Genomic DNA, 72,089 nt, shown 5'->3' on the forward strand with positions numbered 1-72,089 from the left:
GAATTTTCTGTGGTATAATCAAACCTGTTGTAGAACCTTTTTCTTAGGTGCTGATCAGCCCTTATCTTTGTGTGCAATAACAAATGACAAATAGACGAAAAAAAGTTTATCTTTACTAGTGATAACCCTGATATTGTCTTGATATGCAAATAAAAAAAAAAAGTGTGTAGTAGCAAAATTTACAAAAAAATAGTGACTGGTGCTAATAATTAACTATCGTGCGTTCATCATGGGAAACAATTAGGTAAACTTTAAATATTTTTAGGATTATTTAGTATTTAAGTCGATTAAATGCATAAACACAATTAAAGGGACTAAAATGAAGCTTAAACTTCAAATGCATTTATAAAAAATTGCGCTTATGTATTTTATATTTTTATACACATAAAAAATAAAGTTATTTAGGATCTTGTATTAAATGTTTAAAAATGTTGAACCATTTATGGAAGAAAAAAAATTAAATAGATGAATATTTGTCACGCCTATATAAGTACCTACTGTTATTTTATTTATTTACGAGTATTATTTATTTTAAAAAATGAGTATTACAAAATATCAAAATTGTTTGTGAAGACATTTTTATAAATTTCTTATTATATAGTTTATATATTTTTGAGATTTTAATGAATTTTATCAAAATACTAACTTAAAACACTAGTAAAAAAATTCTGAAAATACATTTTTCGATATTTCGTAATTGATAAATAAATAACTTATAAAGAGCATTGTTTTAAATTGTTTAAGCATTTTTACTTTGCGAATAAATTAAATTAAATAAATTCACTGTCCAGGGCCTCAAAAAAGCTGAAAACGGCCCTGTGTAGAGCTTAACTTCAAATACATATTAAAAAAAAAAAATTGTGTCTAAGTATTTTTTTATAATAAATTGTATGATTATTAATATTTTGTAAAAAGTAATTCAATTTTAATTTAATCAATTTATATTGATTGCACAGTTAAATATGCCAAATTAACTTGTTTATATTTTCTATGAAGTTTAATTTGTATATTGTATTTGGTTTTCGAAGAATTTATAGTTTGTACCTAACTAAATTTTCATATGTGATACCTATTATTACTCTAAAAAAAAATTACCAAAAGCCAATAAAATAAGTCAATGTGAATTACAATATGACATTGTGTTTCTTTTTATAAGTCCAGTGACTTCAGATTGGTATGGAGTTTTTGGGAGGAGATAGGTAATATCTAAATACACATTTTTTGGTAATTTTCAAAATTTTAGATCCTCAACATATTTTGGAAAATATAAAAACAAAAAAAGCGAAAATTAAAAAATGAAAAATAAATAAAACCGTTTCTAATATTTAAAAAAAAATATATATATTATAACAATAATTAGTAATTACTACTATATATTATCATATTATGATATACATATAATATTCTGATAAATTATAACTACATAGCTTTATTATTTTAATATTTTATACGATTTGACGATTTATTTTGTACTCGAGTGCTTCTCATTCTCGTATCAAATGTACTTATAGTATATTATATTGGTTGTAAATATAATTATTTAATTAATAATTTAAAAAAAAAATGTATATTGGTGTCAACTAGTTTTGTCATATTTTGAATTGGCTTAAATTTGTTTATTTGTTATTATTAAATTTAATAAATAAATAATCTGTAATAGACGTACCTACTAATTAAAAATAATTACAGTATTTGACTGATTTATGTAAATAATTAATATAATTAGGGATTTAAATCGCTTATTATTTAGACTATTATAAGTTATCGAGTTATATCGTAAGTACATTAATTACATTTGTCACTTTATTCAACAGGCTATTATTTATTCATATGTAACCGTGCAGATTGTAGGTACCTAAGGTGTTTTTTTGTTATATCGATTTAAATTTCATATTTTTTTTTTCATATGTGGTTCAGCGTAAATAAAATTGACTAAATCATCAAATTCTCTTCAAGATTAAAAAAATAATTATTCAAATCGTACTTTTATTAAACAAATTATAATAATTTTATGATAACGTGAGATCTTTAATACGGCGTGCAGAATAATAAATAATAATACACGAAATATAAAATTCGATATCGGTTAAAATATTATTCGGTCACCAACATAATTGTTATCGTATTGACAATATTTATTTATAAACTGCGATATGAAAACCAGTTTAAACCTATGGTGCGGTACAGCTGCAGTCGCGCGCGGGGTGGTGGCATGAACACTGTTCTCGAACGCTGCCGCTATACTTAGCAGAGCAGCACATGACGACTGTAAATTTATGATTTTTTAACCAAAAACATGTTTTCGTACTTCCCATTTTCCTCAGCTCTCAGTAGTCGTAGAAACATGATTTATACACCAAAATAAACTTGAGAAGTTCCTCTAGATTTTCTCGTTCCAGATTTTTGATATCATTTTTTTTCTATTTTATATGATTTTTTAAAAATGTTAAAAATTTTGAAAATTTCAAATGCAAATATCTCCGGTTTGAAAAAAAAATTCAAAAATCTGGAACGAGATCATCTAGAGGAACTTCTCAAGTTTATTTTGGTGTATAAATCATGTTTCTACGACTACTGAGAGCTGAGGAAAATGGGAAGTACGAAAGCATGTTTTTACGGTCGATTTTTCGCTACCAGAACGGCCTCTTAATATTTTACTGCTACAATGGAACGCGCGGGCTTTCTGCAGTACACGGCATAGAGTATCTTGTTATTATCGCGCCTCGTTGCCGTTGCGTAACCAATATAATAGATTATTATCATGAATATTATGGGAAATTCCAGTTAAAAGTACAGTGAACTAATATTTTTGGATGAGCATTGTTCACTGCCGTCCAATCCTGACGGATTGTGGCGCGTAGATGCGTAGTGCCGTAGCGGGGATGTGTAACGGCGATCGTGAATCGTGTTTTTGTTTTATTCATTATATTTGTTTAATATTTTCATCGTTTTCGACTTTTCGACTTTTGGTCTTCGCGTGCATCGTAATTCGTAGTGAATATAGTATATACCTATTAATTTTTATAAGATTGACTACATTTCGTAGTCCGTATGCTATATACCTATCTACATAGCTATATATATATATATATATATATATACAGAGCACTTTAATAAGAGTAAACTCATCAATATAAGACGGCTGGTGTACTTCGAAGTATAGTTATTTTACTATTTAATTTCATGGGATTGAGTATCACGCTATAATATTGGTTAAAATTTCAGTATTGTCTCCATATCTTACGCATATATAATTATATTCACTATATGAATAGTAATTATTGTCAATTGTCATCATTACTTCAAATAAAAGTTCAACCTGCAACTAAATATTTAAAAATAGTATACAGTAAGCTTATATATAGCTTATGCAGGTGCACAAATCGTTGGAACTTAGTCCTCTACACACCAAGGTATGATTATATTAAAATGTTTAAACATATTGAAGTTAAACTTCTTTACGCAGGGTAGTGAGGAAAAAAAAAGCGAACGGGCGGCCGTACGAACGCAAACACAGACATGTCGTTGTGCGCAGCCGCGGATTGTCGTAGCTGTATTTTGTAAACATGGGTTGTCATTAAGCGACAGTATTTTTGGTTGGGTTATTAAACAAAGAATACTCAACAATAATATTAATGAGATAAATATTTAGATAAAAACGGAATGATCGTCCGAGATGATTTCATACGGTTGTCGGGGCGGCGGTGCGAAGCGTATCAGTACGTCATAATTTATATCACATAATAATAATAATATTACGTATTATAAATTATAATGTTGGTCGGTGACAGCTGATGCGGTTTTGACGACGACGACGACGACGATGATAATAATAATACCATACACGCGCAGTTGCGACTTGCGATTAAAGGTCCAGGTCGTGCGGCGAGCCGGTTTTTCGATTGGTGGGTGGGTTGAAGTGGCGGTGGCGGCGGCAGCCCGCGTTCCCGTGGTGGCTAAGTTGTACACGTATCCAGTGTGCTTTTAGCCATTGTTATTAATATAATAATATTGTTATTAAGTAATAAGTAGTTCCTATTTTAAATTTTAATGGTTACTTCGATTTTTGTACGTACTACGTACGACTGGATTTAGTAACCCATAATGAATGCTTGTTATCAAATAAAAATATTATAATAATGGTTGCAATCTACATCTCCCCAAATCAGAAAATGGCTGATATCATCAAATTTATTCATAAAGCATTTTTAGTGTATAGCCATGAAGGTGCAGCTCTTTATGGTGGTGACGAAGATACATGTGCAATAGTCATGAGTAGGGATTTCAATGTTAAATTTGCATCTTCTGATTCAGCACCTCTCGTAACTTTATTGCGAGACAAATTCAGTTTGCAATTGAATAATGATCCAACAATATCGACTACTAAATCAGGCACAACAATCGATGCAATTTTTACGCGATATATCGATAATGTTCAGTCGCAAATGTACGTTTCCTATTTTAGTTATCATATGCCAATCATAACTACTATACCAATTGAGCAAAATGATAACCAATCATTAGAATAAAAAAAATATAAAAAATATAATTTACATTGTTTCTTTTCTTTCTTTATTATCCTCATTATCCCATTCTATCCATGCTTTACTTTCTTTTTCACTCACTCAGTGAGTACCGTTCAAAAGAAGTTTAACTTCCCGCGCGCGTACTGGTAACACACACACGAGTTTTTATATATATTATTTCTTCTGCATACATCCGAATTACAAATATAATTATCCTGCAGGTATAAATGAACATGGATGTATTCAAATTATAAAATCATCACTCAATACATATTACCTATATTTCATCCTTTCAGTATTGTAGTTTTATTATGTATAATTTATAAAAACCTCCATTGTATTTAATATATTTCAACTTATTAATGGTTGGTAAAGCTTATAGCTAATATAGTTAGGTATTATTTTTATATTACATTCTTATATATGATGTCTTATTCTAATGTAAGCAAATCTACTAAACGTAGAAGGTTTTTAGAAGATGTCAATACCATTAATTTTTTAGTAGATAATCAACAATCTCAAGTTTCATCACAACCAAGTACATCTCAACATGCTGATTCTAATTTAACAACTATAGATGTTTAAAATTCATCATTAATTCATATTGATAGTAATTTTTCCATGTGTGATACAACTTCTATTGAACCTAAATATTCACTTCTAAGTAATGATTTTTCAAATAATAACCACAATACATTTATTAATGACTCTAATTCCGATTCTGAATATAATCAAAAACCAACAACTAATAATTTAAATAAAATCTTAAATGACAGTAATATTGATTCCATTTTACCAGCATTATTAACAGCTCTATCTTAATTATTAAAGGTTTTAAAGGTTCATGAATGTTTCAAATATTTCCCTGTAGATGCTAGGACTGTATTAAAAGTAAATAATAATTCTCAATACAATACTAACGCAATTGTGCCAGTTCAACCTGCATTTTATTATCACTTTGGAATTGCTAATGGGTTGAAATTTGACTATAATTTGATGAGTATTTTAGGAGAAAACATAAAATTAGTAATTGGTATAGATGGTTTGCCACTTACCAAAAGTTCTTCTAGCGTGTTTTGGCCTATACTTGGGTATGCTCGGTATTCTGGCAAACCTCGTGTATTTTTAATTGGATTATATTGGGGAAGAGAAAAACCACATAATAGTAACTTATATTTGAAAAACTTGGTTGATGAATTAAAATATTTATCTGAAAATGGAATAGTGTCAGATTTTGGGAAAAAATATGTTACTGTGGATATATTTTGCTGAGATGCTCCAGCCAAAAGTTATATATTGTATACAAAAGGTCATACTGGGTACTATTTGTGTTCGAGATGTACTGTAGAAGGTGAACGTGTCAATAATACCATGTGTTTTTTAGGTTAAAATTTTCTAAAAAGAACACATATTGATTTTTTAAACCGAATAGATGATGATCATCATATTGGTGAAACAGTTTCTATTTTAACTGAAATTCCTCAATAAACATAGTTGATAACTTTAGTATGGATTACATGCATTTAGTTTGTTTAGGTATAGTTAAAAAATTAATTTCATTATGGTTAGGTCTATTTAAAAAAGCTCCTGTACAAGTTCGTTTACAATCCCGAGATGTAAATATAATTTCTAATCGTTTGTTATATATTAAATCTAGCATTTCTTGTGATTTTTCTAGAAAACTGAGAGGGTTAAACGAAGTGGCCCGGTGAAAGGCCACTGAATTTAGATTATTTTTGTTGTATACGGGTCCAGTGGTATTAAAAGGTATCCTGTCAAATGATTGCTTTTTTCATTTTATATGTTTACATGTGGCTTTTAGAATTATTTTATCTCCGTACAGTTCCGAAAAACTTTTTGATTTCAGTGAAAAAATATTATTACATTTCGTTGAGAAATTTGAGGAATTATATGGCGCCCAGTTTGTATCACACAATGTCCATGGACTTACACATGTAGTAGATGATTATAGACAATTTGGTTCATTAGATAAATGTTCATGCTTCCCGTTTGAAAATTATACGAAGTTTTTAAAAAAAATTACTAGGAAACATGAAAAACCCCTAGAACAGGTTATTAATCGTTATCAGGATTTTATGACATTTAGTGAATCTAAGTTAAATTCTAATTTAAGTAATGAAATTATTTATAAACAATTACATAATAATGGACCTCTTCTTGAACATTTAATTGCCCCTCAATATCAAATTATTATAAAACATAATATTAAAATCAACATTAAATCTGTCAGTGATAATTACATAGGATTTAAAAATGATAAAAAATTATTCATTTTTAAAGTTTTTAATATATGTCACAATTCGGTCAATGGTAGAAATGTATTTTTAGTAAAAAAGTTTCAGCGTGTTGAACATTATTTTTTAAAACCCATCAACAGTTTAAAATTGGGTATAGCTTATGTTAATGACTTATCAGAAGAATTCACCACTGTAGATATAGATTTCACAAAATTTTTGAAATATATTGTTTTATGTGATGGTGATAATAAAAATATTGCATTTCCTATTCTTCACTCTAATGATGATACTTAAAATGTTGCATTTATTACTTTTAATTTTAATAGTATTGACTTATATTATTAATATGTTAATACTAATGTAATAATTTATATGTTTGTATTATTTAACTGTTTTCAAGAAATTAATGTGAAATTATTATATTTTTTGTTTATTGGTAGACAAATAAATATTAATTATGACAAGTTATTCAGTAGTACATTTCTTTCAAGACAATTCTGTTGAAGCAGTACCAAGCTATTGGGTTAAAAAAAATGGTACATGTGCGTGGCCTCATAACCAATTGTCTGCAACAAAATTAATTGAACGAAAAACTATCCCAAATGAAATAGATTTTAATTATTTCAAAGCAAGAATTTTAAAAAACAATATTGGTAAACTAAATAGTTAAGATGAAAAATTTTAGGTACATAGTTCTCTTTCAATTTAATGTGTATTTTAGAATCTCTGATATCGGCAAGAGGATTTGCAGACAATGCAACTATAATAAGTGATTTATCTGGGGATGATGATAAATCAAAAAGAAAACTACTTGCAAAGAAAAAGACCCATTCCTATTCTGATTGTCCTGAATATCCAGGTAAACAGTATTTTTTATTTTTATAAGTATAAAAATTGTATTAATCTTATCTTAATTATTAATTTATATCAACTTAAATACTTAATTAATTTAATAAAATTAATTACAAATTTAGAATCTGATGAAGATGAAGTTTTTAACAAAACCTTATCTTTGAAAAGAACAGCTGGTTGGTCACCATCTCCAAACAAAAAGGGTAATTTAATTTTTTAATTAAATTATGTGTAATTTAAAATAGATTTTTTTTATTATAATTGTAATAGTTTATTTTTATTCTTATCGATTTGTAGCACAGAAAGTTCAGTTTAATTCATCCAATTTCATCAATTCCATTAAACAACCTACATCTAGTATTAGTACAACTTTTACTCAAAGGCCATCAATAGTAAAAAAATTATCTTATAATGAATCTCCTATTGAAAGTGATAAAGGAATAATGAGTAAGTAGTTAAATAATGTTATATTTAATATTTATTTCCATAAAAAGATTTTATTTAACAAATACTTGATTAAAATATTTTATGTTTAGAAATGTGTAGGATTTTATTATATTTTTTGTTTTGATGATCTCTTAAACTCAGTATTTTATTTGTGAATCTTAAAAGAGCACAAAACACACACACACACACACGCAAAAAAAAAAAATATTTTTTTTTTTATTTAAGATTGTTCTATTAAGAATGTTTAATTCTTAGAATAATGGTATAGGTTTCATGTTTTTACCTATAAGTTATATTAAAACTTAAAAATTAAATATTTAGGATTTGATTAAATCTAAATGTTAATCCAAGGTTTAACATTGGAAAATGTTATGTGGGATTGAATATATGATAAATGTTATCGTACATTTCCACTATACTCCATTTCAAAAGAGAACATACCGCTTGCACGACCGGTTTTGGTTCGGCGGCGCGCATCCCCACCAGTTGTCCTACCGAAGCAACGCCGGTCACGATGAGCGCGCTCCCGGCGGCGTAATTTTAAATCGTGTCACGGTGGCTCCTCAATATGCCGTTATCATTATTTAACCCAAATCACATTTCATTTACTTTTGTGATAATACAAATAAGTTGATAAAACTATACAAATAAAACAACTAATAACCGACTATAGGTATATAAAAATTAATATTAAGCTTATGCTAATAACTTAATTAATTATGGAATTGGCCAATAAATCACAGGTATTATTATTTAACTTATTACTTATAAGTATGATTATTTTTATGTATTATATATTATAACTACTATGTTCTTACTAATCATAGCTAAAACAGCCTGTGTCATTAACCATTTAGAATATAAAATGTATGTTACTAAATAATATGTATTATCTAGGTTGTCAAACGGTTCCAAGTCAGAAAATCACTTAAAACAAAACCAGATAAAATTAGAGTTGAACAATATGCACTAGTTTTATGTTTTCTAGTTATGTGTTAGATAATTTATCTTGAAATTGTAATAAAATACTGATAATGTAGTGTAATACTTAGACTTTAGAATATAAATATTACCTATGTCACTAAAAAATAGGTATATGTCTAATAAACAAAATTTATGTGCGATAGATTTGTTTTTGTTTTTTTTTTTATTAGAAAGAAAATGTTTTATTTAATTAACTTTTAAAATAAAAATAAATATAAGATGGATAAGATTAGAGTTGAACAGTACACACTAGTTTTATGTATTATTTATTAATGTTTTCTAGTTTTATGGTAGATTATTTATCTTGAAATTGTAATACATGACTTTGTGTTGAGAAACTCAAAAATATAATTTAAAATTTTTTATGTATAATATTTTTAAGTATTAATATTTATTGCTAATACATTGAAAGATGTAAAGATACTTATGAATATGATTTAAATGTAATAAAATACTAATAATGTATTGTAATACTTAGACTGCCTTTGGTACTAACTATTTAGAATATAAATATACCTATGTCACTAAAAAAAATATGTCTAATAAACAAAATTAATGTGCTATTAAAAAAAAGTGTTATTCTATTTAATACAATTTTATAACTTTTCTACACCTATGGTTAAAACATCTCAGTTGTTTATGCTAATCAAGGAAAAAATATATACTATGGATTAATATCTTGCAAACATTTATTAATTTTACAAGTAGCTATGATATCATTTTTTAATACTGGTATGTTATAATTTGTTAAAATGGTCAAATTTCTTTGTTAAAATTTGGATATTTTAGAAAATATAATGAATATTTTTTTCCTGCGCTGAATAATGACATATTGTTATAATTAAAATATTGATTGTAGGTAAATATTATTTTTTACTTCCATTGTTTAGTTGTTTGTTTGTAAGGAGTGTGATGTCAGTTTTAAGTATAGTTATACTCTGTCAAGACATAGGAAAAATAAGCATCAAATTGCAGATAAAATACCTATTTCTGCACCCAAATGCATTGAATCTTTTGAAAAACAAGACTGTTGTTTGAATGTTAAAAAAAAGAACTTAAATCGACATTTAAGAGCAGTTCACGGATTTACAGAAACTCAGATTTCTAATATGAGTTTTAATCTAAAATCAAAAACTTTATTACATTCCAAGGTAAATGTGGTGGTCTTAATCTTAATAATAAAAATAGTAAAATTAAAAATAATTTAAATTTTAGCCTTCAGCAAACTTAAAACCTTCTGAACCTAAAAAAACAGGCAGTAATACAGGCAGTAATATTACATTAATGGTAATTTAAAACATCAATAATTATTTTTAAAATAAATATTGTTATAGTATATTAACATACAGTAACTACATCAAATGTATATTCTCAAAATATTTCTTTAGTGTAACTAAATATGTATAAAATAACTGGTTTTTACAATAGGAACAAATACCTGATGGTTATAGTTATAATATACTAAATAAGAAAAATTTAAGTGATGGGAGATTTATAGCTAAGTTTGAAATTTTGAATTTTGATGTCACTGATGTTACTACTTGGATGTTGGAAATGAGACGAAAATGTAAAACAACATACCTTAGCACAAATTGTAAAAAGCCAGATTCAGTTGTTTTTAAGGTAAGTTTCAATTTATATCATTACATTAGTATTAATTGAATATTTTAATTTAACTAAAATGTATACAGAAAAGGTACCGATGTCATCATAATACTAGACCTAAAAAAAATTCAGTTCCTAGAGCAAAACATTTGTCTTGTGTAGCAACACTTATAATTCAAATAGAACACACTTTTGATGAGATGTAAGTAAACATATTATTATGAGTTATAGCCTAGGCCCTAGGCGTTTAAACATAGCATTAGCTTTACTCGAAACATTACCAATAATGCATATTTTTCTTAAATCCTAAAAATTAATCCAACAAATCTGAGAAGTAAAATACTGTTTTCTGTTTGTAAAGTTGTTTTATAGATACAAGTATAAAATGTTTAGCAAATTTTAAACATTAATGATTTTCAAAATTATTAATAATACTATTTAAAATTAGTAACTCCTAATTGTCCATTAGTCTTACACATTCTCCCCTTTTATTTGTTTTTGTATTAGTGTTCCATATGATAAACCTACATCAAAGGCTGTTGTCGTAATGAGACATATTCATAACCATAAGCTGATGTGTACAGATGTCTTAAAATACAGAATTCCGTCTGATGAAGTTAAAGAGCAAATATTGAAGTTATTTGAAGAAGGAAAATCGCCTTCAAAAGCTCTTCTTATATTAAAAAGACAGCTATATGTTGACAAAGGTAGCGATTATTATGTTTGTGTAGGAGATCGAGGAGAACTCCCAGATCCTGAATGGGTTTATTACCAATATTATAAAACATTCAAAAAACATTTTGGATCCTCTCATGGAGATGCTATGATGATATCTTTAAAAGATGCTGTAGATGAGTACAACAGAGATTGTAGTTATGAATGTTCATTAATGGAAACTCTTGATGATGGAAATTTTATTATAGCAATACTTAGCCCATTAATGAGACGGATAAGTGAAGGTTTTGATGAGAGTGGAGAAGTTTTATTTATTGATTCATCGGGCAATGTAGATCGCTATGGATGTAAAGTATTTTTCATTTATACCAATAGTTGTGCAGGTGGTATGGTTGTTGGTAGTTTGATTGTTACTAGTGAAGCTACATCAATCATTGTAAAAGGATTAGAACTGTGGAAAAAAATGTTATCTCCAGAGTCTTTAGGTAAAAGAGGTCAATTAGGTCCCAGAATATTCATGACAGATGACTCACTAGCTGAAAGAAACGCATTACATGAAGTATTTCCTCAGGCAACACTTTTACTTTGTATTTTCCATGTATTACAAGCCGCTTGGAGATATCTTTGGGATTCTAATCATGGAATTCCCTTAAAACACCGACCAGCCTTATTTAGTGGGATAAAAAATATGGTATACTCAAAAGATACTGATGAACTAAATAATTCTTTTAACTTGATAAATCAAAACCCAATATCAAATGATTATCCTAGGTTTAAAGTTTATGTTGAAGGGTTATTCCAAAGAAGACAAGAATGGGCTATTTGTTTAAGAAACAATTTGGTGACAAGAGGTCAGAACACAAATAATATAAGTGAAGCTGGAGTTAAGATAATGAAAGATGTTGTACTTGAACGAACAAAAGCATATTCTCCAGTGCAATTATTTTTTTTTATTATCAATGATTTGGATAAATTTTATAAAATGAAAATTTTAGACATTGCTGCAAATCGCCCACCTCAGTATCTAAAAAAAAAATATTTTATATCAGCTAAACAAAAAAAATCATTAGAGTATAAATTATTAGATTTGGGAAAATCACTTTTTGTTGTAAAAAATAATATAAAAAATACAACATACAATGTTGATACTGATACTGGGTTGTGTTCATGTCCACAAGGTGATACAGGTAAACCTTGCAAGCATCAAATTTATGTTGCCAAAGATCTAAAAATTGATATACCTTTATGTTTACCATCTAATGAACATACTAGAATAAAACTACATACTATTGCTACAGGATGCAGTAATATTAAAAAAGATTGGTATACTCCATTTCTTAACACCGAAAATAATGAAAGTACTGAAATATGTATTGTACCAAAAATCCAAAATAATACAATAGTATTACACAGTAATTCTTTAAACATAAGTGAAAATCAAAGTTCACCTATCCAAATTTCACCTACTTACAATGATGTATTGGAAAAGTTTGATTTCACAGTGGATAAAATTAAAAGAGCCTTTGAGTCAGATAAAGAATATTTTTTACCAGGTATTAACGCTTTTGTAAATTCATTTGATAAAAATGTAAATACTCATGCAGCTTTATTATCTGCGATGATGACTTTTGGAAAATACTCTGGCATAAACCCTAAGAGTATAAAGCCTAAACTCATTGGTAATAAACATATGGGAACCCAACCAACAGCTAGAGGAAGACGTGTTACACAAATTGGAGGTAGACGTAATTTAACTTCTGGCCGAGTTCCTAAATGGAAAAGAGTCAACGAACATGGATATAACCAAAAATTGTCTTCTAGCCAGTTGCCAAGAGGTAATAGAAAATCTTTTGATCCTTCAGTCGTTCCCAAAAAAGTTTCAAAAATGCCTCATCAGTTGTCTTATTGTGTGGATAAAAATAAGCCATTAGGATCAACTCATAATGCTAAGTAAAATAAATAAAATACAATTTAATATTATTAAATTATTTTCAATATACTTAGGTATTTTAAAATTCATAAACATGTTTCATACTTAATATTATTTTTTTTTATACAATTCATATTTTATAATACATTCTTGGTCTGCAATCTTTTAACAGTTAGTAACATTTATTTTAAATTTTCAAATAAAAACAACCTAATAATGGGTTGCATACACATTTCAACATTTTTACATTACACGTCCCATATTAAACTACAGAGCCTAAGTACGATTAGATAATTGTTGTATTGTAATTTGTAGCTTGTAGCATGTCGCTTGGTAATTAGTTATATAAAATACATGATATTGAGTCCATAGAGATCAGATTACCTTCATAGTGGCGAAAACCTCAATTGAAAATACAAATGTTTCTACAATGGTTATAAATTATAATAATCAAATAGGTAGGTACTTTTAAAAATATATACTTGTTTTTGATATTGAGAAATTAATAACATAGAAAAAATAAAGATCAACTTACAATTTTTTTATATTTTAATATTTTGCATTTTATTCAATAACTTCTTTTCTTTAAATATGCGAGATTCTATGATTTGTATCATAATTTTACTATAGTGATATTTATACAAAACATTTACCCATGTAGTATTGTTTTTGTTAAAGTAATATTTTTGATGTAATAATTTACTAAATTACTGAATTTTTTAGATATTTATTGTTTAATGTAACAGTAACACTGGTATTTTAACATAACATATGTTTAATGTTACTATATTGTCAACAAACAAAACAAAAAAACAAAATTATAGCTTATATTTATAATTATTTTATATTTAATTTATCTTATATTTATTTTATATCCTATATATTTTTCATAACATATACATAAGGAATTTTCAATTATATACTATCTCTATATTCAAAAATAATATTTAATGTAAACCACAACTTTAAACTTTAACTTTATTTGTTAAAAACCTTGTAAAAACAAAAAAATTAATAAATAAAAAAAAATTGTACAATGACTACTTAATCCAATAAAATTATGTTTCCCTGCAGTATCAGTCTGCCTCATGGTTGGGTTCCTGGCCAATTTTAATATTATTAAAAAAAAAATAATGATCAACAATGTTTCATATACTTTTTTTTAGAATTACACATAAAATAGAAAATAATATTCTTGATTGTAAATAAAAAATGTAATTATAATAAATAACAATAGTTAAATACATTTTTGTTTTAAACTGTTTTTTCGATGTTAAACAAAACAAATAAGTGTGAAACACGAATTAAAATATACCTTATAATTGGCTTATATCTTAATTCGTAGTGTGAAAGATAAGAAATGTGATTTGGGTTAAATAATGATAGCGGCATATTGAGGAGCCACCGTGACACGATTTAAAATTACGCCTCCCGGCGTCAGATTGTAGTGAACACTATACACCTGGCACCAAATAGCGCCGACTATAATGTAATTCGTATAACTTGTTGACTCTTGTCTCATGCTCCTACCGTACAACAACGTGACACGCATACGACTCGAGTTTTTTTACCATTTTATATTTTGAACCTACGCGGTTTTTGTTCATCATGGACCAACTTGAACAACAGGATGATCACCCTTCACCAAGAAAGTCAAATCCAAAAGGAAAGGTAAATATATTTTTGTTTTATGTATAAGAGCATTAAAGTGGTACTTCCTAACAGTGCATTTCTTAAAGAATTTTTACCGGATGACATTTGTCTAATTGACTAGTTTAAAAAAATGTATTGCAGTTCCTAATATGTAAAATAATCGCTCAAATGTACGTTTTTTTATAATTTATTTGTTTCAATATGGCAATAACTTAAATTGCACCACCTGTCTGACTCGGTGCTAAAATCAGTCTTTTACCTCTATAATTTTTCTTAACCTTTCTTTTTTCATCGCAGCTCGTGTCTCATTTTTTATTTTATTAACACGTCCCCGTTTACCTTTACAGCCCATACCTATTTTTCTTTTAGCTTTCATTGTGTTAGCTACTGCGTACGCTACAATTTTCTCTTTTCTGGGTGTATCTTTGCTTTAAATCTTTCCCAAGCACGGAGTTCTAACACCTTATCAGCGTTATGTCTATCTTCTAAACTTTTGCTAGTTGCATACACAATATCGTGATCACGACATGCAGTATCCAATGGGTTTATTCCTTTATCGCCACGATCTAACCTCTTTTTTAATTTCGTACCAGGTCCACAATACTGATATTTTGGAACATGGGCTTCAAACGGGAGACTATTTATAAGGAAATTTACGAAACCTTTGCCAGTCTTATCTGATTCCCACTTACGTGTTGAACTGTGCATCATCTGTAACTGATTATAATTTAAAAATTCTAGAGTATTTATAAGAAAATGGATTTGATTGTACAGAAAGATAAATTAGATATTTTCAACGTAGATGCTCAAATAATAAAGGAACCATCAAGACACGGACCATTATTACCCGATACTATACGTGCTATTATAGTTGGTCCTAGTGGTTCAGGTAAAACAAATATAATGTATAACCTAATCACACATGAAAACGGATTAAGATTTGAGAATATCTATTTATACTCTAAAACTTCTAATCGAGAAAAATATGTTTCACTAAAAAAAATAATAGATGATATAAAAGGTGCCAATTTTTTCATTTTTTCAAGTGCTGATAAAGTTATAAAACCAAACTTAACTAAGAAAAATTCTATCATAATTTTTGATGACGTGATTTGTGATCCACAATCTGTAATTAGAGAATTCTTCTCAATGTGTAGACATTCAGGTGCTAGTTCTGTATTTTATTTAGCACAAACATATTCTAAAATACCAAAACAGTTAGTAAGAGATAACTCAAACTTTTTAATAATACTTAAACAAGATGATACGAATTTACGCCATATATTCAATGACCATTCATCAGCAGATATGGATTTCTCTGAATTTCGGAAAATTTCTCATCTATGTTGGAATCATAATGATTATGGATTTATGGTCATCGATAAAACACGTGAAATGAATGAAGGTAGATATAGATGTGGTTTCCATTCTTTCATTAAAATAAAATAATAATATAAATACAGTTGTAATAGTATTAAAATCTGCATAGTATTATCTAAAGTCGGACGAAGCAGTTATATCAAGTTTATTATTTGCAATGAATAAAGACAAAGTTTTGTTAGAAAATTTGGTAACATCAAAAAAAAATATCAAACGTAAAATAATGGATATGAAGCGTGGTATTATAGATTCTGATAACTATTTTCGTGATACATTTAAACCTTTACTGGAACCATTGAGTACACTGTCAGAAAAAAACACTTCACATATTTCCGACACTATCAAAAAAGAAGAAACCGTGTACGCTAGTGATGAAGATAGCAATACTGTACTAAATTCATCGTTTGACAATTTTTTAATTTCAAATCCTAAATCACAACGTTATGATAAATCTTATGGTATGCATTACGATGCGGTTAATAATCAACTTTTTTTTTTTTTTTTTATTTTATTAAGAATAATTACAAGCTATACATAATTTTGTACAATAAATAATTTTGTTGAGTGAAATAGCGGTGAAAACAACAGAGTGGGAAGGTACTCAGTAGTACCACCCGACAATAATCAACTTAAAATATTAAATATGCCTGTTACTTTCGAACACGGTAAATTACACTTGCTCGATAATTACTATCCTTGGACTAAAGGACTTTGGTCTTTATTATGTGAAAAAGTACCAAAAAATATGACTATGGAAGACATGGAATTATATTATAATATTTTAAAAATAACTAAAGTCTTTTTAAAAGCAGACGGGAAACCTAAAACCTCAGGATATTTCAAATGGATGAATGTTGTAAAACCTCTTGATGAACGAATGAAAATTGAAGAAAAACAATTAAACGAGGAAATATTAAAAATTAATAACGCAAAAATTAAAACTCCAAATTCCCGATTAAATTTAAAACAATTTGATAACTTTTTATCTAGTTCAAGCGCTAAACGAAAAAACGTTATTGATGATTCGAACATAAGAAATGCTTCATTTGATTTTTCTTCTCCTACGAATAGTTCTAAAATTACAGAACCTCCAACAGGTCAGCTATTTAAATTTAGTTTATCGCTAACGACTAAGAAAGGTTCTGGTTTATATAAAGATGTAATACCTCAAACACAATTAGTGTCATCATAGTGTACTATGATGATCCGAATGAATTAGTTACTAGATTAAATCTTATAATATCATCTCAAATTGCTGGTAATACTGGTGTAAATAATGAAATCATATTTATTTTAGAAGAATTACGTGAAAGGAATATAATAGTATAATGTCTACATTAGAGTGTATAGCTAATGAGCTACATCGACCTGCAAGAAAAATATTTCCCAGACGTAGTGTAATAACACGATTTAAGGATGACCTTTGGCAAGCTGATTTAATAGACATGCAATCTCATTCCAATCAAAATCTTGGTTTTAAATACATTTTAGTTGTTATAGATACTGTAACGTCCCCTCTTCACCGGGCGTTCGTCTCTCGAACCCAACGGATTTAAGTTCTGTTTATTTTTTCGAGGTCTCGGGGACTCGACCTCGGTGTGTAATATTAATACTAAGAGATCAGGATTATCTTATTGAAGTAAGCACAAAGGTATAAGATATATAAATATTTAATATAATAAATGACAGATATATAATTATTAATGGTTTACCGATCCGGGTAGATGATGACATGCCGTGAGTGTGGATCGTTGATGGGGCCGTCGGATCGTCGCGGAGTCGATGTTGCTGTTGTCGTTGTTTCCGTGTCACACACACTCACCTCACACACTGCCTCGGTCATAATTATATACGCAGCTGCCGTGTGCCTAAACCCTTAGTCAGCAGTCAGCTGCGATCGCTATTCCTCACACTCAGCATATTAGGTAGCGGGTGCCCTACTTAAGGAATAATGTACGATGCCGATAGACGGCAATTGTTACAATACATACACAAAATATGTATGGGTAGAATCATTGAAAAATAAAACAGGAAAAGAATGTACAAAAGGTATGTTTAATATATTAAAACAAGCTAATCCAAAATTATTACAAACAGATAATGGTACAGAATTTTATAACAATCAATTTCAAGATTTAATGAAAAAATATAAAATTAAACATTACAGTTCGTATAGCGTTATCAAGTGTTCAATTGGTGAACGTGTTATACGAACACTTAAAAATAATATATATAAACATTTTACTGCAACAGGTACATGGAATTGGTATAATACAATAACAAAAATTATTTATAATTATAATCATACAAAACATAGAACAATTAAGTGTACACCGTATGAAGCACGAATGAATACAAGTAAAATTAAATCAAATGTACAAATAGATAATAAAACATTTTATAAACCAAAACTTAAAATTAATGATAAAGTGAGAATATCAAAATACAAACATATATTTAGTAAAGGATATACACCGAATTGGACAACGGAAATTTTTACAATAACAAAAGTTTTACATACAAACCCGATAACTTATCAACTAAAGGATGAATCAAATAATATAATTCTAGGAGGTTTTTATGAACAAGAAATTAAATTAACTGATTTCCCGAACACCTTTTTAATTGAGCGTATTATAAAAAAAGTTAAAGATAAAATGCTTGTTAAATGGATGGGTTTCGATTCAAGTCATAATTCGTGGATATCGTCAGCAGATATTTTAAAATAAAGATTTTTTTTAATGTATGTAATTTATTTTTTTATTTATTATTATTATTATTTTTTAATTTTGTAATGTCCATACGCTAGTGTCTTAATCCCATCATTCATTATATAACGTTTATCATCGTTAGCACTTAATACAAGTTTATTCATTGTTTTAGAATGGACGATATGTTTATTCGATTGAATAAAATTCATGTTTCTACATGTTTGTTTATCATCAACATTTTTATGGTTTATATATGCATTTAATATTTCTTTATAATGTCTAAATTGCATATGTTTTTCAATTACATATTTTTTCACACCTTTAGCTTTTTTTACCTCAATGTCGTCCACAGTTCTGTAAGCGTATAATTTCGGTCTTAATGAAACAAATTCTTTTAAAATTTTTCCACCCATTTCATCTTTGAAATAACCAGGCTGATTTTTATAAATTTCACTAAAACAATAATGATCGATAGGATAATTTGATGTATCAAAAAACGGTGATAAATCATATCTTATATCATTAAAAAAATTGTGTGTTCGAATAGCATATACCATAGAATCTGTATCCGAGTATAAAGAATTTATTTTGTTACTATATTTTTTTTCATTACATTATAATGAAAATCATACATAAATGTTTTTGAAACATCTAAAATTGCGAATCCTACATAAATTGCTTTATCGAATTTAATAGTTTCCTTATGTTGATGAATAGCCATAAGATTTTCAGAGTATATAGTTCTATCTTTAAAGTTAGTTTTCATCATTAATTTACTTGCTTTTCTAGTTGACGAAACCAACTTTAAAGAAATTCTAGCACGCACATATTCCATACATTTACCAAAAACACTATTAATTAATAACTTCCAAAAATTTTTTTCAAAGTTGTTTTTAGCTTTTCTCTCATATTTGTACAGAGTTCAATATATGGGGCCATCCATTTACTCTGTGAAAATCGGATAGCTCGATGAATTTTTTTTAATTTAAGTCCATTAGCAATTGCTTGTTTTAAATTTTTATAGTGTATAATATAATTTTTTTTCGGTGATAACGTAGTAATTAATTTTTTAACTTTTGAATTTGGAGCACATTCGTTTAAAGGTAAAAATGGAAAATCGTTATGTTTTTTATGTAAATATTTAGGGTAATCAATATCGACTTCTAATATATAACCAACATTTGAATCGTTTGGAATTTTTGTAACATCTATATCCAAGTCATCAACCAATTCAAAATCTTTAAAAGGTAGTTCAGTTAACATCGACTTTCCATATAAATTCACGCAATCGAGATACGTTAACCATGTAATTGGTTTATTCGGATTATAGTTCAAACCTTTAATGTTTGGTATGTTTGCTTTAGCATATCTTTTAGTTGATTGAGTTATTCCACCTCGGATCGAATTTTCGAAATACAAAAGCATGTTAAAGTCTTTTAATCTTTCTAATTTAACCTTAGTATATTTAAGCATACAATCAAAAGCAAATCCTGGAGCAGTCATATAATGAGCAGGATCTAGTTTAAGAGTAGATAAACATAAATCTCTAAAATTTTCAAATACATCCGTTAATATACTTACATCAGTTTTCAAGTAAATATTCACCCAAAGTTTTTAAATCAAATACTCTCCATATTTTTTTAGCATGAGAATATTCATCATCATTAATTTCTTCATCTTTTAAAGAGTTATAAAATACAGATTTCGGAGGCAAACGAGTTTCATTTAATTTACTCCAACTATCAATATATTCATAAGGAAAAACCCCTTTTCGTGTGACTAAATCTAATTTTTTATTAGAAAATATTTTTAGAGTTTCTCTAAACCTTGATTTATCTTCAGACAAATTTTCTGCAAGTTCGCTTAATGAGGAGGCCATAAAACGGAATGTGTCAACAAACTTTATACTAAATCTAGGAGCAATTTCTTTGCTAAAGGATATATATTTTTCTGATGAATTCGGAATAACATGGATATCATTATTATCACAACCAAGTTCTCGAATTATAAAGTGACTATCGTAGGATAAGTTATGAAAAAAAATTGGAACAAATGATGGATTAGTTATTACAAAATTACATTTAAGACAAAGGCATTGTCTATATTTACCAGTAAAATGACAGTGATCTCTAACCTTTAATAAATTATTTTTTTTAAAAGATAATAAACATTTTTCACAAACCTCCGCTCTCTGAAATTGTTTTTCTTCCTTTTCAGTCAATGTAGTCATTGGTATATTAATTTCATATACATCATTTATCTTTTTTCCAATATCGATCATATTTTCCATAAACTTTTTTGCTGCATCTTTACCTCTATACATTATTATCTTTGTTGGAATTTTAAATTTATGCAATAGCTTTTCTGTTATACTGTCATAGTCAACTTTTACATAAAACGCATAACTCATAATTTCATGTAAATGAGTAATATGGGTTTTAGAAACCTTAGATTTTTTACTACTTTTATTCAACTCTATAGTCTGTTTAGGGTTTAAAATACATTCAAAGTCAGCATAAATAACAAACGGTATTCTATTGGTTTTTTTATAACTTTTAAAATATATGAATTCATCATCTTTTCCTTCTTCAAACATTATTGGTCTTCCTAATTCATTCTTATCAGACATTTGCTTATGTTTAATCAATCCTTCTTCACCCCAAAGTTTACTTTTACACGGTTTATTCCCGAAAGTTGTAAAACATCTCTTACAAATAATTGACTTCTAATAAATCTTGAGAAATCTTTAATATAACAATAATGTAATGTTTTATCGTTATTGTATAAAAATAGATCAAAATGATTTTTTCTTTCTATTTTACTTATACATAAAGGAAAAATATTACTTTTATTAGTTAAACTATAAATATTAACTGAAACATTGTTTAGACGTTCAAATTTTTTTATTTGTTTTATTGGTATCGGAAAATCAATACATTTAAAATTTAATCCACTTTTTTTTTCTAGAATATTGAAATACGTTTGGTTAAATCGTGATTTATTCGAACTTCTATCATATTTACTAAGTATAGAATATTTAAAACAATATTCATCTTTATTTCTAACATTTATAATGGCTTTTTTTTTTTTTATAAATATAGGTAAATCAATATATGAACTTCCTTTCAAAGGGTTTACTAAATTAATTCTTAATTGTAACCCATCTATTGATACAAGTGACCAACCTGAACCTTTTGCAATAAATTCTGATTCCTCAGTTAATATTTTATTAAACATTCTGTTCAATAAAATAGTAAAATCTCAGAACTATTATTAATTTGAGATATTTGTACATTATATACTAAAAAATATGAAATCTGTATATCTGTAAATAAGATCCTGTTATTATTGCTAAATGTCTAAATATATTAAATAGGTAAAAAAACCTGGGTTTAAAGATTATTTAGTGACGAGGTCGTAGTCGTACAATGAACTTTAAATAAAAACAGTCGAACACGTTTCGAAAATACTGGCAATTCTCAGAACTATTATTAATTTGAGTTATTTACATATTATATATTAAACTATGAAATCTGCTTATCTGTAAATAAGAAAATGTTATTATTGATTAATGTATTAAATAGGTAAAAAAAAAAAGAAATCTGGTTTTGAAGATTGTAATAACGAGGGTGAGGTCGTATAATGAACTCAGACTACTTGTGACCGGGGAGAGAACACATATATAAGGAAGCCTTTTGATATAACTTTTTCAGTCTACTTCGACGAGTCTACAGCGAGTCCATGTTTTTATACAAATAGTTTTCTGTTTTTTTATTAAATTAAAATACTTTTCAAAAAAATAAAATAATGTCGGTCAATTCATTTAGGAGTGATGATGAAGAATCCTTTGCTGTAAGCGATGTAAGTATAAAAAAAAAAAATATGTCTATATATTTATATAGATATAATATTTTATATTTAAATAGAATCAAATATTAAGCCATAGTTGGTAAAGATAAATATAACGTTACTATTACTTTTTTAAATGTTAAAATTATTAAACATTTAATTAAAACTGTGTATAAACTAAAAAACATTAACTAATCGCTTAAATATTGTTATAGGTGGATATGATAGAAGCGCAAGATAGACAAACTGGAACAAAACCGGGTAGTCAAAAGAGGGTCTGTGAGAAAAAAAATAATGGAAAAAAATCGAAAAAAGTGAGTGATTTTACATAACCCATCAGGTGAACAAAATTATAATTAAATTATTTTTTTAAAGAATGTTTCTTATCGAGATAAAATTGGGAAAATGATGAAAGATCACAAAATTGCACTCGAAGTCAGAAATTCAATGAGCATTCGGCAAGACGATGGAATTTTAATTGTAAAGGCACCTGCTGACGAAAAATCGACTGACTATTGGACGTTGTCGCATTATAAAACAAAAAACATTGAGCATGTTGATTCTAAGGACAGCTAGGTGATATATAATATTATTTTACTATCGCGCTTCGAATATAACTAAATAACTATAGTATACATTAATACTATAGTTATTTATTTTTTAAGTAAGATATTATTATAAAAAATAATTTTTGTATGAATATTTTTTACAGATGGAACATGCTGAGTGTTCGATGAAACTTTCAATAACCGATCAGGCAAAGGACCAAGCGATATCGAGTGAGCTAAACGAATTGGTTCAAACACTTTTCGACCGCTTTATGAAAGATTCAAAGAAAAAAATTACACGTATTTGATATGTAATAAACTATTTTTATAATAGTGGTGGAAATCATTTTATAAATAATAAAACTTTGATTACAATATATTATGTCTATTTTATTTAAATAAAAAAAATAATACATTCATAGGTTAAAATAAAAAAAAATAATATAAAAATTATTATTAATAGTTAATATATAACTATATAAGCAGTATTAATAAATAATGATATATTTTTTTCGATAGCGAAATATTTTGAAAAAATCATAATTCATAAATATATATATATATTTTTTTTTTTATTACAATATTATTAAATCCTGCAAAATCATGTTTGATAAAGAATTAAAATGAAATTGTAATAGTTCACTTTGGTGGGTTGTGGGAGAGCGCAGTGAAATCTACAAAGCATCACCTATCACGGATTTTAAAGGATGGCAGTCTGACTCTAGAGGAGTTCAACACGTTACTTTGCCAAATAGAAGCTTGTGTTAATTCAAGGCCTATGACTCCATTAGGCAGTGACCCCTCAGAACCGGGTGCTCTTACTCCGGCCCACTTCTTAATTGGTGGTTCATTATTATTAGCTCCTGAACCCAGCTTGGCAGACGAGTCAATAGAACATCTGCGTCGATGGAAGTACGTGCAAGCATTAATGCAAGGGTTCGGGATGAGATGGTATAAGGAATACCTGCCACAGCTCCAAGTGCGAGGCAAATGGACCAGCAGTAAGCCTCCAGTGAACATTGACGATATAGTCATCATCAAGGACGAATATACACCACCAGCTAAATGGCGATTAGGAAGAGTAATGCAAGTGCACCCTGGGAAGCAGTGGCGTGCAGATCCCTTTTTTCATGTGGGGCAAAGTTAATTTTTTTTACACCCACCACCCACCCAAAACTAAAAGTTGCAAATAATATATGTTTTATTAAGGGCCCCCATACAATTATATGAAAACACAATTTTTTTAAACACAATATTTATTAAAAAAAAAAAAATTGTAATTCAGATTCCACTATCATTTTTTATAGTTAATAGCTATTCAGTATACAATATACATTACAATAACCAACTGGGATTATTAAAAAAATAAATACAATTGCTTTGTGGTTAATATTTTTAGAATAATAACTACTATTATTAATATATAAATAATAATCTGAAATAATCAAATGTAGTGAATTTTTAATAACTGCAGACAATAAGTTTTTATTTTTATTTTATTGTATTTATAAATCAAGATCCATTATTTATTTATTTAATAATGATAAATTATTTGAATATTTGATTAAATTCTAACCAACCTATTTAAATTAGTTTTGTAGAATATATTTTAAACATTTGCTAAAATTAAATTAATTAAAACAACTTCAACTGTCAAAATCATTTTATTTTATTTATTTGAACATCAATGCATCCTTTAAAACCTGTGATGATAATCCAAATGTGTCAATAACTTCATTATAGTTAATTTGTATGTCTTTCTCACAACTGATTAACATCAAACTTTCCAGTCTATTTTGATCAATAGTGGATCTTAATCTGGTTTTGATTAACTTCACCTAAATTATAAATAAAAATTAATTAATAAATAAATCTATATAATATTTTGTAAGCTCAGAAATATACCTTAGAAAAGGTACGTTCTGCTGACGCCGAAGTAGCAGGTATAGTCCCAAGCGCTTTATATGCCAAGTATAAGTTTGGGAAAGCTGACATCAAATTATAATTAGATAGTACATGCAAAATTGTATTGATTGTAATTTTGGTTTCCGGATTTGCTAGACCTGTGTTGTTCTCATCATCAGTGTTAGTATTGTCACTTGAATCCGTATCATATGTATCATCTGGGCCACCTGGCTTGTGTAACAATAATGGTGTTTCTAATCCTGAAACGAGATCACTTAAACTATGACTAAACATAATGTATTCACGTTTCAAATCATTTCCGTTAATATCTTTTAACCAATTTGATATATTATGGAAACTATCTTCTGGAATAGATTTATTGTCTTTTTTCATATTCATCAGTCGTTCAGGAGACAAAAGAGATAAATCTTTAAGTATTTCTCTGGCACCACTAAATCTAGAATTAATTGATGAAATTATTTGATCCAATACTTTAAAATATGTATTTGTTCTATATCTATCACATGCAGAAACAGATACTTCATCATAAATATTTTCACCAGGCATTCTTTTTTTTTTTCTTGGTCTAGTTTCTTTAAAACTTAACTCTGACATGTTGTGTGTTTTCAGCAAAACGTTTTGCTTCATTTACTGTTAGTTCAAATTCTTCATCACAGCGCATAGAAGTTAATTTTTCTTTAGATGCATCAACCAAATTTAATGCCTGAATAAAATCTATGGATTTACTTTGTAAGTAATTGGATAAAGGTGTGGTTATTGCAAATATATTTTTATTTAAGATCATTGTAAGTATAAATTCAAATGTGATTACTGTTAAAAGACTTTTAGCACCCGATGAAGTTACTCTATCATTGTCATTTACTAACCTTTTTAATGTTTCTAATATTGCTCCAAATCTTTCAAATAGAACAGTTATAACCCTTCCATGTGAAGTCCACCTAGTGTCGGAAAAGCATTTAAGCCGGCGTGTTCTATCACCTGGATATAACTGCTGTTGACATTCGATGAAAGTGGCAGTTCTTTTTCTTGCCCGAAAAAATGAAACTAATGCTTGAACTTCACCAAAAAAATGTTTCGTTACTTCACAACAATCACAAGTATCTACAACAACCAAATTCAGTAGATGTGCGAAGCACCATACATATATAGCGTTGGGATTTTCTTTTTGAATTAATGTCCGAAGGCCAGAATATATGTCTTGCATAGATGCAGCACCATCATAGGACTGCGCACATAGATTTTGACGCCAATTTAAATTATACTTTTCAGTTATACTGCAAAATTTTTTAAATAACCCTTGTCCGGTTCCATCAGCTGCGGTTTCCAAAGCTACCAAACGTTCTTCAATACTACCACTATTGTTCACATATCTCAAAACAAATGTTAACTGTTCATAATTAGCTATATCAGTGGTAGTATCAATGATTACTGCAAATATTCCTGCATCATTAACATTTTTTAATATTTGTGAACGAATTGATTCAGACATAATGTTCAATAATTTATTTTGGCTTCTGTTAGATATAAATGATACTCTTTGGCGTGTATTAGACATATTTATTAGATCTAAATGATTTTTTAAACCAGCGTGGTTATTACTCAATACACTTAAAAGCTCTAAAAAATTCCCTCTGTTAAGGGAAGTTTTTTTTTCATTATGTCCACGAAGAGCTATGTTTTGGCGAGCAGTATATAAAAGTGCATCTATGATCACTCGCAATAATTCCCTATTTGAAGCAATTTGTTGATTAGCAGAATGTAAAAGTGTTAAATCTAAACGTTGATTTTTAGTATAAATGCCACAACTTATTTCTGCTTGTAAATGTTCCGTTGAGGATTCATGGTTTTCAATAGTTCTTTTTAAATGTTTCCAATTGTTAGATCCATGGTCCACTAAATTCCGATTTTTACCCTTTTTTAAACTGAATAGCTTGCAAGTTATACAAAATATTTGGTCCACTGTTGGTGAATATGACAGCCATTGACGTTTAATTGGAGTTGGTTTAGTGGGAATATTTGTAAAATAGTAACATTCATGAAATGAACGTAACTTTCCTGTTGAGTCTTTTGTTTTTGGAAACATTTTATTAGGTAAATCAAAAGGACTGGGTTGGCACGCTCCATGTTCAAAAAAATAATTAAGCAAAACATGTGAGAGCTTAGATGGAATTCTAATAGGATCATTTGGAAACAAACAATTTTGTAAGTCAATATTTTTCAAATTAGAAATTGATATTGTTTTGTCCACTTCATCATTTATATCATGCAAGTTACTATCAACAATATGTTCATCTATAGACAAACAAAAAAAAAACTATTAATTTAATTGTGAATTTTAATCTAGTTTTAATTAACTTGACTAGTAAAATTGTATACATAAAAAAAATTAATTAATGAGGAATTTACCATTATTCTGAACTACTTCTACATAAGAATTACTACAATCTTGATCAACAGGCTCACATAGTTTCTCAGTATCATTAAACACATTATCCAGGACTAAAGGATCATTTGGAAACAAACAGTTTTGTAAGTCAATATTTTTCAAATTAGAAATTGATATTGTTTTGTCCACTTCATCATTTATATCATGCAAGTTACTATCAACAATATGTTCATCTATAGACAAACAAAAAAAACCCATTAATTAAATTGTGCATTTTAATCTAGTTTTAATTAACTTGACTTGTAAAATTATAAACATAAAAAAATTAATTAATGAGAAATTTACCATTATTCTGAACTACTTCTACATAAGAATTTCTACAATTTTGATCAACAGGCTCGCATAGTTTCTCAGTATCACTAAACGCATTATCCAAAACTAAAAATTAATAAGAATATATATTAAAACAACATTTATAATAGTTTTTTTTGCCAAAAAGTAAGAATAAAATAAATATATTAATGAATTAGTACCTAACCTATCCAATTGAAAACAGGTAAAATTGTTATTGCCTAAATTTATTTAGAATGTATAATTAATATGAAAACAGATTTTTAGATTTCAAAAAAGTTGAATATTATAAAATAGAAAAATACAGATTTAAAAATAAATCAAGTACCTAATACAATTTTTAACAAATTTTCAAGATTCAGCTTACTGCTCAAATTTCTAAAAACATTGTACATTAGATTTATGGGTACATCAATTAATCATTTTAATATTTTTAATGTATCCAATATGTTTTGAAGAAAAAAATGGTATTATTTAATTATCGTCAATTACAATATTATAAGCTTACTTTTATATTTTTATTTGTTATTAAATAATTGGCAAAAAAAAAATTGTATTAATATTGTACAAAAAAAGTAAATTACCGTCCCTATATGTTGTAATTATAATTTTTTTTTTTTATCAATTGTCCTGCTGTAGTGCTGTCTTAATAAAAATGTCTAGTTTTGCCAAGCTAATAAGTACCGTTTAACAATGAAAGTTATATACAGATTTAATTTTAATTACATTATAGTTACTTACGTGGTTGTTCAATTACTTCAATTTTATTAAAATATTTTGAAATTATACTGGAAGCAGTTTTTTTAAGAGTCTTAGTCTTTTTATGACAAGATTCCTTATGCCGAATCCAGTTTGTGTTGTTCATAGAACCCCGTTTTTTGTCACAACTGGGACACAGTGAATTCATTTTTAAATTAAGTAATTTGGATATGGAAATAATTAATTTAAAAATAAAAATAACACCGTAAAAAATATAAGCCAATAATTCTAACTTGTAAAATGTCAAATAAAACGTAGATTCACTAGATTCATATAAAATATAAATGTGTCATATGATAAAAATGAATAGCCGAAAAGTAACAATAACACCAGTACAACTCAATAACGTAATAAATACTAAAATAGTAAAATAATCGTTCACAAATCCACCGCGTCACAAACACAACACATAAATCGTTTCGGGAAAATATGGGGATTTACGTCGAATAGCTGTCCGCCGATAACTATTTGTTTTATTTATAAACTATGTTATTATTTAATATTTACTACGTCCTGATTAGATTAAGTTCAATTTCAATGGAAAAATGTAGCTAAATGTTTTTATATATTGAGGTATAACTTGATTATTTTCATTTATATTTCCAAAGTCCAGTGAAAACTGGTAACCACCGACCACGGGACGATATGCATAATACAGATCTGCCGTGTACTATGTAGTATGTTTAAATATTTATACTCGTATAGTCGTATATATATAAATTGATAATTCTTATTATTATTTGAAATTTTGAAACGACTATACGAGCTACTCAGACGTAATAAGTAATAACTAGGGCAGAGGACTTGTAGCATTTGCATATTTGTTTTGCACAGTCACAAAAATAGCAGAGTATGAAATAAATATGTTTCGTGCTTTCACACAGCTAGTTTTGAAATTTTATTTTGCATATAAATGCATATTTTGAGTTATTTTTGTTTTTAGGGCATATTTTAAACTTTTCATACTTTTTGAGTCATATTAAACTTAAATAATTTTTTTCCCATTGACATTTTTATTTCAAACAATGTTTGGATAAAAATTTATTTATTTTTAATTTTTATCGTACAATATGGTTTTTAACAGTCCACGGGCACACGTTTTTCTTAAAAGCGCTTACAGAGGATCGCCGATAAGCCAATAATTTGCTGTAATTAATTTTATTAATAGATAGATAATAATCTAATGTCGTACACCATATCTAAGACACCACCACCGCAGTGAGTAGTGTGCTTATTCGATAAGGATTTATTTATAAAACATTTCTAGAAACGACAATGATCAATATTTTTGTATTTAGTCTCAGTTAGTACGTTCGTGTTATCGTGTCGACTTATTTTGCGTGTTATAAACTTATTTGAACATTTTTATTTGTAAATAAAATGCCGAAAGATAAACAGCCTTTAAGTAGTCGGTTAAAATGTTTTGTGTCTGAGTTTGGTGCCTGTACATTTTCGACCGACGGTAAAGTCCTGTACTGTAAGTATTGTGACGTTAAAGTAGGGAGTGAAAAACGGTTTAATGTTACGCAACACATTAATACAGACAAACACAAAAATGCAATCATGCGTAAAGAAAAAACCCAAAATACACTTGAATTGAAAAAAGTACAACAATTGGTGAGTAATTCTAAAAAGTCATCCTTCAATAAAGACTTATGTTCTGCAATGCTATCAGCCAACATACCTCTTAATAAGCTAGGTAACGTTCAATTCAAACAATTTTTGGAAAAATATACGGGGAAACAGATTCCGGCCATTACTACTTTACGCAAAGGCTATGTCGATGAAATTTATTCTGAAACTATGAATAAAATTAGAAATGCTATCACTGGTAAAAAGATCTGGGTTTCAATAGATGAGACCACCGACTCATTAGGCCGATACATTGCAAACGTAGTAATAGGAACTCTTGAAACCGATGGTCCAGGTCAAACATTTTTATTGAATTCCGAAATACTGACCAAAGCTAATCATTCGACTATTGCGAAATTATTCGATAATTCAATGCATTTATTGTGACCAGAAGAAGTGCGTCATGACGACGTCCTATTGTTTTTAAGTGATGCGGCCCCTTATATGGTGAAATCCGGAAAGTCAATTCAAATATTTTATCCTAAAGTTATTCACGTTACTTGTATTGTGCACGGGCTTCATCTTATTGCTGAAAAAATTCGTGCAAATTATTGCAAAGTTGATAAAATCATCGCAAATGTCAAAAAAGTATTTTTGAAGGCACCTTATCGTATTGCGACATTTAAAGACAAAGCGCCCAATATTCCACTACCACCAGCGCCTGTTTTAACAAGATGGGGGACGTGGATAAGAGCTGCCGTTTATTATTGTGAACACCTTGAAATTATTAAATCTATTGTAGACTCTTTGGATAAGGAAGACGCGATTTCTATTGAAAATTCACAAAAGTATTTTTCTGAAGCAAGCCTTGCGGCAAATTTAGTATTTATCAAGTCACATTTTGGATTTTTACCTGATACAATTGCCAGTCTCGAAGCAAAAAATATTTTACTTAGTCATACAATCGATGTAATGCAAAATGTTAGTTTAAAATTGAGTCAAGTCCCTGGTCCAATTGGGAAAATTGTTAAAGAAAATGAATGATGTTCTGAAAAAAAATATTGGATATCAAAGTTTAATTCAAATTTCAAATATTTTAAATGGCAAAGAAACTTCAATGGACGAACTACCCGAAAATTTAAACATAAACGATTTGATCTACTTTAAATATGCTCCGGTTAACTCTGTCGATGTTAAAAGGTCATTCTCAATGTTTAAAGTTCTTTTGGCAGACAACAGACAATCATTTCAGTTTGAAAATTTAAAAAAACATTTGATCGTTCAATGTAATTTTCAAGGTAAAAGTATTATCAACATTAATTAAATAGGTATTGGCTAAAATTACTTTTACTAAACCATGATTATTATTTTTTTTTTTTTTAGTGCCTGCAGAAGAAGAAAATTAATATAAAATTAATAAAAATGTATTTTATTATATTATATTGTATTATATATATAAAATATATTTAAATTATGTAATTGTTTTGACTTGTTTTACATGCTATTTATTTTATTAATAATTTTAAATAAATCGCTAAAAAACTTTTTAAGTGCATATTTTAAGCGCATATTATGGGGTTTTTAAGTGCATAAGTGCTTGCATATTTAGAGATTTTTTAGAGCTACAAGTCCTCTGCCCTAGTAATAACTTATTAGCAATATACGCTATATTGCAATGATTGCATTGATTGTAGCTAATAGCTATTCGTATGTACATAGAAAGAACTTACAAAGTTACAAATGACACGTAGTATAATAACATTTTAGTAACTTGTATAATTCTTAACAAAAAATACCACCCACACCCACCCCATTTTCAAGTGGGGCCTAGGCCCCATTTGTGTCTTGTCTGCACGCCACTGCTGGGAAGGATGGCATAGTGAGAGTTGCCACATTGCGACTCGGATCCGGTGCAGAGATAAAGCGACCAATAGTAAAATTATGCGCGCTGCCTACCGAGCGTCAACCGGAATAAGTTGAAAAACTTAAAAATTTCATTTTTCAACGGGGGGGGGGGGAGGATGTTGACGCCGAATAGTATCGGCAGATTTTATTTTGTATTATATATATGCGCGTTCCGGTTGCAATATCCACCGCCGGCCGACACACTCACACACACACACTCACGCGCAATCAGCCACTATTTTTATATTTATTTTTGTTTGTGTATTATGATTATTATTGTCCCGTGAGTTATATAACATTGTAGTATTTAAATGAGGGCGGCGTGTTATCTGCTCGCAGTTTAACACGGCCGCCGCATTTTTCAATCAGTCTCTTCGTACCGTACGTATGTCCCGCAGCTCGAATTGTTAGTTTTGTTGGAAAAAACGTTATTTTTTATGATTTTTATTGGCAAGGCGCGAATTGCCATTTGTTCATAATATTATATTTGTGTGCACGAATCGCCACAGTTTAGTAGCCTTAGATTGTATGCGTGCGCGAATCGCCGTATTATTAATATTATATTTGTAGGCGCTAATTGCCTTATTTTTTTTCTGTATTATATTATTTTATATTTTATAGGCGCGAATCGCCGTATTGTTAATGTTGTTTTATACTTGTAGACGCGAATCGTCAACGTGTTGTAATTTTTATTTAGTGTTTTGTGTGTGTGTATTATTATTATATATAGCTGTATAAAAGGTAGCGGCTGGCCAGCAGTGCTCTACAAACTGTGAGTTTTTATTTTATTATTCTTTTATAATTATTATTTACCGTCAAATATTATACAAGATATTCACTATTTTGCTGTATAATATTATTATTGTCATTGGTTGAGCCGAACCGGCAATTATATTTTACATATCATATTTTTATACCTTTTTATTTGTTGAGCCAAAAGGGCCGTAATTTTTTATTATTACGTAAATTATACTTTATTTTTTACCATAACTCCAATTTGCGTTACCATTTTTACTAGTTACCCGTACCCGTTTAGTTTTAAGTTTACACACATAACAAATATACACACCTACACACACCACCGCACCTAGCACTCTTTGGTCTTGCTCGGCGACTCCGTCCACTTCCTTTGAGTCGCTATACACACATACACACATTTACACAGGTCGGTCGGTGTGTTAGTGCAGTGCACGAAGTAGTTAGGTAACCGGGCGCGCGCATTATTATCTTACGCTCCCGGCCCGTACACTAATAATATAATAATTGAAATCTGTTTATTAACTAGAAGTCCAACCGTCAAAGTTTAAAAGCAAGTCATAAAAGCAAGGATATCGAACACTGATTTTGATACGAGTGATGGATTCATATTATATGATGATGAGTTCTACCAATGGTGAACACTTTTTGAACAACAATAATTTTCTAAAATATTAGAAAAAAAAATGTAGTAAACAGCTATTGTTTTTAAGTATGAATATGATCAGTAGGAAGCTTAGCTTAAACTAGTAATTTTTATTTACTTCTACATATTATATACTAAACCTATGAGTGGGGGGGGGGGGTGGTCTAGACATTTAAAAAAAAAAAAAAAAAATTTGAACATATGGCCAAGTCAGATAGCGAGTAAAGGGCTATTATACTTACCTACTTACCTAACCATAGAACCTGAAATTTTATAAACATTAGCATATTTAATTTATACTAGACGCGTTATCCCACTAGGCCACATGTTCACGAGGTATTAAATCATGTATTAACACATTTAAATTATTTATTATAATAATAAATATTTATTTATCATAGCATAAAAAAGTTAGAAGTTAAAATCATACAATTTGTCAGCAAACAGTATCATATGACCTAGATTCACAATTACATTCGCAAATGTTGTTAATATTACCGTATTTTTTTATCACATTTTCAATAAACTGATTTCCTTTTGATAATAGAACATATATACATTTCGGATTCCATCTTGAGTGTTCGATCCATGGATTATCATCTTTTTCCCAATTATGTGATAAAGTGATTAAGTACCTTTAATATTAATCCATGAATATTTCCATAATGAATCAAACACTTCAATTTTAGTAAACACTTTTATTTTTTTTATAATACTGTCAATGTCGACCACTGATTGAGGAGGACTGAATTCTATATTTCTACCTAGAGTACATTTTAAAATAAATGATTAAGTTGTAATTGATGTTTTATTGCTAGTGTCTTGCAAATGTTACGCCTATTACTTGAAATATTTGCCGCAATTTTTGATATTCGATGTTTAGCCTCAAAGCGCATTGACCATAATAAATTTATCAAAGTGCCAAATTTCAACATCATAGTAGGGTAATGCAACAAGTAATGATATTTAGGTTTTAGATTGTTCTTACTCAATATAAGGTATAACTCGTTATGTTCAGCAACAAGCTTTTGTAGTAATTTAGAACATTCTTTTTGGAATGATGTGAAAGTAAGTATATCCAAAATTTTTCTTAGTGATATATAGAGATACCATACTGGTTCATTCTGAGGAACAAAATCTCCTATGAGTGAACCAAAATACCTAACTAACATCATTTCTGAAGCAGAAAGCCCGATTGTATTCTTACGAATATGATCTATATTTAATACACAGGGTTTACTTCCTTTGTCTGGGCCATAATCAAAGCTTATTATTCGATTATTCAGAACTTCTAAGGAAAATATTTTAATTCCAATACATAGTAGGATATTAAGAATGATAAATCATACTTCATTACACCTTCTAATAGATCATGCATCATACATTTTAAATCCTCTATTATTATTCCAAACACAAATTCCCGAAATACCACTACTACTCACATTATTTTCAATCAAATCGAAATTGTAATCATCTACTACCCTTATCAGTGTTTCATCTACATAACTTTGTTTTCTCATTATTTCTTTATGAACCTTGCACATTCGACATGGATAGTTAGCTGAAAAACTTTCCACGAAGTCTATAATACTGTGTATACCAAGATTATCTCCCAAGATAAGACCTAATTCAAACTTAATATTAACTAATTTAGCATTACTTTCAATATCTATACCTTGTTCTCCTAAAAAGTTTAATTCATCAATAAGAGGTTTGAAAATAATATTGTTAGTTGTTACCAAATTTTTGTCTGTCCGTTGAATGAAATAAAAGTGCTAAGAAAATTGTTTTTAGAGTAGACTGTATATGAAGTGGTAAACAAGGTATTGAAATACACACAGCACCTAGTTTGTGCACTCCAGAATGACTACCAAGAGAGTTACCTACTTCGTAGTCATCAAAAAATAAAAATATAGGTAATACACATTGAGAATCGTGTTTTTCCTGTTTTTCTTTCCAAACGCTCCCTTGTATGAAATTCATTAAAATTGTTTCACAGTGTATGATGTCATTTATATATTTAAATGTGTTGATAAAATATTTTTCATTTGAAAAAAAAATTTTAAGACATAACGAATTGGGATACACTGTTGAGTACAATTCATTGGTCTAATTGAAAAAGTATTCGACATTGTGCTATCATTTAGCCTTTGTCCTATTATATATTCTTGGGGTGGTATATATGTACCAAGTTAAGTGAAATATTTAAACCGTTTATACTCAGTATTTAAATTTAAGAAAGTTTTATCAATGTTATCAATTGCATAATTAAAATATTCAAAAAAATCACCACATGATATTCCGTTTTTATCAACAAATAGTTCTAAAATACCTTTTTTTAATTCCGTTCATAACTTCTTGAACTACATTTCGAGGAATTTGTGAATTTGAATATAATGATGCTAAAAGTGTATTTATTTGTGTTTCTGGTAATTCAGATTCAGTTTTTGATGACGTGGGGTGAACTCATTGTGAAAACAGTTTTAATGGCTACATATTCAGGATTACCTGTAGATAGTGATTGAGTACTAATTAACTCATGTGTACTATACTCCGGCCCACGAGAGATCAGTACCGTCACGCGCATGCAGAATGACCAGCAGCGACGGCGCGGAACCTGATTTCCCCCACTATATGCCGCAATCGTCGCGTGCTAATGCGCGAAATCGGACACGTTTTGGTCGAATAGCGGTACTGATCTTTCGTGGGCCGGAGTATAGATGAATCAATTGATAAGTATTTAGTATGAGAGATAAGGTGTTTTTTAAAGGAATTTAATAAATGAAATGAACGATTACAATTATTTTCAGCACAAAAGTAAACAGTAAAGTTATAATTAAAATGTTTGTATTAAAAATGTTAAATTAAAATATGAACTGTTAAAAAACATTGTTTGCATATCAAGCATACAACCATTTTGCTATGTAATTAAATTAAATAGATAGTAAATATATTATATTATAAAAAAAATTAAATTGAAATATCTAGATCACTCATTAATGAATTTACTGTCACATATTCTACATCCCAAGTTTTTAACTTATAGCAACCTTTTTGTATAAAATACCAAACTGGCTTACTTTCAACTGGATACTCTGCGTGAAGAGCATGGATAATTTTGAAACAGCAGTAATTATAGAGTTAAGGCCCCTGCAAACGTATAATTTTTAAGGAGTTGTGTTTAGGCAATGTTTTCGTTCTTTGCATCGCTGCTTGTCGTTGTGTGTGTAGTAAATGATCATTAGTGCGTGTATACTCCCAAACCATAGCCCGCATCAATTCAAGGTTCATTGTTTATTTCTTATCTGGTTTTTCGACGATCGGAAATATTGTAAATATATACCTATACGGTAGAAACATAATATACTATGTAGTGTGTACAATGCGCACGTTTACTAATATCCTAATTTTATTAGTATCTTATAACAATACTATGTTATGCCTAGTTTATTAGGATCAAAGTGTCACAAAACACTGTTAATGCCCACTAACAGTGGTTAAGGTAATAACAATTGTGAATTTAAATTGTTTAAGTACGTTTTAGGAGAAAAAAAAATATCTACGAATTTGACAAAGGGGGGGGGGGGGGGTATTGACAACATATTTATAGTTTTAAATGCGGTGGCAAAAATTAGTTTTTTGGAGTTACACGCCTATTAAACGGTCGAATCATTCTCAAAGTGTCACAAAACACTGTTAATGCCCACTAACAGTGGTTAAGGTAATAACAATTGTGAATTTAAATTGTTTAAGTACGTTTTACATTATCAAATAAGAGATTATTCAGTCGTGAAATCCCAAACTACAGGCGAAACAAAACTGTGGCTTGGCCCGGCTGCATTCTTAAATCATGATTGTGAAGCCAATACGGATATATACGCTTTAGGAAGAACCAGTGCAATCGTAAAAGCAAATAAAAAAATCAAACGCGGCGAAGAAATAACAGTATATTATGGCCCACATTATTTTGGAACAAATAACAAAGACTGTATGTGTCATTCGTGTGAATTTAAAGGGATTGGACATTTTCAAGTAAATCAAGTTGATGAACAACGTGCCGGTTGCATGTCAATTTCAGACTGCACTGAAGAAGACTCAGAGAGGACCCCCAGAGACGATGTTTTTACGTGTAATATGTGTGGTCACATTTTCTTATATAAATGTTGGTTGGAGACATATTGCTTCCCATATGCTCCCGATTCATGCATGTGAAGATTGCGACAGAGTTTTCAACAGGAAAGATACCCTTAAGAGACATATACAAACTGTTCACAATTTAATGAAGCATTCATGTAATATATGCAATGCTAAATTTAGCACTACCCATGCCAGAACTAGACACGTTAACAGGATTCATAGCGAAGAGGATACCACAGTCCATTGTCCAAAATGTCCTTCGACGTTTACTTGCCAACTAGATCTAAAATACCACGATAACTTAAAGCACACTCACTTAAAACCGTATAAGTGCAAGGAATGCAATCAAGGATTTGAGACACCTCGGTTGCTCCACATTCCATTGCTCCATTCATAGAAAATCAAATGATAGACAACGGAACGATCAATAATTAAGCAATTGTTATTAATACTTATTTTTATGTGGTGTTATAATTATTAAATTAGTTATGTAAGCGGCTAACGTAATTAGGGAGGATGGCTGGGCGTAAGGGTGGCGGTTTCGAAAAAGGTCCACCTTGACGTGGTGAAACCGCTTAGCAAAAAGTTCGGATCGACGTGGCGCCCGTGGCGGCGCTACTGATTCGAATCTTTATGCGACCAAGAGACCTTCTATAATATATATTAATATAAAAAAAAGGGCATAGCTCCACCGGAGGGATAGGAGGAGATTAAACTTAAAAGTCACAGGTATTTCTGTTTTTTTTACTTATTACGTATATTAGATAATATATTAGAGGCTGCTTTAGTTGTCGCCGTTGTCGGAGGAAAACTCCAAGAACAGAGCAAGATACACCAGGATTCACAAGTGTTTCCATTCAGAATATGCCACTAAAAGTCGAGCCGTGGTAAATGCTTACTCTTTGACTGGTAAGTTAATTGAACATATTTTTTGATTGATATATTAATATATTATGTACATTTACTATAGTTCAGTATGGTAATATTGTTCATCATTACCGAATCAAACAATTACATGAAAATTCTTCATTCTTCATTGATCGGAATATAAAGTTTAGTAATCTAAGGGGATTATTTGAGTACTATAATAAGCATTAAGTAAACCTCTGGCGCCTGTTGTTGAACCACAGAGTAAAATCGACGTCAATATTTAGATGTAAGTTTATTGAAACTATATATTTATCAGCTTAGGTTTTTTTCAAATAAAACGTTTGTAAAAATCAATATTAAAACTTAAACATTATGTTTTTTAGCAATCAGTGGTTGGAGATCAACAAACTCATACTATTAATTTTATACAGCCTCCACCAAAAATAACTTGGCTTAAAGACAATTCACCATTAGTAACAGATGCTCGTATGACAATCTTCCCATCAGGTAAGATCATTAACTCATTTTTATATTTTATATCAGTTATAGTCTATTCTAAGGCCGCACTGTAATATAAGAGCAATTTATAGAATTTTTTTTGCCAAGCACTATATTTAATTAAACTTACTATAAACTTGATTGATTATTAATATTAATTATTTGGTTTTTTTAATAAAAAAATATTTCTAATAATTTTTCATTTATTAAATTCTATATACAATTTTTTTATCTTGTAGTGTATTATTATGTTGTAATTAAATTTTGTCTGGTGAGTTAATTGAACATATTTTTTTCCACAGAATGAGCATAAACTACTTGACTAAGATAAATCTTTTTACCATCAAAATTGTTCTTATAATCAGATTCACAAATTGGCTATTTTTAATTTATCTAAAATAAATTAAATCAAATTTTATTTTTTTTTTCAGTACTAAAAAATAAACATAAAAATAAATACATTTTACATAGGGTCTCTCAATGATAAATTAAAAATATTAATTAGAACAAAAGTTATTCCAAAAATCAGTTCTTTCTGTTACACCCTGTACCTATATTATGTACATTTATTTATAGTTCGCTGTGGTGATAGAGTCAGACATTACCGAATTAAACAGTTTTATGACAGTGGATACTTCATTGTTAGGCATACAACCTTTAACACTCTACATGAAATAGTAAATTACTATAGTAAGATAGCTTCATTGAAGCCTTGTGTACAGGTAAAATTTAATCTTTTAATTCAATTATATATTTTATATTAGTCATTTTCACCCCATAATTTCGGTCTTAGGGTTGATAAAAATTTTCCAACGGTAAAATATGAGTCAGAATACCATTCTGAACATTAAAAAAAAAAAATCAAGTCGATATGTGCAATATTAAAGAAATTAGGTTTTCATAGATTTTTGTTTAAGTCCAGGCTGCTTACGAATAGCTGTGAATACGTTGTTTTTTAACTCTGCGCACAAAATGTAGTGGAAAAACTGTATTTCTCAACAAAACTCTATACAATTATATTTTTCTGGTAGATAATATCACACTGAATCTTTATATATACTAAACTTAGTCGATAAGTGCAATATTAAAGAAATTAGGTTTTCGTGGATATTTGAAAAACGTCCATGCTGCTTACGTATAGCTGCAAATATGTTATTTCATAATTTTGCGGACCATATGTAGTAGAAAACCTATATTCCTCAACCAAACTCTATGAATTTATATTTTTCTGATAGATAATTACACGCTGAATCGTTTGATGTACAAAACTTAGCTAAGGTTCAAAAAAAATTCCAGAAAATCACGTATTAATCATAAATTATTCAGTATATTTTCATCGTTTTAGCGCGTTTTTTCTTTTTTGAACGTAAGGCTATTTCTATTTTGTTTTTTACCTAAAATGTATGCGCATAATTTTTTTTGATAGAAGATTATGTGATGAGTATTTTCATATAACATTTGTCATAAACCTATGATTTTTTTATTTTTAAATTGCTTCGAAAACATATGTATTGTGAGAATCCAAAATATCTTTATTACGGTGGTTTTTTTTCTAAACGTAAAATTAAGAACTTTTATCTATTGCTGAGGAGACCCACGGTAGATCTATAAATGCATAATGAGGTCACTGATACCGTGATATTTTTGTTAAGCACTACTAGTTTGTAAATTAGATAATTTAATTGTGATAAAATAATTATAAATATAACATATTAACAAGATAATTAAAATTATAATTTCTAGTTTCTGCTGCAATAAAGTCCTTTATAATTTTTTCATAATTTACTGTGTCCTATATTGACTTTTCAATAGATATCATCGCCCTTGCTGTAGTGTATTAGTGGACATTTTAAGTATTTTACTTCAATTGTATATTATTTAGATTATTTTTATGTTGAATTTTCAAATTAATTTAATTTACGTTTAAGAATATGTTTATTACGATTGTAAGATGAAATTTTTATTATAGTTAATATGAGCAAAAGAGCAAACACCACTCCTAAAGAAGTACTACCACCTGGAACGTTAATTAATGATATTAACTTTATTGAATGGAAAATTCTAAATATAATCGGTTGTGGAGGATTCGGATATGTATATTGTGGTTAGTTAATTACTATTAATTAATTATAATAAACCATAAAAATACCCATTTATAAAATATTTTTTAGGAACGAAACACAAGGCTAGATCAAAAACAGAATATGCAATAAAGATGGTATTTTATTTTTAATAATATCAATTGTATGATATAGACAAAATGCGAATTACATAAATATTAATTGTTGTAATAAATATTATATAAATATATAAATTAAAATTAAGAGTAAAAATTACTTTTGCATCTATGTATGTCTTGCATTGTTGGAGGACGAGGAGGAGGCAGCACCTTATTGCTAGCAATACTATTGTACCCAGAATCTTTGTAGGTAGTTGGTATTAGTTTTCCTGTAAACAATTAAATAAATGAAAATATACTAGTTGAAAATATTTTTTAAAAAAAAACCAAATTATTTATACTTAAATAATCAATCAAGGTTTATTAAAAAGTAAAAATTACCATTAACTAGGACGCAATACCCTAGCCTCACTTTATTTTACACACTTCATTTCATTTTCATGGCTCGCATTAGTTGCATGTATTAATTGTTTGATTATTTCAGAAAATGATTTAGACATACCACCTGCACCAATTCCCTAAATATTGGATAACGGGTAAGTTGTACCACTGAAAAATGTAATGAACAGAATAGCAGTATTTAAAGTCAACGAGCTTTGGTTAAGCGCTACAAGAAAGCTGTATTTGAATATATAAGGATAGAAAAAACTGTACTATAACATGTTAATTTCACATAATTATTATAATTGAGCAAAATATAGATATATTTTTTTATATAAATTGTATTTATTAAGCAGACTGTATAAATTTGTCTATTTCATAATCAAAAGCATAATTTATATCTTCTATACTGACGTTAAGTGCCACTTTATAGTGTATGTCGAAAGACCTCTTTTCTAAACATATAAGATTGACATGACATAATCTGTATGCCATCTGAATCAGTTTTTCATCATTTGAACTATAACAGTATGATGATATACCTTAAGTAAAAAAAATAATAAAAAACACTTAGAATCTAAAATATTTTAGACATAAACTTTAGTCAAAGTAGATAAATAAAATTGTACCATTTTTCAAGCAAATAACTTTATGTTCAACACAAACTTTTAAGAAAGAATTTTCAGCTTTTCCTGTTAACATTGCAGCTTGTGCTACTGCCATCAAAAAAAATTGTTCAATCAGACGACAACTTCTGAAAAAATAGATAAATAATAAAAGATGAATTAATATAATTTCTTTCATTCGTTACTGACACATAGGTACTTAGCAATAATATTAACATTTTTGATAATTGCTATTGTTCAATTCTAATTAATCAAAGAATAAAAATATTTATAAAGAGATACACAAAGTAATTGCATTTTTCCTGTTAAATAAAATAACTCAAAGTATCATTAGGAAAGGGAGAATTTGTGTATTTAAAACCATTGTGTTCAAATGTACTCCCGGCAGTTAATTTTGGGAAACAAATTATAAAATATAAATGATTAAAATATGAGACAACAATTATTATGTAGCTCTCAAAGCTATTGTGATTTGTGAATACTAGTCTGTTTTATTTTTTTTTTGGGGGGGTTAAGGCTTATGAGGCCTGATGTTCGAGGATCGAACTCGAACCGGCTGTGCCAAAGCCGACGCGTTAAAACGCTCGGCCACCTCGTCCCCCTCTAAGTTTTATTGTATAATGGAAATATTATAAAAATGTTTAATTTTTTAATAACAATATTGTTAATCAACATGTAAAACTATTTTACCTGATAGTATTCACACGTAATTTAGCCATTGCTGATTCAATTAGCCGATTAATTATAATATTAATGTCCGTTGGCCCCATGTCAACATATGAATCAGATGTATTTCTCAGTGAGACAGGTATAGGTTTGGGTGGCACAGAATATTCACTTTCCTTAGAAAGTTTATTGGACTTTTCGACCCTGTTCCCTAAGTAATATTTATAAATAGTAGTTATTGATAATGATTTATAATCATAATTTATAAAAAAAATTGTATTACTTTTAATAATTTTAACAAAAATTCATGTACTGCATCATACAATTTAAGCAATGTGTCCAAAGTTAATGTTTTCATCCAAATTTTTCCAGAACCTAAATAAGAATCGTTATCTAATACAATATAAAAAAACATATCTTCAATACCGCATGCACAAACACTTGTCAGCTGTAATGAAACAAAGAAATATAATTATATGGTTGGTAAGATAATATATGCCTTGTTTGGGCTTAAAAGTACAGTGATAAAATTCAGGTCTATTTAACCGACCTCAGATGGGCGTACTTTTATTAATGAGTTAATACCAAAAAATATAAATGGATGTATAAAATACCTTTATATCCACTGATTTTTGTTCTATTGATTTTATTGGATAGTTTAATATTCTCACTTTTCCATCACTAAGATAGAGTCCTGTCTGGCCATTTAAAGTTTCAGTTATTCCTAATTCTTTAGGTAATATAGAGATATAACTAATAAAATCTGCAAAAGATTTCATTTTAACAACCAAAAAATAATGAAAATGTATACAACTAATTACTAGAAGCATCATGACCAAAGTCAGTATCCTGTTGTAAAGCCAACATGAGGCCCAACCACTCGTTCAGTTCTGTATTGCTATCAAATTGTATATACAAGGATTTTGCCTGGGTGTGCAAACATATTGATAACTTTTTAGTTTGTTCATCTTCATGCTTTCCAATACTGATGCAAGACGTTAGTACCATTATTCTATAATAAAACGTGCAACAAGAGCATTAACAATATTTCAGCTAATACAGTAAAACCTCCTTATAACGGAATCGCACGGTACCAACTGATTTTTTCCGTTTAGGGGGAGTAAAATATACGTGATATAGGTATTTGGGACAGTTGTTTTTTTTCGTTATAAGGAGAATTTCGTCTTATATAATATTAAGCGGGCTTTATACGTAGAATCTTTCCACCACTCCAGGAACGTACAGATTTGAGCAAAGGCTTAACCGTGCACAATCTTCAACAGTGAAATTCTTTCCCATGTGCTTTCCTTGTTTTAACATTTGCTCAAAAGTTTATCCCGTCGATTCGAACGCATAAATGCGTGGTACGTAGAATGTTTGCAATTCCACCAGTCTTGAAGACATAACACATTCCAATCAGTTTAGACAGAAATTCTATCCCATGTGATAGTGCGGTCAAAATTTTATGTGTGAAGCCCGCTATAAATAATTTAATTCATATAGGTTGAAAGTTATAACATACCTTTTAGGTGATGCATAGTTTCTCCACTTTTTTTCGGTTTTATAATATTCAATACAATTTCTGCGTAGAACAAAAAATTTTTTTTTGTAAATAGCCATATTTTATGACATCATCAAAATTTTTGTCGGCCTGTCGGCCATCTGGTAGGCACTTTTTAAACACATTCTGAAAATACGAAAATTTAGAATTAGAATTAAGACAATAAGATATTAACCGTTGGTTTAGTACGTTATTAAAATAATATAATACGGGTAGGTAATACTTACAATCAAAGCGTTAATAAATTTTGACATCATGTTCTCAGGGTTCTGACCTTTTGAAAGTTCTACAATAACGTCTAAGTCTAACGTTGTAATTCCGTAGACAATATTAACATTAGCAATTAAAGAGTAAAGACCAATTCACTGAGTTAACATTAATACTTAAATCGATTTAATAACGGACGAATGACGATATACGATATACTAATAGTGTATTAGTGTGTATTTTAATTCTATCAATTCGACCGGGTGGCTGTCGTGCAGGATATAGATATTCATATTAGGCGTCCACTATAAGTACTTTTCCAATAACAATATAAAAAAATATATATGAAATTAATTTATCACAGATATATTTTTTTATATTGTAGTTGGAAAAAACTTCAATTGGTACTATTACTAAAAATATATAATTTACCAGTAAAGACTATAGGTACCAGTTTTATTTTGTTTTTTTTTTTTAAATAGTATTATTATTAAATAAGGTAGTATAAAAGTATTGTTGTAATTAATTAATTCAGATTGTTTTTAAAAATATTTTACAATAGAACAATTTTTTATAAAATAATGTAGTATTCACGTGCACCATTACATAATTTACATAACTGTTGAATAAGCTAAAAGTTAATAATATGTATTTAAGAAGCATGTAAGTAAGTTAAGTTATTAACATCATGAACTACCTATACAACTTTAAAGTTTAATATGAATAATAATTAATTATAATATCAATCATATTTTACAAATTGATAACAATAATATCTTTATCAGTGTTATGAAAATGTAAACACTGATTTTTCTTATTCTTCTTATTTATGAAAAATATGGAATAAGGACATGGAGTCTTTTCATTAGGTGGTTGATTGCTGTTTTGATTGCTTCATATTGCTATGCATACGTGTATCGGTAATGGCCCCTCTATATTACTCTGTGTTAAATTGTAAGAATTAAATTTGTCCAAAACTATATAAAAAAATGTATCCAGGTCATGACGGTTATTATTTACCCGAAATAATACCTAGTGTATGGTTATGTTGTTTGTTTAAGTAATCACAGTCGTAATCATATTATCAATAAACAGTATGGTAAAAATGGTACCTTATGTTCAATTACAATTAACTAGGACGCAATACCCTAGCCTCACTTTATTTTACACACTTCATTTCATTTTCATGGCTCGCACTAGTTACATGTCACATCATTGTCACTCGGTCGTTTTTTTAAATCATATTAGTTTGAACATATTATGGCTTTACATTTTAGAAGATTAGTTTCAATCATTTTACTCGAATATTTATCGCACAAAAAAAATACAAGTCTAATTGCTATAAAAGTAAATAAAAATAATAATTATTGTACTATGACAAATAATATATGTAAATATTCAGCACATAGTGGTCTATCAAAAAAAATTATGCGCATAAATTTTAGGTAAAAAACAAAATAGAAATAGCCTTACGTTCAAAAAAGAAAAAACGCGCTAAAACGATGAAAATATACTGATTAATACGTGATTTTCTGGAATTTTTTTTGAACCTTAGCTAAGTTTTGTACATCAAACGATTCAGCGTGTAATTATCTATCAGAAAAATATAAATTCATAGAGTTTGGTTGAGGAATATAGGTTTTCTACTACATATGGTCCGCAAAATTATGAAATAACATATTTGCAGCTATACGTAAGCAGCATGGACGTTTTTCAAATATCCACGAAAACCTAATTTCTTTAATATTGCACTTATCTATTAAATAATTTAATATTTTTTCATTTGGCAGTAGCTGTTTTTTTAGTTTACTCGATTCTGTAAAATCTTGTTCTTGAAAATGTTTTGAACATATTCTAGATCCATTACCCGGAACAAAATCTTTACGTTTACAAAACACTAACCATTGTTTAAATCTAAGTGGTGATTTATTTCTTTTTGGAAAACTATAAAAATTTATATTTTCAGATTGACTGCAAGTTGCCCTTTTCTTATCGTTATTTGAATTACATCCAAATACAGAACAAAGAACCATTTTACCCCTAAAATAAATTACACCATTTTGTTTTAATTTTAAATTTTAATGTACGAGTGCCTACTACTTATATGTACCTACCTACTTTAATATCCAAACATAAAGTATATTTTAATATTAATTGATATGGTTATAGGACATAAATAAAATATTATAAAATGGGCTTACATTAAAATAGATATATTTATTTTTTTATTTTTAAAAATTTAATTATAAGAAGTGTTCTTATTAATATTACAAATATTGAAATATATATATTTTATATAGTAATAATAATTTATTATATAATATGTATGATAATTTATTATAACTAATATATTTTGTTTACAGTGTAGATGATTTATAACCAACATAACAACCGTCTTGTTCCGGATATTTCTGTCGTATTTTATTTACAACACAGGATGGAATAACAATGCGATTACCTATACAAAACCAAAAATGTAGACATTTGTATTTATACGTTTCATATTGCATTATATTATCAATGGACTTATAGTCATCCTACCTTTTCCTATAGAATTCCACGAGTTTATCCAATAAGTAAATTGTTTATAACAAATATACCTCCACATCTTATTAGTTGGTTGTGATGAACATAACGATTTTTTTTTGCTATTATTTTTTGATTTAACAATAATTTGTTGCCGTGTAATATTAAGAACCTAATAAATGTAATAAAAATATCGTAATTTAAATTAAAAAAACTGAATTGATTGTGTTTCTATTATGTAGGTTGTAGGTAGGTCTACCTAATCGATGACTTACTTCTTCGTCTAAAATAATTTTTGAAAAAGAGCTTATTTCCGTTATACAGGGTTTTTTGTTACTATGTGGTAATAACTTATGTAATTTTTCCAACTCAAAACAACAAATACATTCTTGGTCAGTAGTAAATCTAATACATTTATTACATATACACCAATCGTTTACATTCATTTTTGAACGACCTTCTAATTGTACTCCTATATCTGGTTCATTTGTACCTGGCTGAATATCAGCCATATCAATATCGTTCAGAGTGGGCTCAAAACTATATGGACGTATTGACATATTTAAATATTTGTAATACACTGTCAAAAACCAATAAAAATTGTTTTAATACATATTTTGCTTATACGAGAACACTTCTTATTATAAAATGTAACATAATATAAGGTACTTAACTACTTCAACTTTATATAAAATATTTAAGTATGTAATTAACAAATTATTATTATTAATAAATAAAATAAATTTGACTATAGTATTATAATATTATAATTTATATGTAGGTCAGAGGGCACTTGATTTAAGAACTACAAAATAAAGTTATGTGAATTGACATTTATTTCGTATTATTGGACGATATCACACTTATATTAATAATATAAATATATAAATTAAAAAAAACAGCACCTTGCCAGTATCCCGCCACTATCGGGATCACCTGACATAAAAAAAACACAATTAATAATTAAGGAAAAAATAACACAACAAGCGACGATCGCCACGGCCTCAACATCGCCGGGATGTCGCCAAAACGCTACTAACGAATAACGGCTAGGCGTCCGATAATAATAATAATAATAATAATAACAATAGTAATAATAATAATAGTTGGTGGCCGTTCGGGAGGATATCCCACTACATATAATACATTACTTTACCTCGTAAAATAAGATCCCAACGATAAAAATATAAAAGTTGAAAACTACGTTCGTTTACAAAGACGTGTAAACGTAAAATGCGGTTGATCGTCGTTCATCGACATAGAACACGTTTTATTTTTAATAAAAATATAATTATCCAAATGCAGTATTTTTATTCGTCCGTTCATTGTTGTGACTACGAAGTTATTTATAGCAGAATTTAATATAACAAAATGTATAAATAATAACCTAGGCCGGCGTCGGCGATTTCTGTATAAAAGTATAGGCCGCCGCCGCGCCGTGTGATCTTATGACGTCACGCGCCTATCTCTCTTGAGCTCTAGCGCCTCAACAAATCGACGTACACAAATTTTAATACCACCGTTAGTTATAGTAATTAACTATCTATTGAATAAGTAAAAATCATTTTTTTGTTTCATGGTCCTTTGTGATGGAAAATTTGCTTTTACAACCATTGTTCACTATTTTGGATCTACTGATGGTATCATTGAAACACCTCACGGAAACATGAATCTTAAGCCAGAAAACGAAAATTTTAGACCACATGTTATGACAGCTAAATCACAACTACAGTGTCAAAAAGATAATTTAGTTTACCCACCTAAACAATTATATAGGAAACAAGTGACACTAGTTGATACACATCCAGCCCAGGAACCAGTGATGGCACCTAGGAATTATAAGCAGTGCGCCAATACTGTAGCTTTGGAAAGACAAAGACGCACGCTGTCAAGTGATGATATGTTTGGATTATATTTGTTACACGAGGAAGTTCCAAACTTTATTCAAAATATGCAACTTATTCCAAACGTTGTTGTAGTTTTGATGACAGAAAATATGGCAGAGCTATTTACAAATATTAATCATTTACCTGAATTAGTCTCGCATTATGACACCACTTTTAATATTGGAGATTTTTACTTATCAATACTGATTTTTAAACATCCATTATTTGAAAGTAAACCAGTTATACCATTGGCATATCTTATGCTCCATACAAAAAAGTATGAAGTTCATAAAACTTTTTTTGAAACTGTTTTGTTAAGATGTAATGCACTCGGTTATAAAGGATTAAAAATTGTAACTGACCGAGAAGCAGCAATCACAAAAGCAATTAAAACAGTGCTTCCTGATATTAAACTGTTTTATTGTTGGAATCATTTGCAGAGAGATGTTGGATTTTGTCTGAAAAAAAAATCAAATTCTGAGCAAAGTGATGAAATAGTTTATAAAAATAATATTTGGGACTTACTTGATAGTGACAGTGAAGCTGAATTCTATAAGAAACTTCAACAAATGTCTTCTGTATGGAGTGCAGAATTTTTAAATTATTTCAACAAGCATTTACAAATAGACTTATTAAGTAGTGGTAAGTGGATTCTTCAAGACCCAAATATAAATATTTATGAAGATAGAAGTGGTATAACAAACAATCCATCAGAAAGTTTCAATGCTGTTTTAAAACGTATATTTACTTCAGAAGTAAAAGCACAGATTTGTGCTATTTCCGTGTATCAGCTATGTCTTCATTATGAAAAAGAAATTATTCGTGGACTCAGTAAGCTAGGTGAATTTAAGCTTAGTGATAAATACTGTACTGACTTTTACGTACCACCAAAAGATTCTGTATACCAAAAACCATTAATAAACTTAGACCAAGTCTCATATTGCTTTAAAAACAAAGAAATTAATCAAGTTCTTTCCAACGAAGAACGAGGTTACAGTATATTTTCCTTAGCAAAATTGCTGGTAATCCAAAATAAGGTAAAACATTTACCTGAACTTCAATGTTTTGTAGTCAGAGGAGAAAGTGATGATTACTTGGTTAAATTATTTTCTGAAAAAAGTGATACATGTACATGTCGTCTAAAAAAAAAATGTCATCATATTAAAGCTGTAAGAATGTCAATTAATTACATGGATATTGAACATGACCGAGCAAAACTACATACTTTATTAAGAAAATCTAGAGGTTTCACTACGGGAAGGAAGAAAGTTCCAAAGAATGTGACGGTTGTTGATGCAGCAGATGACTCGGAGTTATTTCATGCAGAGAAAGAGACCAATAAGTCTTCTGTTAAATCATTCATGATTCCAACAGCAACCAACAATGACTCTGTTAAAAGGCGTTTTGTACAAAAACATCAAAACATTGAAATAACTCCCACTAAAAAATCCAAAATTAAAAATACACATTCAACTCCAAAACATTATAATAATGACAATAGTACTCTTCAATTAAGTTCCATATTATGTAGTAGTAATGTTGTTGATGGTGATGGTGAAATGCCCAGAAAAAACAAATAATTATATCTGATGACGAACATAACTCTTCAAATAATTCCATAGAAATTCCATCTGCTGTAATCGATAATAAATTACAAAACACACAGCATGGTAAATTTGAGAAAAAGTATGATAAATTGGTCACATTTAGAGTTTGTGGTTGGGATGTAAATAAGAAACATCTTGAGTCTTTGAATTACACAGAAAATTATGTTAACGATAATAGCGAATTATATATGTATGGTTCAGTCATTGGTGTTTATTTATCAATATTATGCCATGAAGTAAACAATAATGACAAATCAGTTACATTCTTTACATGTAATGACATGATTTTAAGCCACTATCATGAATCTGAAACAGCCATGTTAAAAGTTGGAATGAGAGAATTTTTAACTCATCGTGTACCAGAGTATGATATAACTTTATTACCTGTTTGTAAGATGAAACACTGCTATCTTATTGTAGTTTTCACAAAATTGTACAATATTATGCTCCTTGATAGCAATTTAAATTCAGTAAATCGCGATGATATAAAATTTGCTTTAAAATTGTTTAAATTGTATTATAATTTTTTTGGTAAAGATTTTGATGAAAAACGCTTTACCATATATGGACCAAAGGTATTCCAACAATTTAATGGATATGACTGTGGTGTATATGCTTGTTTATTTGGAGAAACAATAATTAAAAGAAATAATAATCATCACCAATACCAATTCCAATACAATTTACCTATTTACAAAAATATCATTAAAAATAAAATACTAGAACATATGAAAAAAGAAACAGAACCACCAATAACTTACAAATTTGATGAAGCCAAGCTGAAAATGTTTCCATATAAATGCACTGTTAATATTTCCACTCAAATGACATATTATACACTTCCTTGTAATGCAGATCCAATGGTTTACTTGACAAATATTGCCAACAATTACTGGACAGATATATCATTTTGTGATAAAAGTGGATGCCCAGATAAATATAACCAAAATCCAGAGAAGTCAAAAATTGATTGGATATATTGCAAAACAGGACATCATTGGTTTCATCTTCAATGTATGGCAATAGATGTTTGTAATATATCAGACAATTCATACATTTGCCCATCATGTAAATTTTAAAACATGTCATACTCTTGAATAGATAAAGTAAATAAATAATAAAAATTAATAAAATACTAAAAAAAGTGTTTAGTTTGAAATATTTCAATAACAATAAGATACTAAAAAAAAAAAAAATTTCTTTGTTAATATACACATTTTATTGTTATTTTTATTTACTTAATTGTTAATGTATTATTTAGTGAAACTTGGAAAATCTGCGACCGAAAGTTTTAATTTATTAACTGAAATATATGGAGATAGTGTCCACGTGTTTTTGAGTGGCACAAACGATTTCGTGAGGGTCGTGAAGAAGTTGAAGACAATCAACGGGTGGGTCGTCCAAACTAAAGGCCATGTCGATCGTATTTTTCGATATTAAGGGTGTAATAATGACAGAATGGGTACCTCAGGGACAAACTGTGAATCAACATTATTATCTTCAAGTATTGACAACACTCAGAGAGTCAGAGAACGAGTAAGAAGAAAGCGGCCTGAGTTGTGGGAAAATGACTCTTGGATCTTGCATCAAGACAATGCGCCGGCTCACAGTGCCTTATCTGTAAAGCGATTTCTAGCTAAAAATCGAACTCTAGTGCTTCAACACCCCCCATATTCACCAGATCTCGCTCCATGCAACTTTTGGCTTTTTCCAAAACTAAAAAGTACGTTAAAGGGCACACATTTCGAGTCAGTTGAAGCTGTAAAAACAAAAGCGACAGAGGTGTTAAAGACATTGCAAGAAAAGGATTTCCAACACTGTTTCAACCAATGGAAATTTAGAATGGAGCGATGTGTCAAACATGGAGGAGAGTATATAGAAAGGGAAAAATGTTAAACCATTAAAAAATATAAATAAAAAGTTTTTACAGAGAAAATCTCGTTATTTATTAGCCACACCTCGTACTGCTCCTGTATCTCCGCCGGATTTCTTTCAGTCTTGTTTTTAGTGTTTTTACTCAGTGGCGCCCACGTAGGGTACCAAGTGATGCAATTGCACTGGTTTCTCGTAGGTCCCGGGGCCTACGTAAATTTAAGGGCCCCACTCTGGTTTCTAGATCAGCCTCAGACACTATAAATGCATAGCTTTAGATCTTTAAATCGTTGAACAAAGCGTAAAAAGTTGGCAGTGCCAAATATGCAAACAAATATAAATATATAATAACTAATGAAGATAAGTATAAATAGTATAATATGTCTATAATATAAGTGACTTGATCATGTTTGTAGTTTGTGTCAGGACGTAAGAAGCCGCTCCAAGGGCCTAAATGTATGTGCTATTATTATGTTATTTAACTACTAAACTATGACTACCGACTAACTTTTGTGTCTGTGTATTTACTATTTAGTCCTAAATTCAATACATACTATTATTTAGTTGTCTATTTTAGACTGTATAAATAATAAAATATAATGTTAATAATATTATTATCATTTATTATTATAGTTGAGGAGCGAGTCATTGAAAACTTATATACTTATAAACTACTTATTATTTATAATTCAAAAACCATAATAATAATTAATAACTGTTATCGGTGTGACGGCGTCGTAGTGCTGTGAAGTGCACATTTGTTCCAAAAGTTGACAGAGGACCATCGGACCCTGCTCGCGTGATTGCTGTCATTATTGAAGAAAAAAAAGAGATGTATAAAATAGGAACAACACATGGACTTATTAAAGGATAGTTTAATTCTGGAAGTATGCAGCATGCAACTGCAAATTTCATTTTACCTGAACAGGTTGACAAACAAAAAGAATTAACATTGCGTGAAACTGTCCAAGTTGTATCTGAAGGTCAGGGGTTCTTAAGTTGTTCATGTAAAAGTGCTTGTCAAACCAAAAGATGTGTATGTTTTAAAGGTGGTTTAAAATGTAACAGTCGTTGTCAGTTTGTCACAATTGATTTTCCTGCTCTAATAAATAAAAATATTATATAATTAATTTGATAAAAATAGATATAAATATATAATAACTTCAGTTAACTTTGGATAAAAATAACTTACATTTATGTTTATTAAAGCTTGTACATTTACGTGTGTAATAAATATTGCATTTCAATTTTCAGTACACAAAGTGAACGAATTGTGAAAAAAATTACACGATGTTAAATTAGTGTGACCATTTCATGAAAAATTGACCATATTGTGAAATATTTTCGAACTTCACGAAGTGTAAAAAATCCGTTTCCATTTCATGAAATGGTCATCTTTTCATGAAAAGATCAATTTCATCAAGTGGCTTCGACATATACAAATACACAACACAAATACACGCGTCGGCGCGTCGTAGTGAAATCCTTGTTATTTTTAGAAATATTATCGATTAGTCGATTAGTGTTATATTGATACGCAGAGATCCGATAGCCGAAACTGGTTAATTCCATAGCCGTGCACTGGTGAAGACCTGACATTTTGTGTATTAGGTACTCATTGTTTCGTTACCGCGTTAATGTGTTAATACATTTCGTTATAAATTTATTATACATGATCAATTTATATTAATTATGAATCATAAGCGTACTTATAAATCTGGGGCCACAAAGAAGGCCGAAAAAAAGAGAAGAGAACTACTTGCCATTCAGTCATATCCCTATCAAAAAAAACTATGCTTTATTACAACATTGAATCGTACCAAAGTTGCCGACAATAATACTAAAAGTAAGTTTTCTCATGTATTAATGTATATTATTATTTGCTGAAGAATTTTTTTGCATTATATTTATACATTTTTAAATTGTATTCAACTTTTTATTTTTATAAATACATAAATGCATTTGAATTTAGTTTAGTTTGCATATTTGCACTCTTTTAGGTTTAAGTACCTTATTAGTAATTTACAGACTACTTTTGCCATGTTCAAACAGCCATAATTAACATCTTAATACATTTTAAAAAGTATAGAATTATTTTTGATAAATTTATAGGTAAAGTTATATAGAATCTATATCATCTACTATAAAAATTAAATTAGGCTATCAAAGAGTAGAAAAAAATGAGAATTTTCAATTTTTTCTTCAAAGGATGAATCGAAAATTCCAAAAGATGCATTTGAAGTATTTAATAATATTTATGGGAAATTCATCAACAATGACGTTAGTAAACTTAAGGAAGAGTACATTAATTTTAGTAGCTGTTTTGAACAGTTTCTTATCACTGAAAAGTTACCTGATTCACTTCATAAACAAAATGATGAGGATACGGAAAGCAAATCAAGTACATTTGACGAAGACGATGATTATTCAATTAAACAAAGTGTCGAAAATAATGCAAGTCTATTTCCAATATTTCGGTTTGTACAAATATTGATTATTCTAAAAGCTATAGTACATTTCTAGCAAATATAATAATTTATATGTAATTAAATTAATTGAATGGTTTTAATTTTTAGGGTTTTTGTAAATAATAATCTTCAATCTATATTTCCTAATATTTATATATTTTTAAAAATATGTCTCACGTTACCAATTGGAAGTGTTGCCACAGAAAGGAGTTTCTCAAAGTTGAAAATAATAAAGAATCTTCTTAGATCAACCATGGCCAATACAAGATTGGAAAGACTTATGACAATATCCTGTGAAAATGATATAGAAATAAATTATGATGAAGTAATAGATATATTTTGTAAAACAAGTCAACACATATTCAATGCCTTAAATTAAATCACTGTTCAAAATTATTATATATGTTGTTGTATTTTCTTTGAAATCTTTAATAATTAATAAGTTATTGTATTTGAAGAACCGCCCTGAGCATTACCAATTGGTGATGATTTTTTTTTTGTAAAATTTTAAATTCTAACTCCTATTAAAAAAATGTTGACCAGGAATTTGCAATATTTTTAAATTTATTTAAGGTAAACACGCATTTGAAAATGCTTTTGAAAAAACATTATTTCAATCAAATGAATATGGGCGTAGACCAAAATAAATTCGGGGGCCCTATAATTATTACTGCACTGGTTTATGAAAAACCTGTGAGCGCCACTGCTTTTACTTATATATGAACGGTATTTTCTTCATTGAAACATATATATATATATATATTTAATAACTAAGTTCTTGTAGAAGAATGATTATTTTCTAATATAAACGTTTTCTTTTATTTACTCATCGTGAATTCGTGAAGAACTAGGTATAATAAGTATTAATTGAAAATTGAAATAAGTTATTATTACTATTTATTATATTTTACATTTAACCTATGTAATAAATAATAATACAATTTACCTGTAATTCCCCATTTAGGTCATTTTGGATTTCCCTAATAGGTGTAGGTAAATTTAGAATAAGTATGATACCTATTATGCTATTTTTAATTTTTATAATATATTTTACGATTTTTACGGCATAATACTGTTTATTGATAATAATATTTGTTATTTATTAATATAATATTATAATAATATACCTTTCACTATTGTTCTGCGCTTCCACCGACTACTATAAATAGTAATCGGTATACGAAAATGATTATAGATGATAGATCTATAAATAATTTTCTTTAATCGAATGTTCATCATTTTACCCTTTTTTAAGGTGGTATAGGCAGCCTCTAATATGGTTTGAAAATAAATGGTTTTGGGAACCATTTGGCTTTTTCATCATATACAGTTAGTAGATAACAGATACATTGAATATGGGTCTGCAATTCTGCATTCACTTCACTGCTATAGTAGGCATATACAATATGGGTCTGCTGGTCTGCATTTTAGTTCGTCCCATTTTTTACTGTTGAATACATTTATGAAGACTAGAATTTTAGTCTTCGTGAATAATTCAAACTACTGATAATATTATGATGATGGTGAATATTTGTGGATTTTAATTTTTAAATCATTTAAACGTGTACATTTTAAATTATAATTCCATCATATTATTATAAACGTACGTGGTACGTCGGCTGTTGAATTTTTCAGATTGTCCAACGCCGGCCATTGTTATCACATTAATACTATGTAATATTATAATATAGGTCTTTTTTATGTTATAAATTATAATTAGGGCTGAGGACTTCTAGTTTTTGCATATTTTTATAGAAAGATTGTAGAAAAATTCTAGTGAATAACAAATGTGTTTCATAACACCAGGAGATCAAATTCAAAATTTTATTTTGCATATTTTGTCATTATTGCATATAAATGCATATTTGAGTATATCAGAAAAATAAGAACATATTTGGCAATTTTCGAAATAAGTTCTTAAATTAGCTTAGACAAAAAAGAACAAAGTGGTAAATTTTTCATTTCAAAATATTATTTTTAGTATCGGTTAGGTAATTTACTATCTGACCGATATAATCGATAAAACCGAAACGCGTATAGGTAGTGAACTTTAGTTGTCCGTCATATTTCGTGGCGTACTTGTTTTATTGTGCACACTGCGTGAAAAATTTTCGTCTAGTAATTATTTTGTCTCCTTCAAATGTTTTTAGTAATATTTATTTATTTTTATCAAATATGCCAAAGGAAAAACAATCATTGGCTTCTCGTTTAAATAGTTATGTGTCGGAATTTAGTGAATGTAGTGGTACAGTTTTTACAACTGACGGCAAAATATTGTATTGTAAATTGTGCGATTCAAAAGTTGGAAGTGATAGAAAATTCAACGTAAAACAACACATTGACACAGATAAACATAAGGCAGCTATTATACGAAAACAAAGTAAAAATAAATTTGATTTACAAAAAACTCAACAACAACTTTTAAGTAACACAAAAAAATTCTTTTAATAAAGATTTATGTTATGCTTTGTTATCGGCTAACATTCCATTAAATAAATTAAATAATCATAATTTTAAGTCATTTTTGGAAAAATATAATTCGAAAGAAATTCCAAATCAAAATACACTTCGTAAAGGCTATGTGAATGACATTTATGAAGACACTTTAGTGAAAATTAGAAGTTTTATATTTGGTAAAAAAATCTGGGTTTCGATCGACGAGACGACAGAATCTGCAGGTTGTTACATCGCAAATGTCATTGTAGGAACGCTCGAACATAATGGTCCTGGTCACATGTTTTTTATTAAACTGTGCAGAACTAGAGAAATCAAATCACATTACAATCGCTAAATTATTTGATAATTCTATGCATATATTATGGCCTGAAAGTGTACGACATGATGATATTTTATTATTTCTAAGCGACGCGGCACCATACATGGTTAAAGCGGGAATATCGCTTAACAGGTTGACTGCCATGCTAAAAATTTGTAACCTGCTATAATTGCTTTGTGGGATCTAATAACCCTATAGTATACTTTTACCACTGGGCTTTATGGGGTCTTTGAACCCTAAAGATTAAAATCATTTTTAGGCCTCGTAGGGTTATGAAAACCGTCAAAATATACACTTTCGTACGGAAACATATTTTGTCATGGCCTCCTGGGCAATTCTGTTGAATGGTTTAGAGATTAAAATATTTTTTATGAATCTAAATCTATTTTTAATTTAACGACGTATTTTTCCAATGAATGTGCGTATACGGGTAATATACGTATAAAGATAAGCTAGTTTTATTTTTATTATTATACTATTTTTATGTTATTACTTAATCGTGTTCTATCGCTCAGTGTACACTGTTAACTGCGTTGTTATTTCTACATTGTACGGTTTGTACGGTAACGACAACAATATATTATCAACTGTTACAATATAGGTATTGAACGTAATTAATAATTATTAATTACAACCATTTATTCAAGAAATGGAAGAAATTATTGAAAATTGGTTAAATGACAGTGATGCGGAACTTATAAGCGACAGTGATGAGGAAGTAAATACTTACAAATATTTTTATTTTGATACTTTTTAACAAAACAAATTTATTTTATTTATAAATAGGAAGTTGATGATTCAGACAAAGATCCTGATTGGAATGATGGTGAAAATTACGAAGATATCGGTGAAGAGATTGAAGTTGAACATTTTGAAAACGAAAGAGCTGAAGTTGAAAATAACATTCAAAATGAAACTACAACACTAACTTGGGGACCAGTTATAGGTAATCTTAATAATATACAATATAATCTTCATAATTTGGAAGTTGGTATAAATTCAGACATTATGGAAACAATGACGGATTGTTTGCCCATTGATTTTTATGGTTTATTTCTTGATGAAGAAATTTTAGACTTTTTAATAATAGAAACAAACCGATATGCCTCGCAATCTCTTCGTAACCGTAAATTGAAGGCATATTCTCGATTAAAAAAATGGACCCCGATCGATCGTACAGAAATGAAGAATTTTCTGGGCCTTGTTATGTGGATGGGATTGGTAAATATGCCCAGTTTAGTTGATTATTGGCGGAAAAGATATATTGTATGCGAATAAAGTTACTGAAGTAATGAGTAGAAATAGATTTGAGTTAATTTTAAGTATGTTTCATTGCTCGAACAACGAAAAAACCAGAACATGGAAGGTTAGATAAGATACAAAAATTGGTGGACTTATTAGTATTTAATTTTCAAAAATGGTATATACCTGAAGAGGTCTTATGCATCGATGAAAGTGTTGTACCATTTATAGGAAGACTTATTTTTTCGACAATATTTAAAAAATAAAACACATCGTTACGGCATTAAAATTTTTAAGCTTTGTGCAAAAGATTTCTACACGTTACAGTACAATATTTATGCGGGAAAAGAAGCGGTTCGTGAAACTAATGTTTCACACAAAATAGTTTTAAAATTATTGAAACCTTATTTAAATTTTGGAAGATTCATTGATAATTGGTATTCTAGTGTAGAGTTGGCCGAAAAACTTAACTGTGAAAATACTCATGTGGTCGGAACTTTAAGAGCTAACCGACGTGGTAATCCACGTGATGTAATAAGTAAAAAATTAAAAAAAGGAGAACTTTTCGCTCAGCAAAGTAATTCTAATATTGTTGTCATGAAATAGCGAGATAAACTTGATTTATACTTAATTACAACTAAACATACTGATGAAACCATAGAAATACGACGAAGAACTGGAGATATAATAAAAAAACCTCTTGCGGTGGAAGATTATAACGTTGGAAAATCTTTTATAGATCGTTCAGACCAAATGTCATCTTATTCAAGTCCCTTAAAAAGGTCAATAAAATGGTACAGAAAAGTAGCGTTTGATATACTTTTGTCAACTTCTGTTGTGAATGCTCTTTCACTTTACAAATCTGTTACTATGTATAACATCACTATTACAAGATTTAAAGAAGAAATTATTAAACCACTTTTATTCAAACCTACTGTACCAGCTCTACCAGTGACTCCTACCTCTCATAAACTTATATCTTGTGGCAATTTAAAAAAAAGGATTTGTCAAAAATGCTATTCAAGGTTGTCATCTGAATTTGGAAGGAAAGTGGCACAAAATAAAACAAGGAAAATATTAACACGCTGTGAAGGATGTAACATTTTTATGTGTAGGGATTGTTTTATTAAATTCCATAAAAGTTCTTTGTAAATTATAGAAATATGTTGTTGCCCATAATTAACAAAAAATACATTATAATTATTTATGTGTAATTTTATTTTACTTTTATCTATTACAATAAAGATAACAATATGTTGTAATATCAATTTATTTTATGATAACCTTGTAAAAAATATAGTAAGTCGAAAAAATTAGTTTATAAAGACTATCTATTGTCTTGTAGGGTTTTTTCACCCCCACATGTGTCATAGAGGCCTCGTAGGGTTCAATGACCCTACTTGATTTTATTAAATAATTGGATTCTTCTAAGTGAGATAATGATATAATGTTATTAGGTAATTTTTTTTAAATTCATTTTTTTCAAGGTCAAATTGGAAAAGTTTGTTAGGACAATACAAGATAAATTTCCGTTAAACGATATGTAAAGGTAAATGACGGGTCAATAGACCCCCACGGCAGTCAACCTGTTAATATATTTTATACGAAAATGATTCACGTTACATGTATTGTTCACAGGCATTTCATCGAGTTGCTGAACAAATTAGAGGGCATTACTCAAAAGTTGATAAAATTATAGCAAACGTGAAGAAAGTATTTTGCAAGTCTCCATCTCAGTGTGCTAAAATTCAGTGGATGAGACGTCACATGGACGTTGTATTGTGTGATGTGAGGTTAAAATTAAAGCTTAGTAACGTAAGAGCGACTTCCCCCTAGACTCTATGTCAAGTTATTAGACCTAAGCCATATGCTGTTACAACTTACAAATGTAACTCGCATTTGATATCATCAAATGCGATCTATGTTAAGTGTAGAATGCATAAAGAATAGAATAACATTTAAAATATCCTATAGTATATTAAGGTTGAGAACTTTTAACTTACATTTTACTATAAAAATGTATTATTAATTAAATTTAACTGAATATATAAAAAAAAATAAGCCTATAAATTCATTTTAACAAATTAGTAAGGTTATCATAGTTATATTGTAGATTATCCTAGCTGTATGAGGGTAAAAATGTTCTCTAAAAGTTCTTTATATTATTATATTAAATAATAACCATTTATTTCAAAAAAAGTTTTACAATAAAGTGACTTTAAATTAAATTAGGTAAAAACAATATTTTTTTTTTTTTTTTTTTTTGGTTTATCTACCTTCTGTAAGCAATGCTTGTGTTGAAGATAGAGAGTTATTTTTATTTAACAATATATTTTAAATCATTATCAATTGTACAAATAAAGACATAAGATACATAAAATAAAATAAGTAAAGATAAAAAGTAATACTAAACACTATAAATTCTTAGATTATAATTAAATTTTAGATATTAAATAATTTGACAGTGATTTATTGATGTTAATATTATTATTTAATCTAAGATATTTTTTAAAATCATTATCTAGACTATTAAAATATTTAGGTCCTAAATATTGAACAAATTTCTGGCCTATAGCTTTTTTTGTATAATTATTAATTAGATTGTAAATTAGAGTTTCACGTTTAGATGTAGAGGGGTCAAAAGGAGGTTGATTTTTTAAAATAAATGAAATGGAAAATTTTTTATACAACATATTTAGAGGAAGTACCTTCAGTTCTTTATAATTATCTGTAGTCGATCCTATCCGATTTGACTTATTAAGGCAGATACGTATTGCACAATTTTGCAATGAGATTAATGATTTTTGTGAATTATTGGTGGTACCACCCCATATAATTATGCCATATTGTAGAATAGATTGATAAAGAGAAGTATATACAATTTTCATTATATCTAAGGAGAGAATTTTGTTCAGAGAATATAATTTATATATAATAGTTCTCAGGCGCATACTGATATGTGATATGTGACAATTCCATCTCAAGTTACAATCTAACATTAAACCTAGATACCTAACTTTAGTTACCCTTTTAATTTTAAAATACATTGAGCTATCGGTTATGCTGTAATCATTACAAATAGTTATTTCCTGATTTAGAAGCTGCGTACAATTATATATAGAAAAGGCAATGAAAGAAGTTTTGTCATAATTGACTGTTATTTTTTTATAATTAAGATTTTGAATAAATCTATTTAATTCAGTACTTGCTTTGCTAAACACTAAATCCCAAGTATTATCTGAAAACATTAAACAGGTATCATCTGCGTATGTAACAATTGAGCCATCTATTTTCATATTACATAAACTGTTTATATACATTATAAATAGAACCGGGCCGAGCACACTACCAGAGCCGCATTTAACGGGGGGGCAAGGGGGGGGGGCAATTGCCCCGGGGCGGCAAATTTAAGGTGATTTGAGGGGCGGCAGATTTTTAAAAAATATATCATATTATAATATTATACGTTCTGCGTTACGAATTTCGTAAACTATTTCGTAAACAATTTTCAAAATAATACAATATTATTATCATATTAAAAATATTATAATGTTCAATAATATAATCTACCAACGATTCAATAATAACTAAATGCATCACAGTTGTGCGTCTGTGTTATTTATAGCTTTTATTTTGCGGCGTGTAGATCAGTCACAACAAAGAGCTGTCGCCTGTTGGTTGTTGCGGGCAATGCGGGCTGTATAAATGTATAATCTTCTAGTAATCGTAAAAGACGTATAACGTATTTGATTAAAATATTATCGTTTTAGTAATTTTATCATCGACAGTCGACGACCACGTTCTCGACGCAATTTCGATAGACAACAGTGTTGTGTTTGTGAAATTTTTGTTTATCATTCAATAACATTATTAAATACTATGTCAGGTAAGCGAATCAAATTAAGTGGTGCAGCTTACCAAAAATTAGCTAAAGAAAAAAAGAAAAAATAACGAAGAACTACTTCAAAAAATTCCTAAACTTCATTCTTTTTTCCCTACTAGAATTGTAGAAAATGTGAGTATTTATTTTTATGTATATTACATTTTGTAAATCAAATATAAACTAATTTGAATATGTACATTGGTTATAGTCGGAATTTATCTCCACAGAAGAATATTCTCAATCTCAAACTGATATTTCTAAAATTGAAATACCGTTTAATACAGCTGATGATACAAAAGTTACTGAAATTATTACACAGCCACACAGTCTACAGGTATAAATATAAAATAATATACTTAATAAAATATATTTTTTAATACACGGATAGTCAGATTTTTTTAAATAGATAGTAATCTTATATTATTTTTTTTTATAATATTTTTTCGTAAGGATAACAATTGACAATATTGTTTAATAATTATGTTGTACTAAATTGTATTTAATTTACTGTAATATTATATGTTATTTATTATTTATTTTATTTACATTTTGATTTATATAATTCTTATTTATGTGGTACTGGCTTTTAAAATTTTTCATTTAAGTCTTACCAAAGTAGTTAATACAAATCAATTAATTTCGTTATTTTTATCTTTATTTTGAATTTGAAATATTCTTTACATTTTGTTATTTTAATTATTAAAATAATAAACTTTAGGTTTAAAGTAAACATGGATTATGCGTATTAACATCTGTTACATTTAATTTTTTTTTTTGTGGGGACGCGAATTTGTATTTTTATAATAACCGCTATTTATCGGCCCTGATTGGATCAATGTGATCACATTAAGAGGCCGTTCTGGTATCGAAAAATCGACCGTAAAAACATGCTTTCGTACTTCCCATTTTCCTCAGCTCTCAGTAGTCGTAGAAACATGATTTATACACCAAAATAAACTTGAGAAGTTCCTCTAGATGATCTCGTTCCAGATTTTTGAATTTTTTTTTCAAACCGGAGATATTTGCATTTGAAATTTTCAAAATTTTTAACATTTTTAAAAAATCATATAAAATAGAAAAAAAATGATATCAAAAATCTGGAACGAGAAAATCTAGAGGAACTTCTCAAGTTTATTTTGGTGTGTAAATCATGTTTCTACGACTACTGAGAGCTGAGGAAAATGGGAAGTACGAAAACATGTTTTTGGTTAAAAAATCATAAATTTACAGTCGTCATGTGCTGCTCTGCTAAGTATAGCGGCAGCGTTCGAGAACAGAGTTCATGCCACCACCCCGCGCGCGACTGCAGCCGTACCGCACCATAGGTTTAAACTGGTTTTCATATCGCAGTTTATAAATAAATATTGTCAATACGATAACAATTATGTTGGCGACCGAATAATATTTTAACCGATATCGAATTTTATATTTCGTGTATTATTATTCTGCACGCCGTATTAAAGATCTCACGTTATCATAAAATTATTATAATTTGTTTAATAAAAGTACGATTTGAATAATTATTTTTTTAATCTTGAAGAGAATTTGATGATTTAGTTAATTTTATTTACGCTGAACCATATATGAAAAAAAAATATGAAATTTAAATCGATATAACAAAAAAAACACCTTAGGTACCTACAATCTGCACGGTTACATATGAATAAATAATAGCCTGTTGAATAAAGTGACAAATTTAATTAATGTACTTACGATATAACTCGATAACTTATAATAGTCTAAATAACAAGTGATATAAATCCCTAATTATATTAATTATTTACATAAATCAGTCAAATACTGTAATTATTTTTAATTAGTAGGTACGTCTATTATAGATTATTTATTTATTAAATTTAATAATAACAAATAAACAAATTGAAGCCAATTAAAAATATGAAAAAACTAGTTGGCACCAATATACATTTATTTTTTTTAAATTATTAATTAAATAATTGTATATTCATATTTACAACAATTACAACCTATATAATATACAATAAGTACATTTGATACGAGAATGAGAAGCACATAATAAATTGTCAAGTCGTATAAAATAAAAAAACTATAATATAAGAATAATATATATCACGATATGATAATAGTAGTAATTACTAATTATTATTATTATATAATGTTAAAAAATATACAAATATATAAATTAAAAGCTGTATATCATTGCACGTCAATACATCTAGAAACAGCTTTATTTATTTATTTCGTTTTTTTACTTTAATTTTTTTGTTTGTTTTGTTTTTATATTTTCCAAAATATGTTGAGGATCTAAAATGTCATCTACCAACAGTCTCTTTCCATACTGGGGATTGGACTATTTCTGGAAGTAAGCATTCTGTATAAAAACTGAAAATAAAATTTGTTATATTTATATAATTACATCAAAATATTCAAAATCCAATTATCATAAATCTAAAAAATAAAGTTAATTTACACTTTTAACTTTTCAATCATTTTTTCGCGCCAGAAAGAATCATCGAAACCAATTATTTGTGTTTCTATCCAATTCGCCGAATAAACAACGAAATAGCAAAAATTTCGTTTTGAAATTTGCATTTGTCCTTGAACTTGATAGTAGTAACTATGATCCACTTTTAATTTCATTTTTCCGTTTTCACTGAGACGACAGAAGGATAACTAAAATTAAAATATATTATATAAGAACATTTTACATTTTTCAAATTTTGATTTTAAATATTTTAATAATAAAATAAACTTTTTATTATATACCTTTTTACTGTTTATAGCTTCTAAAAATGTCTTAGTGTCTTTTATTCCAAACGGACATTTAATTTCCACTATAAAATCATCACCGACAAGGCCATCTATAGATGTTTAAAAAAATTAAATTAGTATTATTGATTTTATTAATATCTATAATTGAGAACTATAATATATTTTACCTGGAGAAGCTGCTAAATAAGGAAAATGTTCATCAATAATAAGTCCACATTGATTTACTTTACATTGTAATTGTTTTTCCAATGCGACGATAGCTTGTGGTTCAGTGGCTTTACCATAATCTGTAGCTTTCGAAGAAAACTTCCTATAAATTATATCATAGACTGTATTCTTGCACGACGTAGTTGGTCGAAGTTTACAAACGCGACCAAAATTTGACGCCGTGAGTCGACTTCGACGTTCAACATGCCAAATTTGTGAATTGGCCTGATCTCTTGTTTTTTCTTCAATGGCTAACCGTTCATGTTTGTCCAATCGTAAGGCATTAATGAAATTTTCTTTCGTTTTTTCTAGTTCTTCTTTTGAAATATTATCTTCCGGTAATGGTTCAGCTAAACCATAATGTTGATCCGGGCCATTATTATACCTTTTTTCCGAATTTCCAGGAAAAAGAAGTTTTTTAGATTTTGGCTGACATCTTTTCTTTTCACTCGATGCAAGAAATTTTTTCCCTATTTCCCCTAAAAAAAAAACATAAATGTGTAAATGATTTAAAAATATTAAAATGATTTAAAAATAATGACTTGACATTTTTAAATACATATTTACGTTTTAAAAAATGTACGTTTTATAGGTGCCTATATCATTTTTCTTTAAATATTAATATATGTCATATTATTATTTACCTGGACTTATTTCATCGACCATATTTTTATGCATTAACCGGAGAAACTTTCCACCTGAGTTGCATGATATAACCGCAGCTTCAACTCGAGCATTATATGAATTTCTTTGGGAATAATTTATTCGTTTACCCGCTAAATATTTATTAATTACACTATTGAATTGTTCACATACGTTATTGTCAACATTCATCAGTAAACTATCAACATTTACTACTAAACGAGATATTAATTGGGATATATCGCTCACAAGCCCTGATCTTTCGGCATCTTCGATCATATTTTTTTCATTTCCTTGCGTACCCTTACAAAAGTATGATTCACATCGATCATGGGCTCCCAAAATGTGTCGAAAACTGTTATTTATATCTTGTCGTAATCCTTAAATAATATAATAATATTATAATACTATAATTGTGTTAATTTATAATGTTATCAAAAAAAAATAATTATAATAATTAACTTGCCTACTGATTTTTGGTAATCTGTTTGGCCTTGTAAACTATTACGATACTCAATTGCCTTAGTTATTGAAAATCTAAAGCGTAATATATTTGATTTTAAATGTTTTCTTAACGAAATCGGATACTTGGTATTTAATGTCATAGCTACTAATTTTGTCCCATAATTTCGCAATAAATGGTTGCGACATTCTATTTTTATGACGGGTAGTCTAGGTCCATAAGGCATTATTTCAGCTAATCTTTTTGTAACGCTTGAGTCTCCGTCTCCTATGCATTTTTTCATTATATTTATAAGGAATTAACTAAAATTATATAGTTGAAAAAATATGCACAATTGTAAAACGTGGAGTAGCTTACCTATTAGTTTATTGTATTTTAGACCATGCATTTCTAAACTCTGTTTAAACCCATCAGCAACACCATCAGCTTCCATACTTGTAGCACCCCTTTTCCAATTTAAAAAACACGTATGTTCAGGTGGATTTAATTTTTTATTTTTCGCCCTCTGGCAAATCACACAAAACCGATTTCTAATGCCCACAAATAAAATTTTTTTCGATCTATAACCAATTATTGTTGCCTGAAATTATGCAATGTAATATTAAAATTTATAAAATTGGTATATGTACATTTTTTACCACTCCAGATAATGCATCATATTTAGTCTTATAACTGCGTTTAGACCATTGTCCATCTGCGACAACCGTACACATAGGAATTCCATCAGTATCTACTGATCCCGCTTCTATTGCTAAACGACGTTCTTCATCACCGGCGATTTTCATTTGTGCTTCTGCGACATCATGAATTCTTTTGTTGATAAATCTTTGAACTAATACAAAAGTACATGACGCCATACATGGAATATCCATTGTCGCGCACAATTCTGATAATTGCGTATATCCAATTCCAGCTGATATCGACCCAGCAACGGCGGCTTCGTTAATTGGTAAATAACTTTCCGGTTTCGATTTTTCCGAGTCAATAAACATAATAATATGACAAATATCACATTTAAATTTAAAAGTTGATCTTAATCCATGTTTTTTTTCGGAAATAAACGTCATGTTTAAAAATGAACAACCAAATGGTCCTTTGTGATCACTATTTTTAATTTGATAAAAAACGTAATTCATATCTACTATTCGTCTACCGGAGTTTTCATATCCAACATATTGATTACTAGATATAGATTGTTCACACACCAAATCATGTTTGTGAAAGGTTTCTTCAGTAACCAAATCATTAATTTCAATGTCTTCCGGTTTAGTTATTTCACTAGAAAAAATTTGAAAAAGCTATATAAAACTAATAGATTGTGTTTCATAAAAATCACAGGCTCAATTTCAATTTGTATTATTATTATTTTGGGAGGGGGTGCAGCAGCTTTTGATTAATTTTAGGATAATAGTGTGACATATGAAAATAATAGTTAGGTATTAACTATAAATTTATCAAAAAATCAAATACAATATACAAATTAGACTTCATTGAAAAAATAAACAAATAAATATTTGGCATGTTATTGTGCAGTCAATATACTTAAACACTATAAACTCAATATTTATCAATATAAATTGAAATTGAATTGCTTTTTACAAAATAATAATAATTATAAAATTATAAAAAAATACTTAGGTAGGCACAATTTTATAAGCATTTAAACTTAAGGTCCACCCTAGTCCCCTAAACTGCGCCTATGCATATAATCTATTTAAATAATACATAATATATAATTATAGATTTAAAGCTTACCTGTTTGTTTCCCTTGATGAACATGGTGGTTGATTATCAGCACCTAAGAAAAAGGGTTCCACAACAGGTTCTATTACCTCAGAATCGTTCCTTGAATTAAAATAAAAATGAATTATATAAAATTATATACTTATTTAATTATTAAAAAAAATATTTATGTTTAATTTAAATACTTGTTTTGGTTACGAATTCCAAAAAGGTCCCTCATTCGAGAACTCAGGTTTTTTTTTAACGATAACTTCTTTGATTGATATCGTTTTTTATTTTTTGATGGATCCATTTTATATTAAAAATACGATGAGTACGTAATAAAATAAAAGTAAAGTGAGAAAATTTAAAGTATAACAAAATGATAATATTATAACAGTGATCTGTGTTTACTCACTCTTGCGCGCGTATGCCTAAGACTAACTAAAATAATTATAATCGTTTAAAAACTGTGGGGTTAAAATTGATGGCACTCATTATTATTATTATTATAATTATCACAAATATTTAATTGAAATTTTAAACTTTTTTACCAATATAATTGTCTTATACATGACATTATGTTTATCATAATCTAAGTATAATAAATTAAATGTGATATTTGCATACGTTTATAATTATTTATCAATAATTAAAGGACATAAAAATTATAATTTAAATATCATCTATTTAATTAAATTAATCGTATCGTATTTTATTGTAACAAATTACGGAATTGTGCTGTATTTTCAGTATAAACCTATATCAAATGGTACTCGTTATAGTCAACTCGTAGATAGAAAAAACAATTTCCAGATTAGACCACTTAAAAACTGTGGGGTTACAATTGGCACTCATTATTATTATTATTATAATTATCACAAATATGTAATTGAAATTTTAAACTTTTTACCAATATAATTGTCTTATACATGACATTATGTTTATCATAATCTAAGTATAATAAATTAAATGTGCTATTTGCATACGTTTATAATTATTTATCAATAATTAAAGGACATAAAAATTATAATTTAAATATAATCTATTTAATTAAATTAGCTAATCTAAAATAAGAGCATGTAAAGTTACAATTAAACAGCTAAAAAAAAGGTTATAAATTTGTTGTCCACTGTGGAAATCATTTAGTCTACAAGACAATAGTTACAAATCAAACATCAAATCACTTTTCACGTTCTGGACCAGCGTTACGACATTTTCAACTTTTCAAGTAAGCGTAAATACTTATTATTGTATTATTTATATTTTACGAATAGGCACCAGAAATTTATGCATTTTTATATTCTTACTAAATAGTCAAAAAAAAAAACTAAAGCAATAAAAATTTGTATTACATCTCAACAAATCTAAATAGGTACTACAAAATTTCATTTTAACTTTTTTGTATATTTCCAGTTTTTTTTTTAATTTTCAGCTTATTAATTTTTATTACTAAATTTCAATAACAAAACAATAAATTAATATACTTTACAAATAATAGATTTTATGTATTTTAAATACACACTAATTTCGTCGATTGACGTGTATATTTGAAATAAATTTACAAATATATACATTTATATTATTTTATACATTTTTACTACAACTATAATAATTTTAGTTTTATTTTTAAATATATTAGGTGAAAAATATATATTATTAATAACTAAATGTTTATATTAAATTTGTAATAAACACGAATTCAAAGTAAAATTGTATTATTTAATAAGTATTTATTATTATTTTTTAATTCTATTCGATATTTACATTTGATAAAGACATATTTTAGCAATTTTAAGTGTGTATAAATGCATGCTTTTTTGATTAATTTTTAATACATCCATTTCTGAGTCATACTTATGGATAATATTTATTTTCTTTAGTTAATTTATTTACTTTTAAATTTTATAGGTTAAACAATCAACAATCAACATGTATATCAAAAATATAATACTTGTTATCATTACCATTATACATTTTAATGAATCCGAATTCATTGCGTACGATTGTGATGGGCCTGCTCAAAATGTTACGTCGTTTAACAGTTTAGAAGTGGATAACTGCGATTTTCCAATACCATCAAAAACACAACAGGTACCAAGAATACAATTGCTACAAAGGATTGAAACCTACCCTGTTCATTTTAAATCGTGTTTCATATCAGTTGATTATTTAATAACTAGATGCTCGATATTTGAAGACGCGCAAGCCGTAGAGGGAGGGTATTTTTCTGAAATAGTAGAATTAGGAAATGCTCGATGTTGGGAAATTCATCAAAAACGATCCTTTACTTTTCCCCTGGGAGGTTTAGTAACGGATTTGCAAATGAATGAAACAACATTAATATCGCACACAGTAGCGGGATCTCTGGACAGATTTGGAAATTGTAAAGGCACCAATTATAAATCAAATAGGGGAGAATGGGAAAACGTTATAGTACAGGCCAAATTTAAAATATATTTATCAGAAGGTACGGCGATAGCAAACAGTAAAGACAACACCCTTATTCTTCCGTCGGGTACAAAAATGAAATTATCTGATAATTATGGTGTTGATACGTTTAAAGGCGAAACTGTATGGACAAACAATCATTATAATTGTGAAGAACAAGATTTTGTTGTTCTATTTGACGGTCCAGCATCGTTAATTACCTCGATCACTAACGACAACTCGACTTTATATACGTATATCGTAGAGACAGACAAAATAGTGTTTGCTCTCAAAAAAATTAAAAAAACATTCGCTTGTGAAATCCCTGTAATTCAAACAGAACATACACAATTACTCATTCTTACGGATACCATGTTTTTAAATAATTTTCATATAAAATCAATTTCTCCGCAAAACACTGATTTAATAGCGTATGTAAATACAAAATTTGTATACGTTGAAAATTTTTTTAAATCAACAATAACAGCATTATATAATGATTTATTACAAAAACAATGTGTGCTTGAACGGCAATTATTACAGCAAAGACTTACCTTAGCCTCAAACAATCTTCCCGAGTTTGCATATATTATGGGTGGAGGGCCTGGATTCACTGCCGTCAAGCACGCCGAAATAATTTATTTAATAAAATGTAAAAAAGTTAGTGTCGAGGTAACTAAAAAAGACACGTCGTGTTACAATGAATTAACAGTTTTGTATAATAACAAAACTTATTACATGGCTCCAAAAACGCATACTTTACAAAAATA

General features: G+C 28.4%; 5 protein-coding genes across 5 annotated transcripts; 1 reads left to right on the forward strand and 4 right to left on the reverse strand.

The window, feature by feature from the left end:
- Positions 1-19,291: 19,291 nt before the first annotated feature.
- Positions 19,292-22,264, reverse strand: LOC132926079 (uncharacterized). Its single transcript, XM_060990425.1, is given in 5 exon segments — positions 19,292-19,300; positions 19,357-19,583; positions 20,197-20,538; positions 20,627-21,748; positions 21,751-22,264. Coding segments are annotated over 5 exon segments (2,208 nt in total). The 5' UTR covers positions 22,259-22,264.
- A 1,318-nt stretch (positions 22,265-23,582) lies between these two features.
- On the forward strand, positions 23,583-24,565 carry LOC132926080 (uncharacterized). Its single transcript, XM_060990426.1, has 2 exons — positions 23,583-23,718; positions 24,057-24,565. The coding sequence occupies exons 1-2, from the start codon at positions 23,583-23,585 to the stop codon at positions 24,563-24,565; spliced, it is 645 nt and encodes a 214-aa protein (XP_060846409.1).
- Positions 24,566-25,091: 526 nt separating this feature from the next.
- On the reverse strand, positions 25,092-28,988 carry LOC132926081 (zinc finger MYM-type protein 1-like). The gene is made up of 6 exons (XM_060990427.1): positions 28,823-28,988; positions 28,076-28,168; positions 27,751-27,963; positions 25,926-27,636; positions 25,324-25,780; positions 25,092-25,256 (listed from the first exon to the last, which is right to left on the reverse strand). The coding sequence occupies exons 1-6, from the start codon at positions 28,986-28,988 to the stop codon at positions 25,092-25,094; spliced, it is 2,805 nt and encodes a 934-aa protein (XP_060846410.1).
- Positions 28,989-34,346: 5,358 nt separating this feature from the next.
- Positions 34,347-35,702, reverse strand: LOC132926082 (uncharacterized). The gene is made up of 4 exons (XM_060990428.1): positions 35,459-35,702; positions 35,149-35,403; positions 34,564-35,010; positions 34,347-34,483 (listed from the first exon to the last, which is right to left on the reverse strand). Exons 1-4 carry the CDS (start codon positions 35,700-35,702, stop codon positions 34,347-34,349), a joined length of 1,083 nt encoding a protein of 360 aa, XP_060846411.1.
- Positions 35,703-65,113: 29,411 nt separating this feature from the next.
- LOC132926840 (uncharacterized) lies at positions 65,114-69,377 on the reverse strand. The gene is given in 11 exon segments (XM_060991246.1): positions 65,114-65,430; positions 65,432-65,465; positions 65,554-65,756; positions 65,850-65,944; positions 66,023-66,541; positions 66,707-67,084; positions 67,171-67,434; positions 67,525-67,747; positions 67,806-68,445; positions 68,923-69,012; positions 69,096-69,377. Coding segments are annotated over 11 exon segments (2,652 nt in total). The 5' UTR covers positions 69,203-69,377; the 3' UTR covers positions 65,114-65,331.
- Positions 69,378-72,089: the final 2,712 nt, after the last annotated feature.

This window comes from Rhopalosiphum padi, chromosome 3 (genome assembly GCF_020882245.1).
Source record: "Rhopalosiphum padi isolate XX-2018 chromosome 3, ASM2088224v1, whole genome shotgun sequence".
Lineage (NCBI taxonomy): Eukaryota > Metazoa > Arthropoda > Insecta > Hemiptera > Aphididae > Rhopalosiphum > Rhopalosiphum padi.

Excerpts from the sequence above, each read along its gene's own strand:
- LOC132926080 (XM_060990426.1), top strand. The coding sequence starts at position 23,583 with ATGGAACATGCTGAGTGTTCGATGAAACTTTCAATAACCGATCAGGCA. Across the intron at positions 23,719-24,056 it reads TTCAAAGAAAAAAATTACAC|TTCACTTTGGTGGGTTGTGG; the intron begins GTATTTGATATG and ends AAATTGTAATAG.
- LOC132926081 (XM_060990427.1), bottom strand. The coding sequence starts at position 28,988 with ATGAATTCACTGTGTCCCAGTTGTGACAAAAAACGGGGTTCTATGAAC. Across the intron at positions 28,169-28,822 it reads TGAAGTAATTGAACAACCAC|TTTTGGATAATGCGTTTAGT; the intron begins GTAAGTAACTAT and ends ATTAATTTTTAG. Across the intron at positions 27,637-27,750 it reads AGAAGTAGTTCAGAATAATG|ATGAACATATTGTTGATAGT; the intron begins GTAAATTCCTCA and ends GTTTGTCTATAG.
- LOC132926082 (XM_060990428.1), bottom strand. The coding sequence starts at position 35,702 with ATGAATTTCATACAAGGGAGCGTTTGGAAAGAAAAACAGGAAAAACAC. Across the intron at positions 35,404-35,458 it reads AACGGACAGACAAAAATTTG|GAGAACAAGGTATAGATATT; the intron begins GTAACAACTAAC and ends TAAACTTTTTAG. Across the intron at positions 35,011-35,148 it reads AAATAATGTGAGTAGTAGTG|AAGTTCTGAATAATCGAATA; the intron begins GTATTTCGGGAA and ends TATTTTCCTTAG.